The 72,089-nt window shown below is 43.5% G+C and overlaps 1 protein-coding gene, 1 long non-coding RNA gene and 1 other non-coding gene across 5 annotated transcripts in view; 2 read left to right on the forward strand and 1 right to left on the reverse strand.

Moving 5' to 3' along the window:
- The first annotated feature begins 715 nt into the window (after positions 1 to 715).
- On the forward strand, positions 716 to 27,185 carry LOC121560644. Of its 3 annotated transcripts, XM_041873569.2 has the most exons (5): positions 716 to 11,155; positions 14,441 to 16,645; positions 22,280 to 22,363; positions 24,080 to 24,252; positions 27,015 to 27,185. In XM_041873569.2, exons 1-4 carry the CDS (start codon positions 716 to 718, stop codon positions 24,212 to 24,214), a joined length of 12,864 nt encoding a protein of 4,287 aa, XP_041729503.2. In that variant the 3' UTR covers positions 24,215 to 24,252; positions 27,015 to 27,185. The 3 variants fall into 3 exon arrangements, with proteins under 3 accessions (XP_041729503.2, XP_045070471.1, XP_045070470.1); XM_045214536.1 differs by lacking the exons at positions 22,280 to 22,363; positions 24,080 to 24,252; positions 27,015 to 27,185 and adding an exon at positions 21,550 to 22,070 and having other exon boundaries at positions 14,441 to 15,305; positions 15,375 to 16,645; XM_045214535.1 differs by lacking the exons at positions 22,280 to 22,363; positions 24,080 to 24,252; positions 27,015 to 27,185 and adding an exon at positions 21,550 to 22,068.
- Positions 27,186 to 33,361: 6,176 nt separating this feature from the next.
- Positions 33,362 to 33,433, reverse strand: trnae-cuc. Its single transcript has one exon. It is a non-coding gene; the product is annotated as a tRNA-Glu (tRNA).
- A 37,731-nt stretch (positions 33,434 to 71,164) lies between these two features.
- LOC123484333 overlaps positions 71,165 to 72,089 on the forward strand; it is a 13,455-nt gene continuing 12,530 nt past the window's right edge. The window contains exon 1 of the long non-coding RNA XR_006658498.1: positions 71,165 to 71,200. This is a non-coding gene — a long non-coding RNA (uncharacterized LOC123484333). The remainder of the gene's footprint in view (positions 71,201 to 72,089) is intronic.

Below are 72,089 nucleotides of genomic sequence, written 5' to 3' on the forward strand. Positions count from 1 at the left end.
ATCTCCTGATTCCCCAATCCCACAATTTAGACCCACAATAATTGAGTTGTCAATGTCATTCCTTAGCAGATCTCCGTCACCTATTTCAGTAACTTCAGACATTGAAGGATCTGGCTTCTATCTTGAGGAATTATTCAATGAAGAGAGACCAGATTCACCTGAATCCTTTATATCAGAGAGTGAATTTATTGAGTCAGTTGAAAAAGGTGTCATGAAACCCAGACCCTTGTCACCAGAATCAGTAACTTCAGAAGATGATTATTCCTTCCTTGAGCTCTTGTTATCAGAGTCTAGACCATCCTCTCCAGATTCTGTTGCATCATTTGATGAGTACAGGCCCCTCTCTCCAGACTCCCCAGTTCCCGATTTCAGACCACATTGTTGTGATTATTATTTGCTATTCACAGAAGATAGATCTTCGTCACCTGAAACAGTCACCTCAGACATTGAATTCTCCGGATTTAGCCTCAAGGAATTATTAGCTGAAAACAGAGCATATTCTCCTGATTCCTGTATGTCTGAGAGTGAGTCTTTTGAGTCAGTTGAATTGGGTGTAATATCTCAAAGATCTCTGTCACCAGAATCAATAACTTCAGAAGATGATTATTCCTTCCTTGAGCTCTTGTTATCAGAGTCTAGACCATCCTCTCCAGAGTCTGTTGCATCATTTGATGAGTACAGGACCCTCTCTCCTGACTCTCCAGTTCCTCACTTCATGCCTCATTGTTGCAATTATGATTTGGCTTTCACTGGAAGTAGATCCTCATCACCAGAATCAGTCACCTCAGACATTGAATTTTCTGGATTTAGCCTTGAGGAATTGTTTGCTGATTACAGAGCAGATTCTGCTGAATCGATATATTCAGACAATGAATTTCTGGATCAATTGGAAGCAGGACTTGTTCCACTCTTGCATGAATCAGCTTCTCCAGTTTCTGATCCTCTCCTTCACTCTACTCAATCTGAAACATCTGTTAACAAATTAATCTCACCTGCCTTAGTCCAGTCTGAATCTGAACACCGAGACACCAAACCAGAGATATTAGTATCTACCACAACTATGGCAAAAGAAGGCTCTGTTGAGGCTCAAACCACGTTGCCAGTTGCAGCTAAAAAAGCATTTATACAGCTTGACTTGAGTGATGAGAAGTTTGGTTCGTTATTACCAGTCCCTGTACTGATGCCAGTAAAGCAGGAGCCAGCTAATTATCTTGATGAGGTAGAGGAAGACAATTTGAAACACCAAGATATATCTGAAGTCAAACCTTTATCTCCCGAGTCAGTCTTTTCAGACAGTGTTTCACAATTCAGACCTGGACATTGTGATTATTATTTGGTGTACAATGTGAGTAGTTCTGTGTCACCTCAGTCTGTAACTTCAGACATTGAATATCATGGTTTGTACAGACCAGGTTCCCCGTCAGATAGTGAATTGATAGTGACAGTTCAAAGTAGCGTATCTGAGCATAGACCACTCTCACCAGAATCAATAACTTCAGAAGATAATTATTCCTTCCTTGAGCTCTTGTTTTCAGAGTCTAGACCATCCTCTCCAGAGTCTGTTGCATCATTTGATGAGTACATGCCTCTCTCTCCAGAATCTCCAGTTCCTCACTTCATGCCTCAATGTTGTGATTATTTGGCTTTCACTGGAAGTAGATGTTCATCACCTGAATCAGTATCTTCAGGTATTGAATTCTCTGAGTTCTGTCTTGAGGAACTGTTTGCTGAAGAAAGAGCAGATTCACCTGAATCATTAATATCAGAGAGTGAAATTGTTGAGTCAGTTGAAGGAGGTCTAATGAAATTCAGACCCTTGTCACCAGAATCAATAACTTCAGAAGATGATTATACCTTCCTTGAGCTCTTGTTTGCAGAGTCTAGACCATCTTCACCTCATTCTATCACTTCAACTGACGAATATCGATCTCTATCCCCTGATTCCCCAATCCCACAATTTAGACCCACAATAATTGAGTTGTCAATGTCATTCCTTAGCAGATCTCCGTCACCTATTTCAGTAACTTCAGACTTTGAAGGATCTGGCTTCTATCTTGAGGAACCGTTCAATGAAGAGAGACCAGATTCACCTGAATCATTTATATCAGAGAGTGAATTTGTTGAGTCAGTTGAAAAAGGTGTCATGCAACTCAGACCCTTGTCACCAGAATCAGTAACTACAGAAGATGATTATTCCTTCCTTGAGCTCTTGTTATCAGAGTCTAGACCATCCTCTCCAGAGTCTGTTGCATCATTTGATGAGTACAGGCCCCTCTCTCCAGACTCCCCAGTTCCCGATTTCAGACCACATTGTTGTGATTATTATTTGCTATTCACAGAAGATAGATCTTCGTCACCAGAATCAGTATCTTCAGATATTGAGTTCTCAGGACTTTACCTTAAGGAATTGTTTGCTGAGGACAGAGCAGATTCTCCTGAATCGATATATTCAGACAATGAATTTCTGGATCAATTGGAAGCAGGACTTGTTCCACTCTTGCTTGAAACAGCTTCTCCAGTTTCTGATCCTCTCCCTCACTCTACTCAATCTGAAACATCTGTTAACAAATTAATCTCACCTGCCTTAGTCCAGTCTGAATCTGAGCACCGAGACACCAAACCAGAGATATTAGTATCTACCACAACTATGGCAAAAGAAGGCTCTGTTGAGGCTCAAACCACATTGCCAGTTGCAGCTAAAAAAGCATTTATACAGCTTGACTTGAGTGATGAGAAGTTTGGTTCGTTATTACCAGTCCCTGTACTGATGCCAGTAAAGCAGGAGCCAGCTAATTCTCTTGATGAGGTAGAGGAAGACCATTTGAAACACCAAGATATATCTGAAGTCAAACCTTTATCTCCCGAGTCAGTCTTTTCAGACAGTGTTTCACAATTCAGACCTGGACATTGTGATTATTATTTGTTATACAGTGGGAGGATTTCTCCGATACCTGAATCTGTAACAACATTTGATGATCATAGGCCTCTTTCTCCTGACTCACCTGCTTCACAATTCAGACCTGGACATTGTGATTATTATTTGGTGTACAATGTGAATAGTTCTGTGTCACCTCAGTCTGTAACTTCAGACATTGAATATCATGGTTTGTACAGACCAGGTTCCCCGTCAGATAGTGAATTGATAGTGACAGTTCAAAGTAGCGTATCTGAGCATAGACCACTCTCACCAGAATCAATAACTTCAGAAGATGATTATTCCTTCCTTGAGCTCTTGTTTTCAGAGTCTAGACCATCCTCTCCAGAGTCTGTTGCATCATTTGATGAGTACAGGCCTCTCTCTCCAGACTCTCCAGTTCCTCACTTCATGCCTCAATGTTGTGATTATTTGGCTTTCACTGGAAGTAGATGTTCATCACCTGAATCAGTATCTTCAGGTATTGAAATCTCTGAGTTCTGTCTTGAGGAACTGTTTGCTGAAGAAAGAGCAGATTCACCTGAATCATTAATATCAGAGAGTGAAATTGTTGAGTCAGTTGAAAGAGGTCTAATGAAATTCAGACCCTTGTCACCAGAATCAATAACTTCAGAAGATGATTATACCTTCCTTGAGCTCTTGTTTGCAGAGTCTAGACCATCTTCACCTCATTCTATCACTTCAACTGACGAATATCAATCTCTATCCCCTGATTCCCCAATCCCACAATTTAGACCCACAATAATTGAGTTGTCAATGTCATTCCTTAGCAGATCTCCGTCACCTATTTCAGTAACTTCAGACTTTGAAGGATCTGGCTTCTATCTTGAGGAATTGTTCAATGAAGAGAGACCAGATTCACCTGAATCATTTATATCAGAGAGTGAATTTGTTGAGTCAGTTGAAAAAGGTGTCATGAAACTCAGACCCTTGTCACCAGAATCAGTAACTTCAGAAGATGATTATTCCTTCCTTGAGCTCTTGTTATCAGAGTCTAGACCATCCTCTCCAGAGTCTGTTGCATCATTTGATGAGTACAGGCCTCTCTCTCCAGACTCTCCAGTTCCTCACTTCATGCCTCAATGTTGTGATTATTTGGCTTTCACTGGAAGTAGATCCTCATCACCAGAATCAGTCACCTCAGACGTTGAATTTTCTGGATTTAGCCTTGAGGAACTGTTTGCTGAAGAAAGAGCAGATTCACCTGAATCATTAATATCAGAGAGTGAAATTGTTGAGTCAGTTGAAGGAGGTCTAATGAAATTCAGACCCTTGTCACCAGAATCAATAACTTCAGAAGGGGACTTTACCTTCCTTGAGCTCTTGTTGTCAGAGTCTAGACCATCCTCTCCAGAGTCTGTTGCATCATTTGATGAGTACAGGCCCCTCTCTCCAGACTCCCCAGTTCCCGATTTCAGACCACATTGTTGTGATTATTATCTGCTATTCACAGAAGATAGATCTTCGTCACCACAATCAGTCACCTCAGACATTGAATTCTCTGGATTTAGCTTCAAGGAATTATTTGCTGAAAACAGAGCATATTCTCCTTATTCCTGTATGTCTGAGAGTGAGTCTGTTGAGTCAGTTGAATTGGGTGTAATATCTCAAAGATCTCTGTCACCAGAATCAGTAACTTCAGAAGATAATTATTCCTTCCTTGAGCTCTTGTTATCAGAGTCTAGACCATCCTCTCCAGAGTCTGTAACATCATTTGATGAGTACAGGACCCTCTCTCCTGACTCTCCAGTTCCTCACTTCATGCCTCAATGTTGTGATAATTTGGCTTTCACTGGAAGTAGATGTTCATCACCTGAATCAGTATCTTCAGGTATTGAATTCTCTGAGTTCTGTCTTGAGGAACTGTTTGCTGAAGAAAGAGCAGATTCACCTGAATCATTAATATCAGAGAGTGACATTGTTGAGTCAGTTGAAAGAGGTCTAATGAAATTCAGACCCTTGTCACCAGAATCAATAACTTCAGAAGATGATTATTCCATCCTTGAGCTCTTGTTATCAGAGTCTAGACCATCCTCTCCAGAGTCTGTTGTATCATTTGATGAGAACAGGCCTCTCTCTCCTGACTCTCCAGTTCCTCACTTCATGCCTCAATGTTGTGATTATGATTTGGCTCCCACTGGAAGTAGATGTTCATCACCAGAATCAGTATCTTCAGATATTGAGTTCTCAGGACTTTACCTTAAGGAATTAATTGCTGAGGACAGAGCAGATTCTCCTGAATCAATATATTCAGATAGTGATTTTCTGGATCAATTGGAAGCAGGACTTGTTCCACTCTTGCATGAATCAGCTTCTCCAGTTTCTGATCATCTCCCTCACTCTACTCAATCTGAAACATCTGTTAACAAATTAATCTCACCTGCCTTAGTCCAGTCTGAATCTGAGCACCGAGACACCAAACCAGAGATATTAGTATCTACCACAACTATGGCAAAAGAAGGCTCTGTTGAGGTTAAAACCACATTACCAGTTGCAGCTAAGAAAGCATTTATACAGCTTGACTTGAGTGATGAGAAGTTTTGTTCGTTATTACCAGTCACTGTACTGATGCCAGTAAAGCAGGAGCCAGCTAATTCTCTTGATGAGGTAGATGAAGACAATTTGAAACACCAAGATATATCTGAAGTCAAACCTTTATCTCCTGAGTCAGTCTTTTCAGACAGTGTTTCACAATTCAGACCTGGACATTGTAATTATTATTTGTTATACAGTGGGAGCATTTCTCCGATACCTGAATCTGTAACAACATTTGATGATCATAGGCCTCTTTCTCCTGACTCACCTGCTTCACAATTCAGACCTGGACATTGTGATTATTATTTGGTGTACAATGTGAGTAGTTCTATGTCACCTCAGTCTGTAACTTCAGACATTGAATATCATGGTTTGTATAGACCAGGTTCCCAGTCAGATAGTGAATTGATAGTGACAGTTCAAAGTAGCGTATCTGAGCATAGACCACTCTCACCAGAATCAGTAACTTCAGAAGATGATTATTCCTTCCTTGAGCTCTTGTTATCAGAGTCTAGACCATCCTCTCCAGAGTCTGTTGCATCATTTGATGAGTACAGGCCACTCTCTCCAGACTCCCCAGTTCCTCACTTCATGCCTCAATGTTGTGATTATTATTTGGCTTTCACTGGAAGTAGATGTTCATCACCTGAATCAGTATCTTCAGGTATTGAATTCTCTGAGTTCTGTCTTGAGGAACTGTTTGCTGAAGAAAGAGCAGATTCACCTGAATCATTTATATCGGAGAGTGAAATTGTTGAGTCAGTTGAAGGAGGTCTAATGAAATTCAGACCCTTGTCACCAGAATCAATAACTTCAGAAGATGATTATACCTTCCTTGAGCTCTTGTTATCAGAGTCTAGACCATCTTCACCTCATTCTATCACTTCAACTGACGAATATCGATCTCTATCCCCTGATTCCCCAATCCCACAATTTAGAACCACAATAATTGAGTTGTCAATGTCATTCCTTAGCAGATCTCCGTCACCTATTTCAGTAACTTCAGACTTTGAAGGATCTGGCTTCTATCTTGAGGAATTGTTCAATGAAGAGAGACCAGATTCACCTGAATCATTTATATCAGAGAGTGAATTTGTTGAGTCAGTTGAAAAGGGTGTCATGAAACTCAGACCCGTGTCACCAGAATCAATAACTTCAGAAGATGATTATTCCTTCCTTGAGCTCTTGTTATCAGAGTCTAGACCATCCTCTCCAGAGTCTGTTGCATCATTTGATGAGTCCAGGCCCCTCTCTCCTGACTCCCCAGTTCCCGATTTCAGACCACATTGTTGTGATTATTATCTGCTATTCAAAGGAGATAGATCTTCGTCACCACAATCAGTCACCTCAGACATTGAATTCTCTAGATTTAGCCTCAAGGAATTATTTGCTGAAAACAGAGCATATTCTCCTGATTCCTGTATGTCTGAGAGTGAGTCTGTTGAGTCAGTTGAATTGGGTGTAATATCTCAAAGATCTCTGTCACCAGAATCAATAACTTCAGAAGATGATTATTCCTTCCTTGAGCTCTTGTTGTCAGAGTCTAGACCATCCTCTCCAGAGTCTGTTGCATCATTTGATGAGTACAGGCCTCTCTCTCCTGACTCACCTGTTCCTGATTTCAGACCTCAATACTGTGATTATTATTTGCTGTTCACTGCTGATAGTTCTTCGTCTCCTGAATCAGTCAGTTCAGATCTTGAGTACTCTGGATCTTCCCTTGAGGAATTATTTACCGAGGACAGACCAAATTCACCTATTTCCATCTGGTCAGAGGGCGGTGATCATGATGATGATGACGGTAGTTTTCCTAAAACATCAGGGTGGGATGATGATGCAGGTCCTCCAGAAGAGATCCCAACTGTACATTGGGCTATCATACCACAGTTCATGGTGTCTAAAGCTGTACAAACAGGCTTGTCAACTGACACGGATGAATTTTCATCCCTGCCTGAAGTGCGGCCTGTGTCTCCAGAATATAGACTAGTTTACAAGGCAGTTCCCATCAAACGAATGTCCCATATGTATGACCCAGCGTACGAAGGTGAAACCTGCTATAGTAAGACTGGTGTTTTCGAACATTCAGTACATAGACAGAAGGTTAGACAGGCACTTGACTGTCAGAGGGAACTTTGTGGTGATTTCAGGCCAGTTCATTTTAGCGAATCCAACCATGGTATGCCTAGTGTCTCTGAAACATCAGCAGTTGAGGTGACAGAACAAGATATCTCCTCACTAAAACACTCTAACATCACCGACCAGACAGTCACAGAAACTTTCCATGAACCTCATTTGCCAATATCGCAGCCAGTAGAGACAGAAATCAGAACCCCTTCCCCCGTTTTAGCTGAATGGGAGTTTGTCCAGTTGTCGTCCCTTCCAGAGTACAGACCTCTTTCTCCCGAGTCACTCGGTTCAGACAGGGATGGAATCCTTTTATATCTTGACCACTTCTTTACTGACATGAGGCCGTCTTCACCTGAATCTGTTGCGTCAGCGAATGAATACTGGCCTCTCTCTCCTGAATCTCCAGTTCCCCACTACGGACCTAGAATCCTAGATGTTATCACGACTGCAGAGCGTAGATCTTCCCTATATTCAGTTACATCAGACATTGAATTGTTCGGATTATGTCTTGAGGAATCGTTTGCTGAGGACAGAGCAGATTCTCCTGATTCCTTTAATTCAGAAGGTGAATATGAACAGGTCGATGAGACGCTGACCAAATCCGGTCCTCTATCAGCAGAATCGTCAAAAACAGAAGATGAGTACGCTCATTCTTTCATTCAGTACTGGCTTTCCGAGTTACAGCCATCCTCTGCAGACCCCATGACATCACTAGATGAGTTACAGCCATCCTCTGTAGACCCCATGACATCACTAGATGAGTTACAGCCATCCTCTGTAGACCCCATGACATCACTAGATGAGTTACAGCCATCCTCTGCAGACCCCATGACATCACTAGATGAGTTAGATGCTGCAGAAACAAGCTCATCCACAGAAATTGATGATTCCGAAGCTCAGCCTATTTATAAATTCTCTGATGGAAAAACGTTGACTCCAGTTCCTTCCAAGCTAATGGCCCAAACATTTGACCCAGCGCACAAAGGTGAAACGTTCTTGAATAAATCAGGTGTTTTTGAATGTGCAGGAGACAGACAGGTTAGAGAGATTATGGAGCGTCTGAAGGACAAAGAAATTGTCCTGGGCAGGCCTATCACACCAGAATCAATAACGTCAGAAGAGATTCGGTCGTTTTTGAATGATTGGTCCACTGAGTTAGAGTTAAGGCCAAACTCTATTGAATCACTTGATGAGTATAGGCCTCTCTCTCCTGACTCTCCTATTCCCCAGTTCTTACATCAATGTTGTGATTATTACTTGGAACTCCCTGGTGATAGGTCTCAATCACCTCTGTCAGTAACGTCAGACATTGAATACTGTGGATCATATCTCAATGAACTGATTCCTGAACACAGACCAGATTCTCCTGATTCCTTTTTGGCCGATAGTGAATTCAAAGAGTCAATTGAACAATTTTTTATGAAGCTCAGACCCCTGTCACCAAAATCAGTAACTTCAGAAGATGATTATACCTTCCTTGACCTCTTGTTTTCAGAGTCTAGACCATATTCTCCTGAATCTGTAACATCGCTTGATGAGGATAGGCCTCTCTCTCCTGACTCTCCAATTCCCCAGTTCTTACATCAATATTGTGGTTATTATTTGGTTTTCCCTGCTGATAGGTCTTCATCACCTGAATCAGTAACATCAGATATTGAATTCTCTGAGTTCTGTCTTGATGAATTGTTTGCTGAGGACAGAGCAGATTCTCCTGATTCCTTTATATCAGAAGGTCACTATGAACAGCTGGATGAGACGCTGACCAAATCCGGTCCTCTATCAGCAGAATCGTCAAAAACAGAAAATGAGTACGCTCATTCTTTCATTCAGTACTGGCTTTCCGAGTTACAGCCATCCCCTGCAGACCCCATGACATCACTACATGAGTTAGATGCTGCAGAAACAAGCTCATCCACAGAAATGGATGATTCTGAATCGCAGCCTATTTATGAATTCTCTGGTAGAAAAAAATCAACTCTAGAATATAGACTGGTTTATAAGGCAGTTCCTTCCACGCTAATGGCCCATACATTAGATCCAGCGTACAAAGGTGAAACCTATTTCACTATGACAGGTGTTTTTGAATATGCAGGAGACAGACTTGTTAGAAAAGTCCTGGATCAACCGCAGCAATCTGGTGAAGACTTGAGGCCAGTTAGTGTTGGAGAACCAGCCTCACCTTGTCATTCTGCTACTCCAGAAGATGAGGAGACAGTACTAGAGGGATCCATACTAACAGTCCCTCATGTCACTGACCAGACAGTCACAGAAACTTTGCAGGAACCTCATTTTCCAATATCCCAGCCAGTAGAGACAGAAATCAGAACCACTTCCCCCGTCTTAGCTGAATGGGAGTTCATCCAGTTGTCGTACCTTCCTGAGTATAGACCTCTTTCTCCTGAGTCACTCGGTTCAGACAGTGATGGAGTCCTTTTATATCTTGACCACTTCTTTACTGACATGAGGCCGTCTTCACCTGAATCTGTTGCGTCATTTGATGAGTACAGGCCTCTCTCTCCTGACTCTCCAGTTCCCCACTTCATGCCTCAATGTTGCGATTATTATTTGGCTCCCACTGGTGATCGATCTTCGTCACCTCAATCAGTAACTTCAGGTATTGAATTCTCTGAGTTCTGTCTTGAGGAATTGTTTGCTGAAGAAAGAGCAGATTCACCCGAGTCATTGATATCAGAAGATGGAACGAGATTAGTAGATGAGTCAGACAAAGATATGAGCCAAGACCCGGATTCAACATCAGAAGAGAGCCTGTCATTTTTGGAGGACTGGTTTTCAGAATTAGATCTAAGACCATCCTCCCCTGAATCTGTTGCATCACAAGAGGAGTACAGGCCCCTCTCTCCTGACTCACCTGTCCCCCAATATGGACCTGGTTTGTCTGTTTTTACCGTGTCAGCGGGACAGAGGTGTTCGACACCTGAATCTGTGATATCAGACTGGGATGAGTTTGGACTGGAGGACTTGTTCTGTGAGACCAGAGCCTTTTCTCCTGACTCCATCCGTTCCGACACAGATACTGTTTTAACTCAGGGTGACGGTCAACATTATCCTCCAACAGACCAGGTTTCCACTGAACATCAACCTGAAATGACAGTTGAAAGAGCACGCTTAAAACAACCCCCGGAATTAACATGGGCCCCTTTTAGGTTAGTTTTCCCAGTAGTTTACCAAACCCACCGAGCAGTAGAAGCGTTTTTTTGTAGGGCCTCCTCCCCAGACAGCCACAGAGAACCTGTAGATGATGTAGATTTAGATCGATTAGATGATGTAGAGACTCACAGACCTCACCAAGCGTCCTCTCAGTCGAGTCACATGCCATCGGACGAACAAAATCTGGGGTCTCCTGTTGCTGCTGTCGGGCTGGAGGAGGCGGTTCACCAAAGACCTCAAGCAAGTCGTAAGTCAATCCAAAGAAAAGAACACAGTAATGTCCCCACGTTGAAAGGAAGTGAAGTGCAACCCAAGATGGAGGAGACAAGCAAGCACCTGAAAAGAAAGGCGATGAGAAAAGAGGAGGACAGCAGAGTTTCTGCGGCGTCGGTAAGACCACATACGTTCTCCATCAGCAGGGAATGCAGTGACGCTTTCTAAAAAAACAATAAGGCTGGAAGTGCGTAGTGCGTAGTTCGCATGCGTCGTGTACGACCCTTGGGTCTCAAGCTTTCACTAATGTGTTTTGACGCATAGCCGCAGAAGCTTGACACTCCTGCTGAGGCATGTTTGCGTCAGCAATGCAGGAAGTGTCTCAGAAAGGCAACTAATGAACGGTGGTGAGACACGTTTAGTCTCAACACATGTACTTTCTTTCTGTCACATGGTGTGTCCTCAAGATAAAGTAGCTGACTAGATAGAGGTTATGGGACAAATTCCCAAATTTAACTTTATTCCCTCTGTAGTGCACTACTTTTGACCAGAGATGTGCAGGCCCTGGTTAAAAGCCGTGCATTGCCAAGGGAATAAATAGGGTGCCATTTGGGACATACCCTCAGAGATGGACTGGGACTCTGCATGATGGTGCATTTCTTCACACAGAAAAAACGACAGAAGTCATGTCTTACATTGAAAGATTGCCTTGGAGCTTAGCAAGGTTGACAGTTAATTGCCTTGGAGCTTAGTAGGTTTGACAGTTGATTGCCTTGGAGCTTAGTAGGGTTGACAGTTGATTGCCTTGGAGCTTAGTAGGGTTGACAGCTGATTGCCTTGGAGCTTAGTAGGGTTGAAAGCAGATTGCCTTGGAGCTTAGCAGGGTTGACAGTTGATTGCCTTGGAGCTTAGTAAGGTTGACAGTTGATTGCCTTGGAGCTTAGTAGGGTTGACAGTTGATTGCCTTGGGGCTTAGTAGGGTTGACAGTTGATTGCCTTGGAGCTTAGTAGGGTTGACAGCTGATTGCCTTGGAGCTTAGTAGGGTTGACAGCAGATTGCCTTGGAGCTTAGTAGGGTTGACAGTTGATTGCCGTGGAGCTTAGTAAGGTTGACAGTTGATTGCCTTGGAGCTTAGTAGGGTTGACAGTTGATTGCCTTGGGGCTTAGTAGGGTTGACAGCTGATTGCCTTGGAGCTTAGTAGGGTTGACAGCTGATTGCCTTGGAGCTTAGTAGGGTTGACAGTTGATTGCCTTGGAGCTTAGTAAGGTTGACAGTTGATTGCCTTGGAGCTTAGTAGGGTTGACAGTTGATTGCCTTAGAGCTTAGTAGGGTTGACAGTTCATTGCCTTAGAGCTTAGTAGGGTTGACAGCTGATTGCCTTGGAGCTTAGTAGGGTTGACAGTTGATTGCCTTGGAGCTTAGTAAGGTTGACAGTTGATTGCCTTGGAGTTTAGTGGGGTTGACAGTTGATTGCCTTGGAGCTTAGTAAGGTTGACAGTTGATTGCCTTGGTGCTTAGTAGGGTTGACAGTTGATTGCCTTGGAGCTTAGTAGGGTTGACAGCTGATTGCCTTGGAGCTTAGTAGGGTTATCAGTTGATTGCATTGGAGCTTAGTAGGGTTGACAGATGATTGCCTTGGAGCTCAGTAGGGTTATCAGTTGATTGCCTTGGAGCTTAGTAGGGTTGACAGATGATTGCCTTGGAGCTTAGTAGGGTTGACAGTTGTTGCCTTGGAGCTTAGTAGGGTTGACAGTTGATTGCCTTGGAGCTTAATTGGGTTGACAGTTAATTGCCTTGGAGTTTAGTAAGGTTGACAGTTGATTGCCTTGGAGCTTAGTAGGGTTGACAGCAGATTGCCTTGGAGCTTAGCAGGGTTGACAGTTGATTGCCTTGGAGCTGAGTAAGGTTGACAGTTGATTGCCTTGGAGCTTAGTAGGGTTGACAGTTGATTGCCTTGGAGCTTAGTAGGGTTGACAGCTGATTGCATTGGAGCTTAGTAGGGTTGACAGCAGATTACCTTGGAGCTTATTAGGGTTGACAGTTGATTGCCTTGGAGCTTAGTAAGGTTGACAGTTGATTGCCTTGGAGCTTAGTAGGGTTAACAGTTGATTGCCTTGGGGCTTAGTAGGGTTGACAGCTGATTGCCTTGGAGCTTAGTAAGGTTGACAGCTGATTGCCTTGGAGCTTAGTAGGGTTGACAGTTGATTGCCTTGGAGCTTAGTAAGGTTGACAGTTGATTGCCTTGGAGCTTAGTAGGGTTGACAGTTGATTGCCTTAGAGCTTAGTAGGGTTGACAGTTGATTGCCTTAGAGCTTAGTAGGGTTGACATCTGATTGCCTTGGAGCTTAGTAGGGTTGACAGTTGATTGCCTTGGAGCTTAGTAAGGTTGACAGTTGATTGCCTTGGAGTTTAGTGGGGTTGACAGTTGATTGCCTTGGAGCTTAGTAGGGTTGACAGTTGATTGCCTTGGAGCTTAGTAGGGTTGACAGCTGATTGCCTTGGAGCTTAGTAGGGTTATCAGTTGATTGCATTGGAGCTTAGTAAGGTTGACAGTTGATTGCCTTGGAGCTTAGTAGGGTTAACAGTTGATTTGCCTTGGAGCTTAGTAGGGTTGACAGTTGATCGCCTTGGAGCTTAGTAGGGTTGACAGTTGATTGCCTTGGAGCTTAATCGGGTTGACAGCTGATTGCCTTGGAGCTTAGTAAGGTTGACAGTTGATTGCCTTGGAGTTTAGTAGGGTTGACAGCTGATTGCCTTGGAGCTTAGTAGGGTTGACAGTTGATTGCCTTGGAGCTTAGTAGGGTTGACAGTTGATCGCCTTGGAGCTTAGTAGGGTTGACAGTTGATTGCCTTGACTGTGTATTTCCTACTGTGGTATTACTGCATTTCAGAGAATGTTGTCTTAGAGAGAAGGCTTTAGGAGAATTTCTATAAGAAATGTACCCATCGCATTTTGATATAAGGAGTTATATGTGTCCTAATCAAATGAGTACTTCTGAACTGCTTCTATGCTTTGTACTACTATTAGAAGTGCAGTACTTCTGAGTACATGCAGGTAATGTATGTACAGTGTGACAATACTATAGGTTTATTGGTTTGGCTCATCTTTTTTGGTGATTTCATTAATTAATTGGAATGTTCATTTGAAATACATTGTCATGATGTATGGGACCATGTTGCTGCATGCACTGTATTGCTCCTTTGTCCATACTATAGTTTTCCTCAACAATATTAATCATTAATCATTGAGGTTGATAAATTCCAGTAACTTTCCCAAAATTCCCAGGTTTTTCCAGAAATCGTGGTTGGAGGATTCTTGGATGGTTCTTGGAATTCTTCCAACCCGGGATTTCTAGAACATCTGGGAATTTTGGGAAAGTTACCGGAATTTTGCAACCCCTAACTTCATCACAAACTCCATTTTATAATTTGTTTTTCCCATTCCATCATTCCCATCCAGGTTTCAGCAGGATCCTCCATGGAGAATCTATCAGAACCCAAACATGTATCAGAGCTGGACCAACCGTATACTAATAGACCTATCTCAAACAAAACACTCATGTCTGAAACCTATTCTGGGACACCAGATCTCCAGATTCCAAATGCCTTTGAATTCAGTCCGTTATCCCCTGAAATGACAATGCCCACTGAGAAGATGAGGGTATTGCCAGAAAGTCCAGAAAAACCATTGAAACTGAACAAGGAGTCCTCTTCTTCTGAAACTAGTCCAGTGTTACCAGACATTCTCAGCCACACCTCAGAAGACAGCCAAGGTGACGAAGCAGGATCGTCAGCGAGCAATCCACGAGCACCCCCGGAGTCAGGGGCACACGCCCAGCTTGATCAGCTGCTGTCGGAATTGGAAGACATCAAACCGGAACTCCGACCAGAAACTCCGGAACCACTGGACTCACCTCTTTCGAAATCCAGCAAAGGGGGTCCTGTAGATCTCCAACCTTATGTTGAGTTTGAGGAACTCTTGCCTGAATCAGACGGAAATCCCACTGAGGGTGAGGAAGAGATCTCATCCCCTGTTCAGATCACAGGAGAGCCAGCTGAAATAAGTGCAGCGGCCTCGGTGCTGACCCATCTCTCCCTGTCCCATGAAACTGATCCAGAGGTATTTGGAGTGACCGTAGATCTAGTCAAGACCTTCCCAGAGCCTGACCAAGTTACAGCTGATCCGGTTCAGTTGAGCCACTTGGAGTCCCTGCAAACACACAGAGCAGAAGAATCGGACCTCACTGGTTCCATGCCTCTGGTTAGCCCCGCTGCCGCTATCGAATCCGTCGGAACATCGGAATCTCCAGAACCATGCCATAAAGTTCTAGAACTGTCATCAGAATCAATCGTTCCAACTCAAGAGTTCCGATCACCGGAACCATGCCATAAAGTTCTAGAACTGTCATCAGAATCAATCGTTCCAACTCAAGAGTTCCGATCACTGCAACATGATGAAGCTGCATATGACAGCAGATCATCAGTTGTTTTTGACGAACCTTCAACTGTAGAAGAACATCAAATCAGTCACCCACAGCAGGACCAGGAGACAGTTGATGAAGAATATTCAAACCTCAAGCAGGTGTCTGACAAACAGAAAACCTTTGAGGAACGTCAAATTCATGAATCAGTTGATGAAGAATATGCCAACTTCAAAGAAACATCAAGCATTCAAGCTGCAGTCGTAAAGGCATCCATTGAACAAAGCAACGTATTGTGCGAATCTGGAGGATTAACCACTGAGCCAAGCCAATTGGTAGATGAACCATGCATGAGCAATACCCCAGAAGTTGTGTCACATTTAAGGGATCGCACTCCTCCTGAAACCCTTGAATACGATGAGTGGTCGCCCCAGTCGCTCTCTGACGTGACCCCACAGACTCCAGAGACCGTCACCGCCTCTGCGCACTTCAGCTTTGACGAGTTGAGCCCCTACCAGAGTCCTAGGTACCTCAACATGCTCTCTGAAGAGCTCGAGACAAATACAAGTGAGCAACCATCAGAGGATCCAGTCACCCCTGTAGAGGAAGAGTCCAGTCCTCCAGTCACCCCTGTTGAGGTAAAGTCCCCTGTCTCCCAGCCCGGTCCAGTAGAACCCAGGGCAGAGATGGTGTCAGCCCAACCTGGTCCAGTAGAACCCAGGGCAGAGATGGTGTCAGCCCAACCTGGACCAGGAGAACCCAGGGCAGAGATGGTGTCAGCCCAACCCGGTCCAGAGGTTGCAGCATCAGCCCACGATGAAGAAATCTTCATGGAGTTCATCTTCCCTCCTAAGTATACTGAGACATCCTCCTCCTCTAGCCACAAACCCAAGCCTCCAACCTACACAGAAGTCATTCGAGGCAGCACCACCATGCACTTATACGAAGACTCTGACCCGGAGACTTACTTTGACTGCAAACAGGGCGTCTCAGACTTCTCAGAGACGGAACCTGACGAACTGAAGAAGGGGGAAAGGTCAGGGGTCGGCCGAACCCGAGGACAAGCGTCCCATTCAGGAGCCCTAGGGAGAAAGTACCAGAAGCCGACGGCGCTTCCGGGTTGCTCCGATGACATTAAGGAAGAGAGTGAAGAGCTGGCTCACTCTCCCGTCTCAGCCTTTTACCAGGCTCCTCAGGAGCTTCCTCCTCGCAGAGCAGCAGATGATGATGACTCCCTGGACAGGGTGAGATGACTGTTGAGAAAATCCTCCCGCCATTCTTACCCAACTCTGCTCTAACCCTATCTCCTGCTGCGCTGCTCTAACCCTATCTCCTGCTCTAACCCTATCTCCTGCTGCGCTACTCTAACCCTATCTCCTGCTCTAACCCTATCTCCTGCCGCGCTGCTCTAACTCTATCTCCTGCTCTAACCCTATCTCCTGCTCTAACCCTATCTCCTGCTCTAACCCTATCTCCTGCTCTAACCCTATCTCCTGCTGCGCTACTCTAACCCTATCTCCTGCTCTAACCCTATCTCCTGCCGCGCTGCTCTAACCCTATCTCCTGCTCTAACCCTATCTCCTGCTCTAACCCTATCTCCTGCTCTAACCCTATCTCCTGCTGCGCTGCTCTAACCCTATCTCCTGCTCTAACCCTATCTCCTGCCGCGCTGCTCTAACCCTATCTCCTGCTCTAACCCTATCTCCTGCTCTAACCCTATCTCCTGCTCTAACCCTATCTCCTGCTCTAACCCTATCTCCTGCTCTAACCCTATCTCCTGCTCTAACCCTATCTCCTGCTACGCTGCTCTAACCCTATCTCCTGCTCTAACCCTATCTCCTGCTCTAACCCTATCTCCTGCTCTAACCCTATCTCCTGCTCTAACCCTATCTCCTGCTCTAACCCTATCTCCTGCTCTAACCCTATCTCCTGCTACGCTGCTCTATCCCTATCTCCTGCTCTAACCCTATCTCCTGCTCTAACCCTATCTCCTGCTCTAACCCTATCTCCTGCTCTAACCCTATCTCCTGCTCTAACCCTATCTCCTGCTCTAACCCTATCTCCTGCTCTAACCCTATCTCCTGCTCTAACCCTATCTCCTGCTCTAACCCTATCTCCTGCTCTAACCCTATCTCCTGCTCTAACCCTATCTCCTGCTCTAACCCTATCTCCTGCTCTAACCCTATCTCCTGCTACGCTGCTCTATCCCTATCTCTAGCTTAAGACGGAATGAATGCTTTAACTACAGGGACGGGATTTGAAACGCCTTTAATTCATATTTTAAGCAGAATTCCTCTCGCATGATGTCTTAGTAGGAATTTACAGTGCCACTAACCCGTGATGATGTCTTCTGGGTAGCTGTTTTACATCAAGTTACTGTAACGTCGACACAGGGAGTCAGGAAGCAGGTGCAGTTAGTGAGTTTAATAATAATGAACGTAGACTGATACAAAACAAGCTAAACATCTGACAAGGAAACATAACCAATACCGCCTGAAGAGTGACGCTAGGGAGTGCTAGATAAAGGGGGAGTAATCAGGGTAGTGATGGGGCGCAGGTGTTCGTAATGAGGGTTGCCAGGTGTTCGTAATGAGGGTTGCCAGGTGTTCGTAATGAGGGTTGCCAGGTGTTCGTAATGAGGGTTGCCAGGTGTTCGTAATGAGGGTTGCCAGGTGTTCGTAATGAGGGTTGCCAGGTGTTCGTAATGAGGGTTGCCAGGTGTTCGTAATGAGGGTTGCCAGGTGTTCGTAATGAGGGTTGCCAGGTGTGCGTAATGATGGGTTGCCAGGACCGGTGGTTAGTAGACCGGCGACGTCGAGCGGCGGAGACGGGGAGTGGGAGTAGATGTGACAGTTACATTGTGTTGTTCTTGTTGCCCTGAAGAGGCACAGTGATGTCCAAACAGTGGTGGTTTACCCAATAAATGACTGGGAGCTTTATGTAGAGAGTGTTCTGCTGTCTTTATATAGAGAGTGTTCTGCTGTCTTTATGTAGAGAGTGTTCTGCTGTCTTTATATAGAGAGTGTTCTGCTGTCTTTATATAGAGAGTGTTCTACTGTCTTTATATAGAGAGTGTTCTGCTGTCTTTATATAGAGAGTGTTCTACTGTCTTTATGTAGAGAGTGTTCTACTGTCTTTATATAGAGAGTGTTCTGCTGTCTTTATATAGAGAGTGTTCTGCTGTCTTTATGTAGAGAGTGTTCTGCTGTCTTTATATAGAGAGTGTTCTGCTGTCTTTATATAGAGAGTGTTCTGCTGTCTTTATATAGAGAGTGTTCTGCTGTCTTTATGTAGAGAGTGTTCTACTGTCTTTATATAGAGAGTGTTCTACTGTCTTTATGTAGAGAGTGTTCTGCTGTCTTTATATAGAGAGTGTTCTACTGTCTTTATGTAGAGAGTGTTCTACTGTCTTTATGTAGAGTGTTCTGCTGTCTTTATATAGAGAGTGTTCTGCTGTCTTTATATAGAGAGTGTTCTACCGTCTTTATATAGAGAGTGTTTTACTGTCTTTATGTAGAGAGTGTTCTGCTGTCTTTATGTAGAGTGTTCTGCTGTCTTTATATAGAGAGTGTTCTGCTGTCGTTATATAGAGAGTGTTCTACTGTCTTTATGTAGAGAGTGTTCTGCTGTCTTTATGTAGAGAGTGTTCTGCTGTCTTTATGTAAAGAGTGTTCAGCTGTCTTTATGTAGAGAGTGTTCTGCTGTCTTTATGTAGAGAGTGTTCTGCTGTCTTTATATAGAGAGTTTTCTACTGTCTTTATATAGAGAGTGTTCTGCTGTCTTTATATAGAGAGTGTTCTACTGTCTTTATGTAGAGAGTGTTCTACTGTCTTTATGTAGAGAGTGTTCTACTGTCTTTATGTAGAGTGTTCTGCTGTCTTTATATAGAGAGTGTTCTGCTGTCTTTATATAGAGAGTGTTCTACTGTCTTTATATAGAGAGTGTTTTACTGTCTTTATGTAGAGAGTGTTCTGCTGTCTTTATGTAGAGTGTTCTGCTGTCTTTATATAGAGAGTGTTCTGCTGTCTTTATATAGAGAGTGTTCTACTGTCTTTATGTAGAGAGTGTTCTGCTGTCTTTATGTAGAGAGTGTTCTACTGTCTTTATATAGAGAGTGTTCTGCTGTCTTTATATAGAGAGTGTTCTGCTGTCTTTATGTAGAGAGTGTTCTGCTGTCTTTATATAGAGAGTGTTCTGCTGTCTTTATATAGAGAGTGTTCTGCTGTCTTTATATAGAGAGTGTTCTGCTGTCTTTATGTAGAGAGTGTTCTACTGTCTTTATATAGAGAGTGTTCTACTGTCTTTATGTAGAGAGTGTTCTGCTGTCTTTATATAGAGAGTGTTCTACTGTCTTTATGTAGAGAGTGTTCTACTGTCTTTATGTAGAGTGTTCTGCTGTCTTTATATAGAGAGTGTTCTGCTGTCTTTATATAGAGAGTGTTCTACCGTCTTTATATAGAGAGTGTTTTACTGTCTTTATGTAGAGAGTGTTCTGCTGTCTTTATGTAGAGTGTTCTGCTGTCTTTATATAGAGAGTGTTCTGCTGTCGTTATATAGAGAGTGTTCTACTGTCTTTATGTAGAGAGTGTTCTGCTGTCTTTATGTAGAGAGTGTTCTGCTGTCTTTATGTAAAGAGTGTTCAGCTGTCTTTATGTAGAGAGTGTTCTGCTGTCTTTATGTAGAGAGTGTTCTGCTGTCTTTATATAGAGAGTTTTCTACTGTCTTTATATAGAGAGTGTTCTGCTGTCTTTATATAGAGAGTGTTCTACTGTCTTTATGTAGAGAGTGTTCTACTGTCTTTATGTAGAGAGTGTTCTACTGTCTTTATGTAGAGTGTTCTGCTGTCTTTATATAGAGAGTGTTCTGCTGTCTTTATATAGAGAGTGTTCTACTGTCTTTATATAGAGAGTGTTTTACTGTCTTTATGTAGAGAGTGTTCTGCTGTCTTTATGTAGAGTGTTCTGCTGTCTTTATATAGAGAGTGTTCTGCTGTCTTTATATAGAGAGTGTTCTACTGTCTTTATGTAGAGAGTGTTCTGCTGTCTTTATGTAGAGAGTGTTCTGCTGTCTTTATGTAAAGAGGGTTCTGCTGTCTTTATGTAGAGAGTGTTCTGCTGTCTTTATGTAGAGAGTGTTCTGCTGTCTTTATATAGAGAGTGTTCTACTGTCTTTATATAGAGAGTGTTCTACTGTCTTTATGTAGAGAGTGTTCTACTGTCTTTATGTAGAGAGTGTTTTACTGTCTTTATGTAGAGAGTGTTCTGCTGTCTTTATGTAGAGTGTTCTGCTGTCTTTATATAGAGAGTGTTCTGCTGTCTTTATATAGAGAGTGTTCTACTGTCTTTATGTAGAGAGTGTTCTGCTGTCTTTATGTAGAGAGTGTTCTACTGTCTTTATGTAGAGAGTGTTTTACTGTCTTTATGTAGAGAGTGTTCTGCTGTCTTTATGTAGAGTGTTCTGCTGTCTTTATATAGAGAGTGTTCTGCTGTCTTTATATAGAGAGTGTTCTGCTGTCTTTATGTAGAGAGTGTTCTGCTGTCTTTATATAGAGAGTGTTCTACTGTCTTTATATAGAGAGTGTTCTACTGTCTTTATGTAGAGAGTGTTCTACTGTCTTTATTTATTTATAGAGCCTATAGTTCTGGTTGCCTTTCCATCTGCTTCACTTACCCTCTGCTTCACATATTGATGCTTTCCTCGTATTTTATCAGCTTTGTGCTTTCAAAATCAAAATCCAATCAAAATCTAGTTTTCTAACTATGTTGGTTTGCGTGATATGGAGTGGTATGAAGCTCCCGGTTTCAGCACGTTTTGTTGTACCTTCTAGTTAAAAAAATAAAAAAATAAAAAAATAAAAAACATTCAAAGCTTCCTTCAACCACTTCATTGAAATAAAGGAAACTAAGGAAGGCACTACCTTGACATCATCAACACTTCCCTCTTGCTTTGCTCACCAACAAAACAAAATGTCTGCATCCCAAATACACACCCTATTCCCCATATAGTGCACTAATTCTGACCAGGGCCCAAAGAGACAATGGAAAATAGGGACCTCAAAAGTAGTGCACTATATAGGAATAGGGGTGCGATTTTCAGACCCATCCAATGGCATGTCATGACCCACAATGCACCTGTGCTGCCGAACCAGGAGGTAGCTGTGGAGGTGGGTGAGATGAGTTCTGATGAGGAGGAGTTTCTGACTATCAGAGTAATACGGAGGAGGGTTGTCTACCAGGTGCCTAAACCCCACAGAGAGGAAGCCCTCCTGGGGGACTTGTGGTCCGGCTTGGTGCCTCAGCATGTAGTGATGTGTCCCCAATCGAGGTCTCAGTGTGGTTTGAGGAGAACGCTTTCAACTTATTTTGTGATTGTTTAACAAACAGCATGATGAGTTTTCCTCTCTTTTTTTTTGTGATGAATGGGAGACCTCTGTCTGATCCAGTGTTTTTTAGTCCAGTATGCAATGTGTGTATTTTGTACTGACTGACAAGAATTCTTATATCTGACACAATGATGTGTGTATTTTGTGTATTTTTTACTTTTCACACTTGAGTCATTACTTACTTGTCTATAACAATATCTTTGTCTCGTTTTGCTGTGTTGGGTTCCTGTGTTGGGTTCATCTGTTGGGAATGCTGTGTTGGGATGTTGTGTTGGGATGCTGTGTTGGGATACTGTGTTGGGATGCTGTGTTGAGATGCTGTGTTGGGTTGGGTTGCTGTGTTGAAACGGAAAAAAAAATCTCATTTTCATTTTCCCTTGCAAAACAGTTTAAAAACGTTTTCCTGTTGTGTGCCCTCATGAAAATGACAGCACAATCCTGTGGTGAATCCGTGTAACGACAGGTGCTGACTGCGTGTGTCTGTCTCCCTCTACAGGCGGATGAGATGACTGACATCCCCCCTCAGACTCCGACAGAGGAGCAGTACACAGATGAACATGGACACGCGGTGTTCAGAAAGGTAATCACACATGGACATTATGAAAATGTTTGGTTCTGTCATTCATTCATTACATCAGTGTTTCCCAATCCTGGTCCTAGGTAGTGGTGTAAAGTATATAATCAGTGGTGTAAAGTATATAATTAGTGGTGTAAAGTACTCAAGTAAAAATACTTTAAAGTACTACTTAAGACGTTTTTATGGGGGTATCTGTACTTTACCGTGGGGGCGCAAGACCGGACATGAAGATGACGTCAGAAGATGACTCCACCCACTCCAGTCGAGTATAGTGAAAAAAGCCTGGCACGACGTAACGGACCCCTCCTAGGGACGGCATGAAAGAGCACTAGTAAGCCAGTGACTCAGCCCCCTATAATAGGATCAGAGGCAGAGAATCCCACTGGAGAGATGGGAGCCGGCCAGGCAGAGACAGCAAGGGCAGTTCATCACGCCAGTGCCTTGCCATTCACCTAGACTCAGTGGTGTAAAGTACTTAAGTAAAAATACTTTAAAGTACTACTTAAGTAGTTTTTTGGGGTATCTGTACTTTACTTGACTATTTCTATTTTTGACAACTTTTACTTTTACTTCACTACATTCCTAAAGAAAATAATGTACTTTTTACTCCAAAAAAAGTACTGGTTCCATTTAGAATGCTGAGCAGGACAGGGAAACGGTCCAATTCACGCACTGATCAAGAGAACATCCCTGGTCATCCCTACTGCCTCTCATCTGGGCGGAATCACTAAACACATGCTTCGTTTGTAAATGATGTCTGAGTGTTGGAGTGTGCCCCTGGCTATCTGTAGATTAAAAAAAACAAGAAAATTGTGCCGTCTGGTTTGCTGAAAATAAGTTATTATTTATTTATACTTTTACATGTACATTTACTTTTGATACTTAAGTATATTTAAAACCAAATACTTTTAGACTTTTACTCAAGTAGTATTTTACTGGGTGACTTTCACTTTTACTTGAGTCATTTTCTATTAAAGGTATCTTTACTTTTACTCAAGTATGACAGTTGGGTACGTTTTCCACCACTAGTCCTGGGGACCCAAAGAGGTGCTCAGTGAGGTTTTTTGCCCACACCTGATCACACACTCCTCAAGCCTTTGATTCGTAGAACCGGGTATGTTAGTTCTAGAACGCACCCCCTTTAGGTCCCCAGTGTAGGGAAACACTGCATTACACCACGCCCCCTTTTGTGGTTGTCAGAAAGGCAAAACAAAAAAACGGTTCTCTTCCTCAATAGTGTGCAGTGAGCTCATACTACAGGAAAGGCTGAAATTAGTATGACATCCTGGCAGTTAAAAGATAACTACATTTAGAGAAATGTCTATTGTCTCTTACCCCAAAAGCCTACGAAATAGTATGATCATTTGGTTATAGCCAGTGTGTCTGCATGTGTGTGTGTGTGTCTGTGTGTACCTGTGTCTATCTGGATGTGTGTGTGTCTGTGTGTACCTGTATCTATCTGCATGTGTGTGTGTCTGTGTGTACCTGTGTCTATCTGTATGTGTGTGTGTGTCTGTGTACCTGTGTCTATCTGGATGTATGTATGTGTGTCTGTGTGTACCTGTGTCTATCTGGATGTGTGTGTGTCGATGTGTACCTGTGTCTAGCCACTTACAGTAGTGTGGGTATACATTTTAGTATGTGTGGGATTGAGCCACACAAGACCAATTACATTTTGTATTTTATGTTATTGCAATCTTTCCTTCCTGTCCCCTCCAGGTGATGTTTTCTGAGCGTGAGTCTGACTCAGTGTGGGGGAGGAGTCAGCTGAAGGTCGCGAAGTCAGCCGTGTGGAGCGGAACACGGCGGTGGAGGGGCAGTGGACCGAGACGCACCACAGTGACCCCGCCCTGACCTCTGAACTCCCCACGGCCCGGGACGACTTCACACAGGTCAGCCTCTAACCAGCCAATCAGAATAGCCGTAGTAGTGTTTGTTATACACAACAAACCAATCAGAATCACTGTTGCTGTGGCAGGTATACATCACAACCAATCAGAAACACTGTTGCTGTGGCAGTTATACACCACAACCAATCAGAAACTAGGAATAGGTGCGAGTACTCAATTCAAGGTTTGTATTCATTTACTTATCATCTAATTCAAGTACTCGAAATTTACAAAATAATGTAACTATTTACCTTATAAGCACTGACACTGCTTCATTACGAGATGCCATTTTCTCCTCAGTATCACGACACCATTTTCTCCTCAGGATCATGACACCATTTTCTCCTCAGTATCACGACACCATTTTCTCCTCAGTGTCATGACACCATTTTCTCCTCAGTATCATGACAACATTTTCTCCTCAGTATCATGACACCATTTTCTCCTCAGTATCATGACACCATTTTCTCCTCAGTATCATGACACCATTTTCTCCTCAGTATCATGACACCATTTTCTCCTCAGTATCACGACACCATTTTCTCCTCAATATCATGACACCATTTTCTCCTCAGTATCATGCCACCATTTTCTCCTTAATATCAGAAAGACTCCTCTCTTCCCTCCATCTCTCTCCTACTCCTTAGACTCTGAGTTAGAAATGCTGGGTATTAGACGGGTTGGGAACGGACCACCATCACCTTCACCATTAGACAGGTTGGGAACGGACCACCATCACCTTCACCATTAGACAGGTTGGGAACGGACCACCATCACCTTCACCATTAGACAGGTTGGGAACGGACCACCATCACCTTCTCTTCCCTCCATCTCTCTTCAACTCCTCCTAGCTATGTGTGCTGGCTGTTGTGATGGAGCACCAGCATCAGAAGCTATTAGACAGGTTGTTCTCTCCCTCCATCTCTCCCTCCATCTCTCCGTCCATCTCTCCCTCCATCTCTCTCTCCGTCTCTCCCTCCATCTCTCCCTCCATCTCTCCCTCCATCTCTCCGTCCATCTCTCCCTCCATCTCTCTCTCCGTCTCTCCCTCCATCTCTCCCTCCATCTCTCCCTCCATCTCTCCGTCCATCTCTCCCTCCATCTCTCTCTCCGTCTCTCCCTCCATCTCTCCCTCCATCTCTCCCTCCATCTCTCCGTCCATCTCTCCCTCCATCTCTTTCCTCCATCTCTCCCTCCATCTCTCTCTCCGTCTCTCCCTCCATCTCTCCGTCCATCTCTCCCTCCATCTCTCCGTCCATCTCTCCCTCCATCTCTCCCTCCATCTCTCCGTCCATCTCTCCCTCCATCTCTCCGTCCATCTCTCCCTCCATCTCTCCCTCCATCTCTCCGTCCATCTCTCCGTCCATCTCTCCCTCCATCTCTCCCTCCATCTCTCCCTCCATCTCTTCCCTCCATCTCTCCCTCCATCTCTCCCTCCATCTCTCCATCCATCTCTTCCCTCCATCTCTCTCTCCATCTCTTCCCTCCATCTCTCCCTCCATCTCTCCGTCCATCTCTCCCTCCATCTCTCCCTCCATTTCTCCCTCCATCTCTCCGTCCATCTCTCCCTCCGTCTCTTCCCTCCATCTCTCCCTCCAACTCTCCCTCCATCTCTTCCCTCCATCTCTCCCTCCATCTCTCCCTCCATCTCTTCCCTCCATCTCTCCCTCCATCTCTTCCCTCCATCTCTCCCTCCATCTCTTCCCTCCATCTCTCCCTCCATCTCTTCCCTCCATCTCTTCCCTCTGTCTCTTCCCTCCGTCTCTCCCTCCATCTCTCCCTCCAGCTCTCCCTCCATCTCTTCCCTCCATCTCTCCCTCCATCTCTCCCTCCATCTCTCTCAGGCTCTGGGGTACATAGGGGGCTTTAGCAGAGCAGATCTCCCTCTAGTGGAGGAGAGAGAGACTGTCAAGGATCACGGATCTGTCATCAGGAAGTGTGTGTGTGTGTGTGTGTGTGTGTGTGTGTGTGTGTGTGTGTGTGCGTGTGTATGTGTGTGTTTTTGTGTGTGTGCGTGTTCATGTTGCGTGTGTGTGTGTGTGCGCGCGTCTGTGTGTTTTTGTTTCAAGTGTGTGTGTGTGCATGCGTGCGTGGGTGTTTTTGTTGCAAGTGTATGTTTGTGTGTGTCTGTGAGTGTGAGTGAGTGTTGACTAACAAAGGAGAATCTCCAGTCAATGTGGTGTGAAGGGACCATGGAGGTGAAGTTACTGATGATGACCAGTAGTGGGTGCTAAAAGAACCACATCATTACATCAAGCAAATGGTTCAAAACGCATGTTGTGGAGTTGATAACTGTTGATAACTGTTAATCACTGTTGATAACTGTTAATAACTGTTGATAACGGTTGATAACTGTTGATAGCTGTTGAATAGTCACTGTCTCTTTCCTTCTAATGTTCTCTTTTTACTTCCTGCGTTGCCGTCCGTTTCTGCCTATCTTCCCTTTGCTGTTGTTTCTCCATGCTTTTAGTTTGATTATCAGAGGTTCTAATCACCCTCTATCTGTCTCTCCTCTCTCTCTCTCTCTCTCTCTCTCTCTCTCTCTCTCTCTCTCTCTCTCTCTGTCTCTGTCTCTGTCTCTCTCTCTCTCTCTCTCTCTCTCTCTCTCTCTCTCTCTTTCTGTCTCTGTCTCTCTCTCTCTCTCTCTCTGTCTCTCTCTCTCTCTCTCTCTCTCTCTCTCTCTCTCTCCTCTCTCTCTCTCTCTCCTCTCTCTCTGTCCTCCTCTCTCTTGCTCTACCTCTCCTCTCTCTTCCCCCCTCTCTCAGGGCCAAGATGTGTAAGAGGCGTACCCAGAGACGGACAGTAGTGTGGGGGGGAGCCTCCTGGAGCGACTAGACGACCTCTCTGATGGGTCACGACTCCACAACCTCCAGCAGCACCTTCATCACCTCATCCACCTCTACTGTGAGGAGGAGGAGAAGGGAAGGAGGAGGAGAGGGGAGAACGGCATAACAGGCCTCCTTCATCGCCTCGCTAGCTTCCTGTCCGCCCTCTGACCACACCCCCTTTCCCTGAAGATCCACCAATCCTATGCATCAGGCACATGCAATCCCAGAGTGCTCCAGTGCACCTCAGTCCTGCCACCGTCTTCCTGTTTCAACAATCACTACTGTTTGGTCTCAGCTGCTCGGCTGGTTATTGCTCTCTTTCTTTCTTTTTCTTTCTTTCTTTCTGTGTTTTTCTTTTGCCTTTTTGTTGTGACCAAAGAGAGTTTGTGGTTGATGAATTCAGTTTGTCCCATGTTTGTTCTGTATGTATTGGATATTGATGCGGTGGTAGAACGCAGACAGACATTAGTCATGTATGTGTTGTACTGCTAGAGTAGGTGGATGGACTAACAGACGCTATGATATTCACCTCACAACACTACCTATCACTAGGACTACAGTTCTTAGTTATTCTTACTACTACATGAAAACTAGATCACTTCCTCTTCCTCATATTGACCTTTCTTTAAAAAAGGTCAGATATCACGATGTCACCTGTAGCACCCCTGAACCCCAATCCCTGCTTCCTGCTTCCTGCTGCTAGAGTGTTTAGTGTTCGTGTTCTACCTGTCTTCAGAAAGTAGCTATATCTAAATATGTGGAGAAAAAAAAACGATTGTCATCCGTAACCTAGGCAACCTTATTAGTCCCCTCTGTTACCGGCTAGAGTAGTCATGATTGGTCTGTTAGCTGGTGACGATCATAGCTGAGATAGTGGTAATGATATCTAGCCTTGATCCTTTTCTCTCTCTCTCTCTCTCTCTCTCTCTCTCTCTCTCTCTCTCTCTCTCTCTCTCTCTCTCTCTCTCTCTCTCTCTCTCTCTCTCTCTCTTTCTCTTTCTCTCTCTCGCTCTCTCTCTCTCTCTCTCTCTCTTTCTCTCTTTCCCTCTTTCTCTCTCTCGCTTTCTCTCTTTCTCTCTCTCTCGCTCTCTTTCTCTCTCTCTGTCTCTCTCTCTGTCTCTCTTTCTCTCTCTCTCTCTCTCTCTCTCTCTCTCTCTCTCTCTCTCTCTCTCTCTCTCTCTCTCTCTCTCTCTCTCTCTCTCTCTCTCTCTCTCTCTCTCTCTCTCTCTCTCTCTCTCTCTCTCTCTCTCTCTCTCTCTCTCTCTGTCTGTCTGTCTATGTATCTATCTTTCTTCCTGTCTTTTAAACCTCTCTCTTGGTATTTCTCTCTATGGTTTGTGGCATTTCCAACCTCGTCTCATTGTTTGACGTGTGTGCATGTGAATTTGTGTGTGTGTCAGACCTGACTTGCTGCTATGACGGGAGTGGTTGGTAAAAGCAGCAGTTATTGTTTTGAATTCTTTCCTTGTTTTTGGAGTTCTTCTTCTTTTGTGGTTTTGGTTCAGTTCACTAGCTAGATAAGGAACTAGTTTCGTTTGCCGATTTGTTATGGAGACTTGATGATTCCTTTTTATTAGGAAATTCCTTTATTTTAATTTCTTTTTCCCAATGGTGAATACGCTGTGAATAAGTTGATAAGGTGTGATCACGACTGTCTCGTTTAGAAACAGTCCTCTGATATGAAGAGGCCTGTGTCACTAATGGTAACCTATTCCCTATGCAGAGCCCACAGGGCCCTGGTCAAAAGTAGTGCACTACGTAGGGAACAGGGTGCCATTCTCTGGTCTAAAGTAGTGCACTACGTAGGGAACAGGGTGCCATTCTCTGGTCTAAAGTAGTGCACTACGTAGGGAACAGGGTGCCGTTCTCTGGTCTAAAGTAGTGCACTACGTAGGGAACAGGGTGCCATTCTCTGGTCTAAAGTAGTGCACTATATAGGGAACAGGGTGCCGTTCTCTGGTCTAAAGTAGTGTACTATATAGGGAACAGGGTGCCATTCTCTGGTCTAAAGTAGTGCACTACGTAGGGAACAGGGTGCCATTCTCTGGTCTAAAGTAGTGCACTACGTAGGGAACAGGTGCCATTCTCTGGTCTAAAGTAGTGCACTATATAGGGAATAGGGTGCCATTCTCTGGTCTAAAGTAGTGCACTATATAGGGAATAGGGTGCCATTCTCTGGTCTAAAGTAGTGCACTACGTAGGGAATAGGGTGCCATTCTCTGGTCTAAAGTAGTGCACTATATAGGGGAATAGGGTGCCATTTGGGACGCGGGCCGAGGTTGGTACGAGGGCTTCTCTGATTGGTTCTTAGTTTGATTTATCAATGTGATTATTGATTACTTATCGGCCCTTGGGAGTGTGGGACCAGGTGTTAGTGGTTGTGTGTGTGTGTGTGTGTGTGTGTGTGTGTGTGTGTGTGTGTGTGTGTGTGTGTGTGAATTTGACGACATGAGCAGAGAAAATGAACTTTATTTCACGACAACCACGTTGCACTCCTGACTGTCAGGGGGGCGCACCTCCACGCTTTGGGCACAGGACACAGGAAATAGTATGTTTAGCCAATGGGAAAGGCCCACCTAGGCAGAATACAGTATTTGTAGCCAATCAGACAGCCCCATGTAGGCTGGATTCTGTATGTCTAGCCAATGGGAAAGGCCCATGTAGAAAGTGTATGAGGGCAGGTACAGGACAGAGACACACCTGACTAGAGGTGTGGTCAAGCAGGTTGAAAGGTCAAGCAGGTGTAAAGTATGTATACACGGCATCATTCACAGCTCAGAGCATAGCTACTGTATAATGTATTTACTTCACTAATATCACTAGTTACTGTGAGTGACATGTCAAAAAATAACAAAGTGATACAAATGCAAAACTAGTGGAAGTTCACTGTGACGGGTCGGTCGGCTTTTAAATTTAACCAATCAGCATCCTGTTTCCGTGGTGACGGCAGTTATAAACATAAATGATATTATACATATATAAATATCTACGAGGGCATGTATTAGTTTATTAAAAGGTATATTAATAAAATGCTGCAGTGTGTGTATGGCTGATAGAGAATAAAATGTACAAGTAATTTCCTGTTGTGTTTTTATTGTGATGAGAAGTGCTGTTGATGAAAACCTTACAACTCTTCTCTTCTTTCATTGAGTACAGTAGTACAGTAGAACTTATTACAGTACAGAACTTATTCATGGGTTGCATTGTTTCATCACAATATTGTTTTGAACATTCGTTTTGGACTGATGCCTGACTGAGCATTCTACTCAATGCATCGTCAGTGAGAGCTGATGAAGATTTCATCAACACTGCATTACAGTGGCTTGGAAATACAATAATGACATTCAAAAGGAGGCAAATAATTAGTAGGAAAACCTTTTGTCATCATTTCTATGTCACCAGATTGACTTTAGATGCAGTATAACGTTCGCTAGCTAGCTAAGATTGAGGGGAGGCCACTGGATTTTAGCTAGCTAACGTTAGCATTGCTAGCTAAGATTGAGGGGAGGCCGCTGGATTTTAGCTAGCTAACGTTAGCATTGCTAGCTATTTTTGACTAAAATGTAAATGTAAAATATATTTTGGGACGAACTTTGTTAGCTAATGACAACATTGCCATCTGTCTAAAATACATTTGACAACATGATAATTCTGGCAAAGTTGTTTCCTACTAAAATATTTGACTCCTTTAGCAATGGCATCGTATTTCCAGGACGCTATAGTGTAATTTAGACTAAACGGTCGTTAGCCACCGTCCAGAATGACTGGGTTTATCACCCCTTTAGGGCACCGCTGATAGAGGGCGGCTTGAGAACGTTCATAGCAATGGCGTGACGCGACCAAGTGACGGAGGTGCAACCTGTGAATAAATTACAATGTCGAGAAGAAAACACATTCATTCACAAAACCAGTTCAACGAGAACCAATGACAATACAATAGAATTGACGGGAATAGAATATAATTGAATTTAAGTAGAATGTCAAGAAGAAAAACACATTCATTCACAAAACCAATTCAATGAGGACCAATGACAGACAATCAGGTGTGTTTCATGGGTCAGAATGTGATGTGAATCATACTGTAAGTAAGCCAATGTATTATAATCAGACACACCACCAGAGGGCAGAGTTTCTACATTTTACATTTTACATTTTAGTCATTTAGCAGACGCTCTTATCCAGAGCGACTTACAGGAGCAATTAGGGTTAAGTGCCTTGCTCAAGGGCACATCGACAGATTTTTCACCTAGTCGGCTCAGGGATTAGAACCAGCAACCTTTCGGGTTACTGGCACTACGCTCTTAACCACTAAGCTACCTACCTTCTACTGTTTAGTTAGACACCACCAGAGTTTCTACATTTTTTACATTTTAGTCATTTAGCAGACGCTCTTATCCAGAGCGACTTACAGTTAGTGAGTGCATACATTATTTTTATTTTTTTCATACTGGCCCCCTGCGAATCGAACCCACAACCCTGCCGTTGCAAACGCCATGCTCTACCAACTGAGCTACATCCCTGCCGGCCAGTCCCTCCCCTACCCTGGAAGACGCCAGACCATTTGTGCGCCGCCCCATGGGTCTCCTGTTTCTACTGTTTAGTTAGACACCACCAGAGTTTCTATTAGAGGCCTTCACGGATCCACCTGTACCCGAATACACGAGACCAAATCCGTGTCTGAATCCAGAATTCTAAATAATGTCACGGGTTTGGGTCGGATCTGATTGTCAGGGGTATGTGTAATTTTAACTGACTTGTCTGGAAGGGCCCTTACAGATCAGAGAGAGAGAGAGAGAGAGAGAGAGAGAGAGAGAGAGAGAGAGAGAGAGAGAGAGAGAGAGAGAGAGAGAGAGAGAGAGAGAGAGAGAGAGAGAGAGAGAGAGAGAGAGAGAGAGAGAGAGAGAGAGATTGTATCTTTTATCCTGCTGCTCTTGCTTTTCAATCATAAATCATCAAAGCGGCAATAGGTTACAGTCATAGAGCCTTGCTCCATGTGTGGCCATAGTTAGGAGATATCTAATCAAGGAAAGATGGAATTAAAAGTTAAAGGAGAAGGATAGGCTACAATGACCAAGAGCCAACAGGTAGGCAGGCTGCTACTTCATATTATGAATGGAGTGTGTTATTTGTAACTGTAGGATGAGAAAGTGCATGCACTGCAGCATAGTTAGCCTAGCTAGCTAACGTTAGCTGGCTTAACTAGCTTCTTCGTCCCGCTTTGATGCAGTCCAACACAGGTACGACATAATCATATCGGATGATGAATAGCTTAGCTATGGCAGCTATTGGTCTACTATAGCCTGTCTCTCCCCCACTCCTCCCTGCTCCCCAGCCTGGTCTCAGAGCATTTCATATTTTTCTGTATGTAAATTCTGATAGACTCCATTTAGTATGATATGTTTACGTTTGGTATTGTTACATAAGACAGATGGTTACTTAAGGCATAAAACGAGACGTCGGAGTTTCTACTGTTTTAGTCAAAGATTTGTCTAACTAACCCAAGATGGACCACAGCCTGTCCTTTCCAATGGGAGAAAATTAATCATAGCGGGCAGAACATGCAAGGAGGTGGGCAGAGCCAAGCACGAGCTAGCGAGAGCCTATTGGTGCGTTCTAGCATATATTTGCATATTTCTGTTAGGGGAACGCCTACTCTGTGAAGTGGACGTGTGTAATAAGTCACCCTTTCACTCCTTATAAACAACACCATTTTATAAAAAGTTTGGCAAAGGGTAAAGTCTACTAAACTTAGTCCACACTGTTTGTAACAGATTTTAGTGTTGGAAACAGAAAACTGTATTGAGATCAAATATTTAATCGATGAGAAAATTAGCAGAATGTCGGCCAAAATCCATCTCGCTCCATCTTCTCCCACTGCCGGCCACTGGGCTTCCACTCAGCACCATATTTGGTAGCGAGTAGAAACGTCAACCGGATGCTTCACATTTATACATCCGGTGAAATATCTGTCTAATTTTTCGATCTGTGGTTTAGTTAGACACTACCAGGGAAAATGTACAACGATTCCCAAACGGTGGCGTGGTAGCGTTTAACAGTATCTGAACATGCAACAGTGAAACATACAAAATAATAATGTAAAACAAAGAAATAACTAAGAAAAATAAAACAGAAAAACAGCACACATTGAAACAAAGACATGAGGCAGACACAAGGATAGCAGAAACAAAACGTTCGCTTTCAAATACAATTGATCAAATGTGGATTTACATCCACATTTGTAGCATTTAAAATATGAGCGTTGTTGTGAGTGAAAAAATTGTATGTTCCCTGACCGGGAATCGAACCCGGGCCGCGGCGGTGAGAGCGCCGAATCCTAACCACTAGACCACCAGGGAAACCTGCTTCACTAATGACAGGGTGAGGTTTAATTTGGTTACTCAGCGCTGATTTTAAACTAAGTTCAACATGTGGCTCTTTCTTTGGAAGACACGATAACGACAGATAAAAGAGATCAGTATCTTTGCAATAACACATCCAGAAGCTGTGTGCACGGGCTCCCTTTCCCGCACTGTAGGCTGTCTGTGATGTTTGTAGCTATATGGTTTACAGCTAGCTAGCTCCGGCCTTTAGTCTTTCGGAGTTCAAAGTCAAGCTGTCCCCGGCTATGAGAGCAGGAATTGAACGCAGCAGACAGCAGACAGCGGCAGGAGAGGGCCGGGCGGGTGAAAGTTGCCAAAACAGCCAACTCTGAAGGAGGGTCTTCGATGATGAGTAGGGTTGACAGGAGGAGCTGAGGACAAAGAAAGTGTTGCATCAACAAGCAGGTGTGTACAGCATATACATCAACCAAACATTACAGGGGCAACAGGCAGGGTAGTCTGTGTTGAGTTATGTCAACTAATGTCATACAGAAGTCACATATCTATCTATCTATCTATCTATCTATCTATCTATCTATCTATCTGTCTGTCTGTCTGTCTGTCTGTCTGTCTGTCTGTCAGTCAATCCATCCATCCATCCATCTATCTATATCTATCTGACCATCTAATGCCAATAGCTAAATGGAGTCAATCAGTTATACATTTTAGCCAATGGTGTAAAATACTTAAGTAAAAATACTTCAAAGTACTGCTTAAGTAGTTTTTTGCGGTATCTGTACTTTACTTGACTATTTATATTTTTGATTACTTTTACTTTTACTTCACTACATTCCTAGAGAAAATAATGTATTTTTTACTCCATACATTTTTCCTGACACCCAAAAGTACTCGTTACATTTTTAATGCTTAGCAGGACAGGAGAATGGTCCAATTTACACACTTATCAAGAGAACATCCCTGGTCATCCCTACTGCCTCTGATCTGGTGGACTCACTAAACACAAATGCTTCGTTTGTAAATTATGTCTGAGTGTTGGAGTGTGCCCCTGGCTATCCTTAAATAAAAAAACAAGACAATTGTGTGATCTGGTTTGCTTACAGTTTTTCTCCATTGGTTTGGCTCATTTCTTGAAACAGAAATTACATTCTCAAAACTCTAAGATCATTTGGCAAAACAGTCTTACAGTTCAGCACAACACTATAGCTCACTTGCAAAAGCTCATATCTCTCCTAAAACTGTTCACTCATGCTTCAAAACTAAATTCCTTTCCCATATAAGGAGTCAGTGCCACGAAAATGGCAAAGATCCTTCTCAATTGCTTTGGCTCATTTCTTGAAACAGACCGGACGTTCTCAACACTCTTGGTGCTTTAGCCAAAATAACGTGGATGGTTCGGCACAACACCATGGTTCACCTGCAAAAGCTCATACCTCTCCCAAAACAGTTCACGCATGTGTCAAAACTAAATTTCCTTCTCATTTAAACAGTCAGTGCCCCCAAAATGCTTCGTCCCTTTGGCATTGTGTAAGCACTGCAAGTCAAAATGTTTAGATGTTTTGTCACTATGGCAGAGGACCATTGAAATATCCCTCATGTCCACCTTTCAGTCTTAGCCCAGTCCTTCATTGACAATGGTTACTGTACTGTTTTTTGTCTAGCTAACAGAATACAATTGTGTATAAAACTGAAAAAAATAAATAGGATTTTAGGGTAAGAGTAGCCTCCAAGGTTTGACATCACACATTGCACTCATACTGCCAAGGAAATTGTAACCATTATCATTCACACACATAAAGTAACTTCCATACATCAGAGTAAAAGAAAATGTATACAGCATAATATACTGTAATATAAACACACAAACAAAAAACAATGAAAATTATATGCAGCCTACAGTGCTGTAAATAAAGCTGGAGTTTCACAACTAACAGTTCTTCACTGGTCGCTGTCCTCACCCTCCTGGCCATCCACACGCTGCTGTCTGTCTGGCCACAGATTCTCGTCCACATCACAGCTTATATTCTCCCTTGCGATGCAACGAGGGAAGAAACGGCGTGCATGTCGCAACCATCCCCTACACTGATCTGCTGTAATATCCTCACACGCAGCGTCCATTGCATGGAGCAGGGACCTCTGATCTTGAGCCCGATGCTCATACACTCTCCACCTCCAAGCGGAGAAATACTCCTCAATAGGATTGAGGAAAGGAGAGTAAGGTGGTAGGAACACCATGACCATCCTTGGATGAGTAGTGAACCAGGCCCTGATGAGCGGGCCACGGTGGAAATTCACATTGTCCCATACAATGACATATTGTGGTAGGTGAGGCCCTACGAGACCGCTCTCATTTTCAGGGATCAAATCAACATGAAGGCGGTCCAAGAAGATGAGGAGCTTCTGTGTATTGTATGGGCCAAGACTGGGGATGTGAGTGGCCACACCATTCTCCCGATATGGCAGCACACATAGTTATATTGCCCCCTCGCTGGCCTGGGACATCCACCATGGCCCGGTGGCCAATAATATTACGGCCACGTCTTTCGGCCCTTGGCCAGGTTGAAGCCAGCTTCATCCACAAACACGAGGATGTGATGGGTCTCGTTTCCTTCCAATGCCATTATTCTCTACAATAGCGTAAAAAAAGAAAACATCAAATCAGTCATACAGAAGAGTCATACACTACAGTTACAGACAATTACATAGGAATGTTCTATGTTCTCCACAAGTTCAATATACTACTGGCCACTACTCCAGTGGTTCCAAACCTGGGGGTACATGTACCCCTATGCAGAGGTACTACAGGGGGTATTTGACAGAAAGGGGAGGGGGGAAATCATCAATGACTAGACTTACTGAAATGTTACAGTAAAACCCACAGTATTAGATAGATTTACATGGGAGGCACTAATTGCAGCTCTTTGACCCCCTTTTCTTATTGTATGTTATATTCTTCAAAATAAGGATTATAATGATAATTGCATCATACAGTAAGCTGCAGTTTTTAGGCGAAATGTTGAAGTCAGATAAATCAAATACTTCCATACCTGGATTACCTGGATACACAAATCAGGTAAAGTGGGTACTGAAGCCAAAAAGTTTGGGAACCACTGCTTAATTGTAAAAATGTTATAATGATGGACAACCAGTAACTGACTTACATGTACATACTGGTACCGCAGCTCTTTCACTCTATCAGAGTTCCTCTCAAATGGTACCCTGTAAATTTGCTTCATTGTCATCTGATGCTTCTTCAATATCCGGTCTATTGTGGAGATGCTTATAGAGTTGACATTTTGGAATATGGCATTGTCTTGTAGGATTGCAGGCGGATCTGTCTCAATGTGATGGCATTATTTGCCATCACCATGTTACAGATCTCTTGTTCTTGTTGTTCATTGAGAAGTTTTCCTCTGCCACCTGTGCAAGGTTGTCGTCCAATCCTAGATATAGAAGTCAAAGGACAACACTCCATTCGTAATGTATACCTTATGTATTCCTTACAGAATGAGTTACCTATGTAATTGTATTGTTGTTTTACTTACAGTAACTTTACCACAATTCTAATGCATCACTGCACAGTGACTGGAATACTACTGTAAACTGTATCATCAATACTGTAGAAAATAAACTATTCCATAGTTTATTTTCTCCAATGTTTTTCTTGTCATTTTTAGTATCATAACATCCCATTGAGGTAAGATATTACTGTAGGCCTATCACACACACACACTAAATGAATAGGTAAATATGTAAATAAATATATTTCTTGCTCTATGCACAGTGTCCTGTCCTATACAACATATAATTCCATCATTGACTGACTACATACCTGTTTTCCCTGCGAAAGGTTTGGATGATGGAGGAGACTGTTGAGCGAGGCACATTAGGCTGCACTCGCGACCTGCCTCCGCCATTGTGAGGCCATGGTTGATGACATGGTCTATAATTGTGGCCCGAATTTCATCCGGGACAGCATGGTGTCTTCGTGCTCCTCGGCCTCTTCCCCCTATTCCACCACCACGCACCCTTACCTCCTCCTCCTCCTCTTCTTCTTCCTCTTCCTCGAGCAGGCAGTTGCCCTTGTTCATTTACTTGGCCAGGTGCCTCCATGTTCAGAAATTGTACTGGTCCTGCATGGTCAAGCTCTTTACATACATGTTTGGCAGCATTCACAGTCATGGACAGCACCTGTCAGGTAACTAAACATACTGTTTGATTGGTCATCTGAGATGTGTGAAACTCCTCCTTCGTTAGTCAAGTTCTAGTTTCACCTGACTGTCAATTGCTGTAATAAATTTATCAAATGTTCCAAGGGATTCATATATGGTATTCATGGTATTATGTTCTTGACTAATTTTGACAATTGAACAGACTATTGTGCATGTGATGACTTATACAATGAAATGACGCTGACACGTTTTGGAGCGAACAACCATTAGACTGAGAATCAACAATCAGTTTAGATCAACAAGATCTATTCACTTGGAAATTGTGCTAAATGTAGGCTACCTGTACTTAATCATTTGCAAAGATGTACTGAGACATTGAGACATGTACTTAGACATTTGCAATTTGATGAAATGAATGAGAAATTCAATTCTGTTGTGAACAATTGCCAAGTGGTTTGGAGGTTTGTCCATGTAGTTTTGAGAATGTAATTTCTGTTTCAAGAAATGAGCCAAACCAATGGAGAAAAACTGTAATATAAGGAATTTTATTTTTGATTCTTATGTATATTTGAGCAATTACATTTACTTTTGATACTTAAGGATATTTAAAACCAAATACTTTTAGACTTTTACTCAAGTAGTATTTTACTGGGTGACTTTCATTTTTACTTAAGTCATTTTCTATTAATGTATCTTTACTTTTACTCAAGTATGACAATTGGGTACTTTTTCCACCACTGCTTTTAGCTACCTATTTGTCTATCATCATAATTGCTTTACTGTGGCACTCTGTGACAAAGAGTGAAAGTCCTGAAAGGCAACCTATTCCCTATATAGTGGCACCCTATTCCCTATATAGTGGCACCCTATTCCCTATATAGTGGTACCCTATTCCCTATATAGTGGCACCCTATTCCCTATATAGTGGTACCCTATTCCCTATATAGTGGCACCCTATTCCCTATATAGTGGCACCCTATTCCCTATATAGTGGCACCCTATTCCCTATATAGTGGTACACTATTCCCTATATAGTGGTACGCTATTCCCTATATAGTGGCACCCTATTCCCTATATAGTGGCACCCTATTCCCTATATAGTGGCACCCTATTCCCTATATAGTGGCACCCTATTCCCTATATAGTGGCACCCTATTCCCTATATAGTGGCACCTATTCCCTATATAGTGGTACCCTATTCCCTATATAGTGGCACCCTATTCCTATATAGTGGCACCCTATTCCCTATATAGTGGCACCCTATTCCCTATATAGTGGCACCCTATTCCCTATATAGTGGTACCCTATTCCCTATATAGTGGCACCCTATTCCTATATAGTGGTACCCTATTCCTATATAGTGGTCACCTATTCCCTATATAGTGGCACCCTATTCCCTTGTAGCTATATGGTTTAAGCTAGCTAGCTGTATTCCCTATATAGTGGCACCCTATTCCCTTGTAGCTATATGGTTTACAGCTAGCTAGCTCCCGGCCTTTAGTCTTTCGGAGTTCAAAGTCAAGCTGTCCCCGGCTAATGAGAGCAGGAATTGAACGCAGCAGACAACAGACAGCGGCAGGAGAGGGCGGGGCGGGTGAAAGTTGCCAAAACAGCCAACTCTGAAGGAGGGTCTTCGATGATGAGTAGGGTTGACAGGAGGAGCCGAGGACAAAGAAAGTGTTGCATCAACAAGCAGGTGTGTACAGCATATACATCAACCAAACATTACAGGGGCAACAGGCAGGGTAGTCTGTGTTGTGTTATGTCAACTAATGTCATACAGAAGTCACATCTATCTATCTATCTATCTATCTATCTATCTATCTATCTATCTATCTATCTATCTATCTATCTATCTATCTATCTATCTATCTATCTATCTATCTATCTATCTATCTATCTATCTATCTATCTGTCTGTCTGTCTGTCTGTCTGTCTGTCTGTCTGTCTGTCTGTCTGTCTGTCTGTCTGTCTGTCTGTCTGTCTGTCTGTCTGTCTGTCTGTCTGTCTGTCTGTCAATCCATCCATCCATCCATCCATCCATCCATCCATCCATCCATCCATCCATCTATCTATATCTATCTGACCATCTAATGCGTCAATGCCAATAGCTAAATGGAGTCAATCAGTTATACATTTTAGCCAATGGTGTAAAATACTTAAGTAAAAATACTTCAAAGTACTGCTTAAGTAGTTTTTTGCGGTATCTGTACTTTACTTGACTATTTATATTTTTGATTACTTTTACTTTTACTTAACTACATTCCTAGAGAAAATAATGTATTTTTTACTCCATACATTTTTCCTGACACCCAAAAGTACTCGTTACATTTTTAATGCTTAGCAGGACAGGAGAATGGTCCAATTTACACACTTATCAAGAGAACATCCCTGGTCATCCCTACTGCCTCTGATCTGGTGGACTCACTAAACCCAAATGCTTCGTTTGTAAATTATGTCTGAGTGTTGGAGTGTGCCCCTGGCTATCCTTAAATAAAAAAAACAAGACAATTGTGTGATCTGGTTTGCTTAATATAAGGAATTTTATTTTTGATTCTTATGTATATTTGACCAATTACATTTACTTTTGATACTTAAGGATATTTAAAACCAAATACTTTTAGACTTTTACTCAAGTAGTATTTTACTGGGTGACTTTCATTTTTACTTAAGTCATTTTCTATTAAGGTATCTTTACTTTTACTCAAGTATGACAATTGGGTACTTTTTCCACCACTGCTTTTAGCTACCTATTTGTCTATCATCATAATTGCTTTACTGTGGCACTCTGTGACAAAGAGTGAAAGTCCTGAATGGCACCCTATTCCCTATATAGTGGTACCCTATTCCCTATATAGTGGCACCCTATTCCCTATATAGTGGCACCCTATTCCCTATATAGTGGCACCCTATTCCTTATATAGTGGCACCCTATTCCCTATATAGTGGCACCCTATTCCCTATATAGTGGTACCCTATTCCCTATATAGTGGCACCCTATTCCCTATATAGTGGTACCCTATTCCCTATATAGTGGTACCCTATTCCCTATATAGTGGTACCCTATTCCCTATATAGTGGCACCCTATTCCCTATATAGTGGCACCCTATTCCCTATATAGTGGCACCCTATTCCCTATATAGTGGCACCCTATTCCCATATAGTGGTACCCTATTCCCTATATAGTGGCAACCTATTCTCTATATAGTGGCACCCTATTCCCTATATAGTGGCACCCTATTCCCTATATAGTGGCACCCTATTCCCTATATAGTGGCACCCTATTCCCTATAGTGGCACCCTATTCCCTATATAGTGGTACCCTATTCCCTATATAGTGGCACCCTATTCCCTATATAGTGGCACCCTATTCCCTATATAGTGGCACCCTATTCCCTATATAGTGGTACCCTATTCCCTATATAGTGGCACCCTATTCCCTATATAGTTGTACCCTATTCCCTATATAGTGGCACCCTATTCCCTTGTAGCTATATGGTTTACAGCTAGCTAGCTCCGGCCTTTAGTCTTTCGGAGTTCAAAGTCAAGCTGTCCCCGGCTATGAGAGCAGGAATTGAACGCAGCAGACAGCAGACAGAGGCAGGAGAGGGCCGGGCGGGTGAAAGTTGCCAAAACAGCCAACTTTGAAGGAGGGTCTACGATGATGAGTAGGGTTGACAGGAGGAGCTGAGGACAAAGAAAGTGTTGCATCAACAAGCAGGTGTGTACAGCATATACATCAACCAAACATTACAGGGGCAACAGGCAGGGTAGTCTGTGTTGTGTTATGTCAACTACTGTCATACAGAAGTCACATCTATCTATCTATCTATCTATCTATCTATCTATCTATCTATCTATCTATCTATCTATCTATCTATCTATCTATCTATCTATCTATCTATCTATCTATCTATCTATCTATCTATCTATCTATCTATCTATCTATCTATCTATCTATCTATCTATCTATCTATCTATCTATCTATCTATCTATCTATCTATCTATCTATCTATCTATCTATCCATCCATCCATCCATCCATCCATCCATCCATCCATCCATCCATCCATCCATCCATCCATCCATCCATCCATCCATCCATCCATCCATCCATCTATCCATCCATCTATCTATCTATCTATCTATCTATCTATCTATCTATCTATCTATCTATCTATCTATCTATCTATCTATCTATCTATCTATCTATCTATCTATCTATCTATCTATCTATCTATCTATCTATCTATCTATCTATCTATCTATCTATCTATCTATCTATCTATCTATCTATCTATCTATCTATCTATCTATCTATCTATCTATCCATCCATCCATCCATCCATCCATCCATCCATCCATCCATCTATCTATCTGACCGTCTAATGCGTCAATGCCAATAGCTAAATGGAGTCAATCAGTTCTACATTTTAGCCAATGGTGTAAAATACTTAAGTAAAAATACTTCAAAGTACTGCTTAAGTAGTTTTTTGCGGTATCTGTACTTTACTTGACTATTTATATTTTTGATTACTTTTACTTTTACTTCACTACATTCCTAGAGAAAATAATGTATTTTTTACTCCATACATTTTTCCTGACACCCAAAAGTACTCGTTACATTTTTAATGCTTAGCAGGACAGGAGAATGGTCCAATTTACACACTTATCAAGAGAACATCCCTGGTCATCCCTACTGCCTCTGATCTGGTGGACTCACTAAACACAAATGCTTCGTTTGTAAATTATGTCTGAGTGTTGGAGTGTGCCCCTGGCTATCCTTAAATAAATAAAAACAAGAACATTGTGTGATCTGGTTTGCTTAATATAAGGAATTCGAAATGATTTATACTTTGACTTTTATTTTTGATTCTTAAGTATATTTGAGCAATTACATTTACTTTTGATACTTAAGCATATTTAAAACCAAATACTTTTAGACTTTTACTCAAGTATTATTTTACTGGGTGACTTTCACTTAAGTCATTTTCTATTAAGGTATCTTTACTTTTACTCAAGTATGACAACAGCTTTTAGCTACCTATTTGTTATCATCATAATTGCTTTACTGTGGCACTCTGTTACAAAGAGTGTGTCCTGAATGGCACCCTATTCCCTATATAGTGGCACCCTATTCCCTATATAGTGGCACCCTATTCCCTATATAGTGGCACCCTATTCCCTATATAGTGGCACCCTATTCCCTATATAGTGGTACCCTATTCCCTATATAGTGGCACCCTATTCCCTATATAGTGGTACCCTATTCCCTATATAGTGGCACCCTATTCCCTATATAGTGGCACCCTATTCCCTATATAGTGGCACCCTATTCCTTATATAGTGGTACCCTATTCCTATATAGTGGCACCCTATTCCCTATATAGTGGTACCCTATTCCTATATAGTGGTACCCTATTCCTATATAGTGGTACCCTATTCCCTATATAGTGGCACCCTATTCCCTATATAGTGGCACCCTATTCCCTATATAATGGCACCCTATTCCTATATAGTGGCACCCTATTCCCATATAGTGGCACCCTATTCCCTATATAGTGGCACCCTATTCCCTATATAGTGGCACCCTATTCCTATATAGTGGCACCCTATTCCCTATATAGTGGTACCCTATTCCCTATATAGTGGCACCTATTCCCTATATAGTGGTACCCTATTCCCTATATAGTGGCACCCTATTCCTATATAGTGGCACCCTATTCCCTCTATAGTGGCACCCTATTCCCTATATAGTGGCACCTTATTCCCTATATAGTGGCACCCTATTCCCTATATAGTGGCACCCTATTCCCTATATAGTGGCACCTATTCCCATATAGTGGCACCCTATTCCCTATATAGTGGCACCCTATTCCCTATATAGTGGCACCCTATTCCCTATATAGTGGCACCCTATTCCTATATAGTGGCACCCTATTCCCTATATAGTGGCACCCTATTCCCTATATAGTGGCACCCTATTCCCTATATAGTGGCACCCTATTCCCTATATAGTGGCAACCTATTCCCTATATAGTGGCACCCTATTCCCTATATAGTGGCACCCTATTCCTATATAGTGGCACCCTATTCCTATATAGTGGCACCCTATTCCCTATATAGTGGCACCCTATTCCCTATATAGTGGCACCCTATTCCCTATATAGTGGCACCCTATTCCCATATAGTGGCACCCTATTCCCCTATAGTGGCACCCTATTCCCTATATAGTGGCACCCTATTCCCCTATATAGTGGCACCCTATTCCTATATAGTGGCACCCTATTCCCTATATAGTGGTACCCTATTCCCTATATAGTGGTACCCTATTCCTATATAGTGGCACCCTATTCCCCTATATAGTGGCACCTATTCCTATATAGTGGCACCCTATTCCCTATATAGTGGCACCCTATTCCCTATATAGTGGTACCTATTCCCTATATAGTGGCACCCTATTCCCTATATAGTGGTACCCTATTCCCTATATAGTGGCACCCTATTCCCTATATAGTGGCACCCTATTCCCTATATAGTGGCACCCTATTCCCTATATAGTGTTACCCTATTCCATATATAGTGGCACCCTATTCCCTATATAGTGGTACCCTATTCCCTACTTTGTGGCACCCTATTCCCTATATAGTGGCACCCTATTCCCTATATAGTGGTACCCTATTCCCTATATAGTGGCACCCTATTCCCTATATAGTGGCACCCTATTCCCTATATATTGGCACCCTATTCCCTATATAGTGGCACCCTATTCCCTATATAGTGGCACCCTATTCCCTATATAGTGGTACCCTATTCCCTATATAGTGGTACCCTATTCCCTATATATTGGCACCCTATTCCCTATATAGTGGCACCCTATTCCCTATATAGTGGCACCCTATTCCCTATATAGTGGCACCCTATTCCCTATATAGTGGCACCCTATTCCCTATATAGTGGCACCCTATTCCCTATATAGTGGCACCCTATTCCCTATATAGTGGCACACTATTCCCTATATAGTGGTACCCTATTCCCTATATAGTGGCACCCTATTCCCTATATAGTGGCACCCTATTCCCTATATAGTGGCACCCTATTCCCTATATAGTGGCACCCTATTCCCTATATAGTGGTACCCTATTCCCTATATAGTGGTACCCTATTCCCTATATAGTGGCACCCTATTCCCTATATAGTGGTACCCTATTCCCTATATAGTGGCACCCTATTCCCTATATAGTGGCACCCTATTCCCTATATAGTGGCACCCTATTCCCTATATAGTGGCACCCTATTCCCTGTATAGTGGCACCCTATTCCCTATATAGTGCACTCAGGGCTGCCAACTTTTGAAGAAAGCTTGGAGTGAGATTCCACCTAGAAGCTGGTCTGGGGCTCCTCCCCCAGGAAGATGTTACAGTTTTAAAGCTCATTTCCTGCTATTCTACGCATTTTGACACGGCTTAGGCCTGTCACCATAGAAACCACAGGTCAGGTGGATTCAGGACGCTTTCAACATTAAATGGACGCAAAAAATTCAACGACTTTGTTACTTTGAGATTTTTTTGGGGGGAGGATGAAATTTAAAGTATGCTAATATTGTTTTAACATATTTGTTTTAGGTGGTTTGACACTTTATTCAGACATGAATGAAATTAGATAGGGAGACAGGCAAATGGGAGAAACAGTGGGAAGGTCAGTGGGAATGCTCTGCACAGGAAATACTAATATTAATGTTTGATGGCAGTGGGTAACCAAATCATAGACTGCAGTCTCCTTGTCCATAGACTGCTTTCAAGGTAAGGACACAAACGTTTAGATTTGTGTAATTTTGGTGCGCTCTCTCTTTAAAATAGGCCTGGAAGTAGCCCAAAAACCCGCTACCAAATAAATGTTCACCCACGACATCATTTTCAAATTAGCCGGTTTGAAGGAAAACGGTGGACATGGCAACCCTGCCGACTGGCTAGCAGAAAGCAGAGTAGGTGAAGCGAAGCGGAGCTGGAGCAGGCCCATTTTTCTGGAGCGCAGAGCGAGATTCCCAAGGGCTGGAGCAGGCCCAGTTTTCTGGAGCGCAGAGCGAGATTCCCAAGGGCTGGAGCGGGCCCAGTTTTCTGGAGCGCAGAGCGAGATTCCCAAGGGCCGGAGCGGGCCCAGTTTTCTGGAGCGCAGAGCGAGGTTCCCAAGGGCTGGAGTGGGCCCCGTTTTCTGGAGCACAGAGCGAGGTTCCCAAGGGCTGGAGCAGGCCCAGTTTTCTGGAGCGCAGAGCGAGATTCCCAAGGGCTGGAGCGGGCCCAGTTTTCTGGAGCGCAGAGCGAGATTCCCAAGGGCCGGAGCGGGCCCAGTTTTCTGGAGCGCAGAGCGAGGTTCCCAAGGGCTGGAGCGGGCCCAGTTTTCTGGAGCGCAGAGCGAGATTCCCAAGGGCTGGAGCGGGCCCAGTTTTCTGGAGCGCAGAGCGAGGTTCCCAAGGGCTGGAGCGGGCCCAGTTTTCTGGAGCGCAGAGCGAGGTTCCCAAGGGCTGGAGCAGGCCCAGTTTTCTGGAGCGCAGAGCGAGATTCCTAAGGGCTGGAGCGGGCCCAGTTTTCTGGAGCGCAGAGCGAGATTCCCAAGGGCTGGAGCGGGCCCAGTTTTCTGGAGCGCAGAGCGAGATTCCCAAGGGCCGGAGCGGGCCCAGTTTTCTGGAGCGCAGAGCGAGGTTCCCAAGGGCTGGAGCGGGCCCAGTTTTCTGGAGCGCAGAGCGAGGTTCCCAAGGGCTGGAGCGGGCCCAGTTTTCTGGAGCGCAGAGCGAGGTTCCCAAGGGCTGGAGCGGGCCCAGTTTTCTGGAGCGCAGAGCGAGGTTCCCAAGGGCTGGAGCGTCGGCCTTCTCGCCCGCTCCACTTTCGCTCCAATAGCACTCCAGTACCGCTCACTTTACCAGTTCAGGGAGCGCCCGGCCCAGCATGCATTTCTAGTCTACTTGTGTGCTGCTATAGCCCCTTGCTTTAGATACTGTCATGGAGTTCTGCGGCCAACAAGGCAGAGTTCATCTCAGCCTATGCTACCCTCCAGTCCCTCGACTTCTTGGCGCTAACGGAAACATGGATTACCACAGAAAACACTGCTACTCCTACTGCTCTTTCCTCGTCTAACCATGTGTTCTCGCATACCCCGAGAGCATCTGGTCAGCGCGGTGGTGGCACAGGAATCCTCATCTCTCCCAAGTGGACATTCTCTCTTTCTCCCCCTGACCCATCTGTCTATCTCCTCATTTGAATTCCATGCTGTCACAGTCACTAGCCCATTCAAGCTTAACATCCTTGTCATTTATCGCCCTCCAGGTTCCCTTGGAGAGTTCATCAATGAGCTTGACGCCTTGATAAGTTCCTTTCCTGAGGATGGCTCACCCCTTACAGTTCTGGGTGACTTTAACCTCCCTACGTCTGCCTTTGCCTCATTTCTCTCTGCCTCCTTCTTTCCACTCCTTTCCTCTTTTGACCTCACCCTCTCACCGTCCCCCCCTACTCACAAGGCAGGCAATACGCTTGACCTCATCTTTACTAGATGCTGTTCTTCTACTAATCTCACTGCAACTCCCCTCCAAGTCTCCGACCACTACTTTGTATCCTTTTCTCTCTCGCTCTCCTCCAACACTACTCACTCTGCCCCTACTCAGATGGTAATGCGCCGTCGCAACCTTCGCTCTCTCTCTCCCGCTACTCTCTCCTCTTCCATCCTATCATCTCTTCCCTCTGCTAAATCCTTCTCCCTCCGATCTCCTGATTCTGCCTCCTCAACCCTCCTCTCCTCCCTTTCTGCATCTTTTGACTCTCTATGTCCCCTATCCTCCCGGCCGGCTCGGTCCTCCCCTCCTGCTCCGTGGCTTGACGACTCATTCCGAGCTCACAGAAGAGGGCTCCGGGCAGCCAAGCGGAAATGGAGGAAAACTAGACTCCCTGCGGACCTGTCATCTTTTCACTCACTCCTCTCTACATTCTCTTCCTCTGTTTCCGCTGCCAAAGCCACTTTCTACCACTCTAAATTTCAAGCCTCTGCCTCTAACCCTAGGAAGCTCTTTGCCACCTTCTCCTCCCTGCTGAATCCTCCTCCTCCTCCTCCTCCCTCCTCCCTCTCTGTGGATGACTTCGTCAACCATTTTGAAAAGAAGGTTGACGACATCCGATCCTCATTTATTAAGTCAAATGACACCGCTGGTCCTGCTCACACTTACCTCACCTCGCTCATCAACTCATCCTTGACCGCTGGCCATGTCCCTTCCGTCTTCAAGAGAGCGAGAGTTGCACCCCTCTTCAAAAAAACCTACACTTGATCCCGCCGATGTCAACAACTACAGACCAGTATCCCTTCTTTCTTTTCTCTCCAAAACTCTTGAGCGTGCCATCTCTAGCCAACTCTCCTGCTATCTCTCTCAGAATGACCTTCTTGATCCAAACCAGTCAGGTTTCAAGACTGGTCATTCAATTGAGACTGCTCTTCTCTTTGTCACGGAGGCTCTCCACACTGCTAAAGCTAACTCTCTCCTCTGCTCTTATCCTTCTAGACCTGTCTGCTGACTTTGATACTGTGAACCATCACCACCTTCCGGAGACACTTGAAACCCTACCTCTTTAAGGAATACCTGGAATAGTATAACAGTAATCATTCTACCCCCCCCACTGGCTATGATAAGTTGAATGCACCAATTTGTAAGTCGCTCTGGATAAGAGCGTCTGCTAGATGATGTAAATGTAAATGAGTTCACAAAATATTTTCATAAAGAAACTGATAAAACGCACCCAAGAAAGTTTTAAAATTGTAATAGTAGAACACACAAGGTGACATTTCTAAACTGGGTAGTGCATCATCAGTGTTCCTCTTGTCATGTCAGTCATTCCAAACTTTGCTTAGTGATCTATTTATAACTTGTCAGAAATGTCCAGATCAACTAGCCCATGTCAGCTAGCGTGTTTTAGCTCGGTTTCTTAGCCCATAGATATTGATGTAATGTTTGAGTTACTCAAATATCACATGAATACACATTAGACATGGCAAAATGTATAGAATTACAAGAAAATTAGCTTTAAAACTGCAAAATTGTCTCTCCGCCAACAAGAGGGTTGTGAACAGTTTGTGATATGAACAGTGCTTGTTGCCATAGAAATAGACATGGTGCGCCGGCAGGACTTTCCCCAACGTTGGAAGGGGGGCTTGAGTGAAAAAGTTTGTGAACCCCAGGTATAGGGAATAGGGTGCCATTTGGGATACACCCTGTGATCTGGACCAGAGGGAGTGATGAGGTTTATCCTGCAGCAAGAACCCACACTACCTTCTCTGATGCTGGATCCTGGACTTCCTGACGGGCCGCCCCCAGGTGATAAGGGTAGGCAACAACACATCTGCCACGCTGATCCTCAACACTGGGGCCCTTCAGGGGTGCATGCTTAGACCCCTCCTGTACTCCCTGTTCACCCACGACTGCGTGGCCAAGCACGACTCCAACACCATCATTAAGTTTGCTGACGACACAACAGTGGTATGCCTGATAACCGACAACGATGAGACTATAGGGAGGAGGTCAGAGATCTGGCAGTGTGGTGCCAGGACAACAACCTCTCCCTCAATGTGAGCAAGACTAAGGAGCTGATCGTGGACTACAGGAAAAGTTGGGCCGAACAGGCCCCCATTAACATCGACGGGGCTGTAGTGGAGCGGGTCGAGAGTTTCAAGATCATGTAATAACCAAAAAAGTGTTATAATGTAAAAAATAGTAAAAATATAGAAAAACCCTTGAATGAGTATGTGTGTCCAAACTTGGAGGCTCCTCAGAGGAGGAAGGGGAGGACCATCATCTTCAGTTAATTTCATAAAAATAGAAATGGTAAAACATTAAAAAAGTTATCCTTTTTAGATAAAACTATACTAAATATATTCACGTCACCAAATAATTGATTAAAACAAACTGTTTTGCAATGAAGGTCTACAGTAGCCTCAACAGCACTCTGTAGGGTAGCACCATGGTGTAGCCGGAGGACAGCTAGCTTCCGTCCTCCTCTGGATACATTGACTTCAATACAAAACCTAGGAGGCTCATGGTTCTCACCCCTTTCCATACACTTAAGACAGTAATTATGACAACTTCCGGAGGACGTTCTCCAACTTATCAGAGCTCTTGCAGCATGAACTGACATGTTGTCCACCCAATCAAAGGATCAGAGAATGAATCTAGTACTGGAAGCATAAGCTACAGCTAGCTAGCACTGCAGTGCATAAAATGTGGTGAGTAGTTGACTCAAAGAGAGAGAACGACAATAGTTGAACAGTTTTGAACAAATTAATTTATTCCAAAATGAAGGAGAAGCGAGAGAGAGATTTCATCATTTTTTTTCAATTTCACTTTTACTGCTAGCAAATGCAGCAAGCTAGTTAAACCTACTCAAACACCCTGCTCAAACAGAGGGATGCTATGTTAGCTAGCTGGCTATGACTATCCAGCACAACACTGGAACTCTTCCTAGTCAAGGTAAGCTTGTGGTTTTACTAATTTATTGGTGTAACTGCTTACTGACTGTACACTGTAACGTTACTGCATGATTGTAGCAGGTTTACTAAATCGTTAGTTGTATTAGCTATGTTGACTATGACGTTACTTTAGCTAATATGGTGACAACGATGTAGTCTGTCGCGGTTTGGCTTGGAAAGGTTTTTTCGCCTGGTCACATGGAGCATTGAAGAAGTCACGTGTTGTGCATTGAAGTCCACAAACGAAGGGGAAAGGTGAGAGGAGGAGAGCGAGAAGGAATACAACATGGCTGCTATGAAAGTTAACTGTGTTTAATGCGTGATTTTTTCAACACTTTTTTGGGTTACTACATGATTCCATATGTGTTATTTTATAGTTTTGATGTATTCACTATTATTCTACAAAATAGGAAAAATAAAGAAAAACCCTTGAAGGAGTAGGTGTGTCCAAACTTTTGACTGGAAGTGTATACAACGAGCAAAGGGATCATGCTGTTTGTATGTGGCTGCTATGAAAGTGAACTGTTTGCGTGTGATCAGGGGTGTATTCAGTCTGCCGATTCTGTTGAAAAACGTTTCTTAAATGGAAGCAAACGAAACGGGGATAAAATAATACCTGAATTTGTCCATTAGAAACTCTCGTTGGCAACTGTTGGACTAATGATTACACCCTAGATCAGCTAGATGCAGGCAGGAGTGGGCAAGGCGGTATTGAATGTGTCACTGTCTTACCATGCGTCACTGTCTGTCTCCTCTAATTTCTCTCGACCTGTGTGCACCTACCTTGTAAACTGTCATTCATAGGCTAGGTTGTAGCAACCTCATGATGGGTATAGGGAACATTAGAGTATCATGTAGTATCCTAAACCTATCGCTGTTACATTGAACTGGGTGAATGGAATATGAATGACAGTCATCCAATATGCTGTCATAGAAATAAGGCCATGCTCATGAAAAGTAAAAATCGTCCTCCTTCATCTTAAACAGCACCGACCGCCAATGATATATATATAATACAAATCTGGTAGCTCTTAAGACCCTTTGCCTTGCTGAGCAGGTCGTTTTCAGAAGTCTGCTGCCTGCCATGCCATGCTATCAGAGAATTAGACCTGTGAATAATGAAAAGTGAAGTTATTGCTAGTTCAAACCACAAAATGTAGAACACAAAAAAAGGCAAATGGTAAGCGGTTAAATTAAAGACTGCGCTTTTAACACATCCCAATTTCCCCAACCCAATGGCAATGTCTGTATTTTGACCAAATAACTCAAAATGGATGTATTTTGATGTTTTGAAGTTCTAAACCCTTTTCATTCAGGATAATCTATTCTTTCTAATGATGTAAATGTGGGTAGCATAGTATACTGTGATCAATTGCTGGTAGTTAAAAACGTCAACATTATATTTTGTACTCCTAGAACTCTGAGGTCGTCCCATTGTTTTCCTACAGGGGGAATAGATGTATGACTGTCTATTTCGCCAAATATCTCACAATGTGTATATTTACATTTTTTCAAGTCGGACACCATTTTAATCAGGAGAACGTCCTATTTGAAGTTGATGTAGGTTTGGGCAGCGAGCTCTGCTGTCATAAAACGCTAGCCTTTCAAATGTCAGAAATTACCCATTACTGTTGGAACTCAGAGGATGCCCCATTGTTTCCCTATGGGGAAATTCTACACGGACACGTCTGTCTGTTTCGCCAAATATCTGACAATATGACACCATTTTAATCAGGAGAATCTCCTCCTTATAATGACGTAAGTCTGGGCAGCGAGCTCGGTTGTCATCAAACGCTAGCCCCAAAACACTTTTTGCCATTGAAACCCCGAGCTCTCATTCTGAAAATGAACAACAGAGGGAAAATATTAGTTCATTGATAGTAGTTTATTATTATTTTTTTATTTTTTTATTTTTTATTTTTTTTATTTTTTTTTATTTTGTCTTTCGGGGGGATGGATCAGCTTAATATTGCAGATAGATTGTATCTTCTATCAATGTAATTGTCTGCATCACTTCCAATCCCCCATGTTTTTTTTATTTTTTATATATATATTCCCCTTTATTACTTTTCAACCCCACCATCCTTTCCCTACTTGGAGTAAATTAGTGAACAACAACGCCCAGGCCTCTACTTCCGGTCTATACTTACTATCTACACCTTATGGACAGAGTTAATTTTACAATAATTCTATATCTATCTATATATATATATATATATATATATACATATACACATATACACACACACACACATATATATATATATATATATATACACATATTTATTTTTTTGCTCCTAAACTTCTTCTACTCTCAACCTCTCCGATCATTTTCATGATGTCCATCCGGTTTGCTTCTAAATGCCATATCTTTCTAACTGTGCTCTTTCCCAAAAGCTCCCAACATACAACCTATATACTTATTATGGACACAGTATGCTTACATTATTAGCTATCTTTGTTATTATTTGTTGTTATTTGTTATTAGTCCCATCCTTCAACTCTATTCAATACCTCCCATCTATCTCTTAACACCATCCATATAGGATTTCTATTTGCCATATATATTTCAACCATACTGTGATGTTTTACAAAAGTTCTGAACCTTTCTATTCTCATTGCTTCTACAGATTGTGAATTAAAAATAAACATTTTTGCTAAAAGTATTATTATATTATTGATTGATTGACTATGACTTTTCAGATCACCCAGTAATGCTATCTGCAAGGTTAGTTCCAGGTAAATATTGCAAACCTTTAGCCATTCCTGGACCTGTGTCCAAAAACAAGCTACAAATGGACAGAACCAAAACAAATGATCTAATGATTCTATCTCTTCACAGCAAAATCTGCAGAGCTGGGAAGATTGTATCCCCCATATAAATAACATTCTATTGGTAGCAAGAATTTTATATAATAATTTAAATTGAAAGATTCTAATTTTTGAATCCGGTGTCGTTTTGCGTGTCAGTTCATAAACACTATGCCATGGGATCTGTGACACTCTGGCTCCATGGACTTTATTATTGAGCCAGGGTTGTTCATTTTCCTTGTTTGGGTGTATTTCTATGTTGGGTATTCTGGTTGTTTCATTTCTATGTGTGGTGATTGTTCGTGATTATTCAGGTGACTCCCAATCGGAGGTAACGAGTGACAGCTGTCGGCTCGTTATCTCTGATTGGGAGCCATATTTATACTGTGTGTTTTCTCGTGGGTATTGTGGGTTTTTGTTCCAAGTTCTGTCAGTGTTACAGAGGACTTCACTATCGTCATTTGTTGTTTTTCGTGGTTGCTTTATTAAATAAAGTCATCATGTTCACTCCACGCGCTGCGTATTGGTCCGCTTCTTCAGACGATCGTGACAGAAAAACCCACCATAGAAGGACCAAGCAGCGTGTCCAGGAGCAAGACAGCTGGACATGGGAGGAAGCGCCTGGTAAGGAGCTCGAGAGGCTGGCGATGGCCCAGGTGGGCAAATCGTGGTCCTGGGAGGACATGCTCGGGGGCAAGGGACCTTGGGGGAAGATCAAGGCCCTGGCGAGAGAGGAGCAACGGCGTCAGCAGGGCCATCATCGTTGGAAGGACGAGAGGCAACCCCAAAAAGTTTTTTGGGGGGGGCACATGGCTTGGACGACGGGGCTAACGGAGGCAGAGAAGGGGCGAATTCAAGAGGCAACCAGGTTACGGGGGTCACTGGCCAAAGTAGGGAAAGGAGATGTAGAGGCACGGCGTGAGAGACTGAGGTGTGTATCCAGTCCGGTCCGGCCCGTTCCAGTTCCCGGGGTAGAGCCAGTGGTGTGTGCCTCCAGTACGGTCCGGCCTGTTACGACCCCTCGCACCAAGGATACGGTGCGCTTCGCCAGCCCGGCCCGGCCTGTTCCGGCCACTCGCACCAGGGATACGGTGCGCTTCGCCAGCCCAGCCCGGCCTGTTCCGGCCACTCGCACCAGGGATACGGTGCGCGTCGCCAGCCCTTTCCCACCAGTGCCTACACCACGCCCCAAGCCTCCTGTGTGTCTCCCGAGTCCTGTGCGTCCTGTTGCTGCTCTCCGCACTAGGCTTAATGTGAGTCCCCAGGGTCCAGCATGCCCTGTTCCGGCTCTCCGCACTAGCCCTTATGTGCGTCCCCAGGGCCAAGCATGCCCTGTTGCTGCTTCCCGCACTAGCCCTGAGATGCGTGTCCTCAGCCCGGTACCTCCAGTTCCGGCACCACGCATCAGGCCTACGGTGCGTCCCCAGGGCCAAGCATGCCCTGTTGCTGCTTCCCGCACTAGCCCTGAGATGCGTGTCCTCAGCCCGGTACCTCCAGTTCCGGCACCACGCATCAGGCCTACGGTGCGTCCCCCAGGGCCAAGCATGCCCTGTTGCTTCTCCCCGCACTAGCCCTGAGATGCGTGTCCTCAGCCCGGTAACTCCAGTTCCGGCACCACGCACCAGGCCTACGGTGCGCCTCAGACGGCCAGAGTCTGCCGTCTGCCCAACGGGGCCTGAACTGTCCGTCTGCCCAACGCCGTCTGAACTGCCCGTCTGCCCAACGGCGCCTGAACTGCCCGTCTGCCCAACGGCGCCTGAACTGCCCGTCTGCCCAACGGCGCCTGAACTGCCCGTCTGCCCAACGCCGTCTGAACTGCCCGTCTGCCCAACGCCGTCTGAACTGTCCGTCTGCCCAACGCCGTCTGAACTGCCCGTCTGTACTGAGCCTGCGAAGCCGCCCGTCTGCCATGAGCCTTCAGAGCCGTCCGCCAGACCGGAGCCGCTAGAGCCTTCCGCCAGACAGGATCAGCCAGAGCCTTCCGCCAGACAGGATCAGCCAGAGCCTTCTGCCAGACAGGATCAGCCAGAGCCTTCTGCCAGACAGGATCAGCCAGAGCCTTCTGCCAGACAGGATCAGCCAGAGCCTTCTGCCAGACAGGATCAGCCAGAGCCTTCTGCCAGACAGGATCAGCCAGAGCCTTCCGCCAGCCAGGATCCGCCAGAGCCGTCCAGCCAGGATCCGCCTGAGCCAGCCAGCCAGGATCCGCCAGCTAGTCAGGTACTGTCCCTTAGCCCGGTGCTGCCCCTTAGTCCGGTGCTGCCCCTTAGTCCGGTGCTGCCCCTTAGCCCGGTGCTGCCCCTTAGCCCGGTGCTGCCCCTTAGTCCGGTGCTGCCCCTTAGTCCGGTGCTGCCTCTAAGTCCGGTGCTGCCCCTTAGTCCGGTGCCGCCCCTTAATCCAGGTGGGGTTAGTTGGGGGGGTGGTCATGTGGAGGGGGCTACGGAAGCGGATAGTGACTAAGGTGGGGTGGGGACCACGACCTGGACCAGAACCGCCACCATGGACAGACGCCCACCCAGACCCTCCCCTAGACTGTATGCTGGTGCGCCCGGAGTGCGCACCTTTAGGGGGGGGGTACTGTGACACTCTGGCTCCATGGACTTTATTATTGAGCCAGGGTTGTTCATTTTCCTTGTTTGGGTGTATTTCTATGTTGGGTATTCTGGTTGTTTCATTTCTATGTGTGGTGATTGTTCGTGATTATTCAGGTGACTCCCAATCGGAGGTAACGAGTGACAGCTGTCGGCTCGTTATCTCTGATTGGGAGCCATATTTATACTGTGTGTTTTCTCGTGGGTATTGTGGGTTTTTGTTCCAAGTTCTGTCAGTGTTACAGAGGACTTCACTATCGTCATTTGTTGTTTTTCGTGGTTGCTTTATTAAATAAAGTCATCATGTTCACTCCACGCGCTGCGTATTGGTCCGCTTCTTCAGACGATCGTGACAGGATCGGTACGTCAAAGATCTCTTCCCAACTATTTTGCAATCTATATGGGACTGCTGTCAATCCTTTGGTCCTTAAGTGAAACTGATATACTTTTTTATTTATCACAGTTTTCCTTAACCAATTATGTTATTTAATGCAAGGCCGACAGACAAGTTCCTTACTTTCTCCCCCTTCAACTTTCCTCTTCCACTTTTGCGGTAAGGCTGCAATTATTTGGTTGTAATTTTGGGTAGAGCAGACATTTCCATATGTTTTTGTTAGCTGCATGTGCGACATAACTCCACCAGTCCTACCGATGATATCATTTACGAAGATTATACCTTTTTTAAACATTTTGTCAAAAAAAAGGTTTTTTGTCAATTAGTATATTTGAGTTTAACCACAATATTTGTTGCATTATTTGTTCTGTCGTTTCTGGAGGATTAAATTGAAATGGCAACCAACTTTCTATGGCTTGTTTTAGAAATAGTGATATTTGGGAGATGATTTCCTTTTCAAATAACTGAAAGTGAGAGGTTGTAATCTGAATAAAGGGAAAAAGGCCATTCTTGAACATTGGGTGAGACAATCTTACTAATATGCTAGAGAACCAGTTCGGATTTAAGTATAACTTTTGTATGACTGAAGCTTTTAGTGATAGGTCTAATGCTTTAATATTTCATAATTTCTGTCCTCCGAATTCATATTCATTATATGAATTGGCCCGTTTAATTTTGTCTGGCTTGCCATTCCAAATTAAATGGAATATTTTTTTCTCATAGAATTTTAAAAACTGTTCGCTAGGCGTAGGCAAGACCATTGTGTCCCGAGTGGCGCAGTGGTCTAAGACACTAAGTGCTAGCTGTGCCACTAGAGATCCTGGTTGGAATCCAGGCTCTGTCGTAGCCGGCCGCGACCGGGAGACCCATGGGGCGGCGCACAATTGGCCCAGCGTCGTCCAGGGTAGGGGAGGGAATGGCCGGCAGGGATGTAGCTCAGTTGGTAGAGCATGGCGTTTGCAACGCCAGGGTTGTGGGTTCGATTCCCATGGGGGGCCAGTATGAAAGAAAAAAAATGTATGCTCTAACTGTAAGTCGCTCTGGATAAGAGCTCTGCTGTTTCTCCAGATAGTCAATCTCAAGGCTAACCACTGGGTCACGTTAAGTAACCTCCGCTTCCAGGGGTTTCTCCAGATAGTCAATCTCAAGGCTAACCACTGGGTCACGTTAAGTAACCTCCGCTTCCAGGGGTTTCTCCAGATAGTCAATCTCAAGGCTAACCACTGGGTCACGTTAAGTAACCTCCGCTTCCAGGGTTTCTCCAGATAGTCAATCTCAAGGCTAACCACTGGGTGACGTTAAGTAACCTCCGCTTCCAGGGGTTTCTCCAGATAGTCAATCTCAAGGCTAACCACTGGGTCACGTTGAGTAACCTCCGCTTCCAGGGTTTCTCCAGATAGTCAATCTCAAGGCTAACCACTGGGTCACGGTAAGTAACCTCCGCTTCCAGGGGTTTCTCCAGATAGTCAATCTCAAGGCTAACCACTGGGTCCCGTTAAGTAACCTCCGCTTCCAGGGTTTCTCCAGATAGTCAATCTCAAGGCTAACCACTGGGTCCCGTTAAGTAACCTCCGCTTCCAGGGTTTCTCCAGATAGTCAATCTCAAGGCTAACCACTGGGTCCCGTTAAGTAACCTCCGCTTCCAGGTAGGTCCTGTAAAGGAGTATGACTCCAGTGGCCATGACACCACCCTGGAGTTTCTCTCCCAACTCCTCTCTCTCTCTTATCTTTTCCAGGGACCATCCCTTACCTCCCTCATCAACCCCACTGACATCAAATAAATTACAGACAGGTATACTTTATTTTCTGTCTGACATTAACATCATTGCATGTCTAATCAAATATTTAAATTAAATCATTCAATAACTGTATTTTGACATACCTGATCAACCTGTAACCTGTGTGTTTGCTTGTTTCCGTCTCTGTCTCCTCCTCTGTTCCCTTTAGCTCTGCTCCTGTTCTCCAGGACCTAGGGGTTCTGCCCAACACCCAGACCTGCTCCCTTTCACTCTGCTCCTGTTCTCCAGGAGCTAGGGGTTCTGCCCAACACCCAGACCTGCTCCCTTTCACTCTGCTCCTGTTCTCCAGGACCTAGGGGTTCTGCCCAACACCCAGACCTGCTCCCTTTCACTCTGCTCCTGTTCTCCAGGAGCTAGGGGTTCTGCCCAACACCCAGACCTGCTCCCTTTCACTCTGCTCCTGTTCTCCAGGACCTAGGGGTTCTGCCCAACACCCAGACCTGCTCCCTTTAACTCTGCTCCTGTTCTCCAGGACCTAGGGGTTCTGCCCAACATCCAGACCTGTTCCCTTTAACTCTGCTCCTGTTCTCCAGGACCTAGGGGTTCTGCCCAACACCCAGACGTGGATCCACCTGATGTCCTCCATTACCAACCACCCTCCCAACTTTTCATTACATCCGCTACTGTTATTGTCATGTTGTCATTATCTGCTAAGAAAGAGCAAGAAAACGATCATACTGGGCACATGGGAGATGCACAGATGAACTAAAAACACTCAGAACAAAGAGAGCAGCAGTGCCTGGACTTCTCCCTCTTCAAGTTCCCCTTCTGAGAGAACAAGTGGCAGGCAGAACCTCCCACCCCCACAGCACCCACCTCCTCTCTATTCCACACCAGAATTCAGTATATCAGTCTATGATTGCCATGTGAGTGTACAAAAAAAATAAACGTTTATATATTTAAATCTAAAATATTGCCAGATTTGGTTTTCACAGCTGTTTCATAAGGTGTTCATTGTAACGTATCCCTTGATGGTATTTGTTAGTTTAACATTATTCATTGTTGATTCGATTTGATAAGAGCGTCTGCTAAATATGTAACATTTGATTTATAATAAGAAATACAATAGATATATATTCAATCACAAGGGTGCACTAATGAGCTATGAATTTTAAAAAATTAATAATAGAGGACTACTTAAATAATATTATTTCAGTGTAGATAAGGGAAGGCCAGTTTAAAATGAAAACATGCCAGCCAGACAAGCCAGTGGATGAATCGAATGTATTTGCATATGAATGGAGTGGAAATTAGCCTAATTGGTAACAAATATGACGTGGGGAAAAGTCAGGCTCCTAGTCAGGCTATTGTTTTTCAATTCCAGATTAAATATAGGTCTTCATGTGTATCAAATCTGTAGGCGATTGTGGGCCAAATCAATGACAAACGGCTGAAATGTTCAGGCTTCATCATGATCTGTGATCAAAACAGGCTGGGGGTGTTTTCGGTTCCGTTTAGACTAAGGATATGCGTAAGAACGCAACTGCACTGAAATGAATAGCCGGATTCAATGGGATTGTCCTGAATAAGAACGTTGTTATCTGTTGAACTGTTTGGTCTATGCATATACCCATACCGATTCTATCGTTTTGGTCTTTTGCGGTAGGCATAGCCTACCACTAATATTATATATTGCAGAGTTTTTAATAAACCAACCACATTTTCCTGTGATGTTGAGGCTGAGCAAGACCTTCGATAGGCTAGTAGACTATGCGGAAATAATCGTGGAGTGAATTATTGTTATAAATCAAATCAAATTTTATTGGTCACATGTGCCGAATACAACAGGTGCAGACATTACAGTGAAATGCTTACTTACAGCCCTTAACCAACAGTGCATTTATTTTAAACAAAAAAAGTAAGAATAAAACAACAACAAAAAAAGTGTTGAGAAAAAAAGAGCAGAAGTAAAATAAAGTGACAGTAGGGAGGCTATATATACAGTAAAATAAAGTGATATACAGTAAAATAAAGTGCATTGATTATAGCATTGATCGCTTTATATAATCTGGACCGTTTTTTTCTAAGGCTCAGCAAACAAGGGGTAGCATATGCTTTTTGAACCTCTCTATAACAAGGGTTAGGCATATATCCTCACCCCCTCAATTCGAGCCCTGCTTTTAAACATAGGACATCTCCACAGAAATGTATAGCCTAAGGATTGCATGGTGACATTGATTGTGTTTGTTAAACCGGTCAACTGGGAACTCAGGGGGGAAAATGAGGTCAAATAATGACATCTGTGATTTTCAGGTCATTGAAAGATGACAGAGTTTCTGAATGGGAATTCCGAGTTGGATGACCGGTCAACAACAACAAAAATCCCAGTCTGAGCTCGTTTTTTCCCGAGTTCCCAGTTGTCTTGAACGCACTGAAGGCGGAGGTCAGAGATTGCCGAGTTGTTTTGAATACGCCAACAGAGACCTAGGTTACCTCTTATTTCTGAATAGGGCTACCTCCAACAAATAAGCCCTTGTGTCTGTATTGATGTGAGAAATAGGCATATCTACACAGTAATGGTGGCTGGCTGCGATATCAACTAGCCTAATCATTTTTCTATTGAGGTGAAATGCCTATTTTAGCTAAATCGAAAAAATGAAATTGATTAGATTACTCTTGTCGTATCGAGTGAGTGGTGGCAATTATTGCTGATAAACAAAGGAGTCTGCTCATACTGAATCCTTGATCATAAGTTTATTCAGATCACAAGCTTCAGCATAAGTGACAGGTGACATGACACCCGGAGAGCGACGCCTCAGAATGGCTGCTCTGCCCTTTCTGTAGTCTAGCCCCTATTTATAAACAATGCAAAAAGATGCTGGCCAATCACCAGTCTCCCCTGTCTACAACACACTTCCTGTCTGTTGTATGTGGCGTTACACTAAAACATTCCCTCTTGATACTAAAATCAACATTATTTCAGTTCCACTTAAAAACATTTAACACCATCATAATGTCAATACACTACATTCTGGCAATGAAAAATATTTGTTTTTACAAAATCATGAATATGTAGAGGTTTGTAAAAATTCCCTGTCTTAGGTCAGTTAGGATCACCACTTTATTTTAAGAATGTTTGTAAGGCGTTCATGGTGAGCTCTTTAATAATAAACCAAACAGACGCTTAAACTAACACGTGACGCTTAATGCCCCGTTTACACTAGCACGTGGTGCCGCGCAGTGAAACCCCGCTTCCCATTCATTTTCAATGGAAGGAAATTGGTGAGAAGCGGAAAGAGCGGTGGACCTTTTGGCGGCGCGAAGGAGGCGGTGAAAAAGTTAAACTGTTTGCCAACTTTATGCAAATCACCAGCGGCGGACCGCTGAGCGATGACCAATCATATCGAGTGGTTCCCATGACGACTTTGACGCTATGCGACCCAAGGCTGAGAGACTTTCTTCAGCAAAGATGGCTGACAAAAAATACTAGGATGGAAGCAAACATAAGTAATTATAACATCATAACGAATCATGCAAAAACATTTACAGTTGCGAGGAATATGTTAGTTAATGTAGAGACAAAACGATTATGCATATTTTTTGGTCATAAAGTTAATTTACGAAAATCGCTATTTAGCAAGTTATCTGACTAGCTAACATTAGCCAGCTAGCTGGCTAGCTTTATGGGTGTTGTGACGCGAGAATGAAATTGTAATTCTGAAAACCATGCTGTCGTCTTGTGAAACTGTGGATGTAAAAAATCTACCTAGCTAAAGCATTTACTGCAAATTGAATGTAGAATTTTGTAAACTTGCCTTGCTGATATTTGCAATGCAATGCAGCTGAAGTAACGTAGCGAACTATTTTCTTGCTTATTGTGTAGTGGAGGATAAATATACCTGTATGTCTATGGATGTGTAGCTATGTAGCTGATCTGTGTATGTGGACCCTAAAACGTTTGGTGTAAATATTAGTTCAGAACCTAGCTATGAACCTCAGCTATCATAGCCGGTTGGATCAACTTCAAAAACAGTCTGAATGACATTAATGAAGCCTATGGATTGAGTAGAATGTAATATAACTTTGTGCCAAGGATGCAAGTCTTATATACATGTAGTTATTACCATGCATGAGATCCCCACATACTATTCTGTACATTGAATATATTCACTGATCATGTACTCTACCTTGGCAAATAAAGGTGCAGTTCAGGTATGAATGCCTGTGAAACATACTTTTTCAGTCATATCCAATACCTGGAGTATCAAACTCCAGTCTTTTTATTAACACTTTGTCTGCATGTATGTATTACAATTATACACTTCAACAGTGTTTACCAATCCTGGGACATCAATGGTTACATTGTAACTATGCAATAGACTACAAACATGATTTAACTCGTTTTACATTTACATTTTAGTCATTTAGCAGACGCTCTTATCCAGAGCGACTTACAGTTAGTGAGTGCATACATTTTCATACTGGCCCCCCGTGGGAAACGAACCCACAACCCTGGCGTTGCAAGCGCCACGCTCTACCAACTGAGCTACAGGGGACTAAACCCTACTTAAAACAGACAGTTTGTTTCATATGCCTACACTGCCCCGTTGTGGTTTCTAACAAGGCAGCAGTATCATTCACACAAACAGGGAAGGGGTGTGTGGGTTTGTGTTGTGTAAAAAAACAGGAAATTAGTAAAGACGGGAAAGCCCCTCTTAGTACTCGTCTGCCTGGGTCGCCATCTTGTAGCCGTTCTCGTTGGAAACATAGCCCTCCCCCGACTGCACCGACTCCTGGTCCATCAACCCATCCTGGCTGTTCTCCTCTGGCTTGGTCGGCGCTTCTCCCTCCTCCCCGTTACCCACGTCGTCCTGCTTGGCCGAGGGGAGCAGGAGAGAGCCATGCCGGTCCTCCCTGCGCTGCCCGCCACCCCGCTCCCTGTCTCTCTCATGCTCCCAGTCTTTCTCCCTGTCCCCCCTGTGCCTCTCCCGGTCCCTATCGCGGTCCTTGTCCCTGTGGCTGCGCCTCCGGTCGCGGTCCCTGTCCCGCTCCCTCCCGCCACGCTCCTCTCCCACCTCTCCCCCTTCCTCACCCACGCTAGGCTCTTCAGGCATCCTCTCTCCTCCCTCCCCCATCATACCTTCTCCTAGCCCAATAGTTAAAGGCTGATTTGTAATTCATATATACAGAAACAGAATTTAAAAAAACTGTACACTACACTTCCTATGCATCATATAAATACTCTAAAACTGGTTCATCTCACTAAACCGGTTCATCTCACTATCTAATTTCCTTCATCTGCACTGATCTGAGGACACTGGATAGGTGTAGTATTTCATCAAATGAGACTTAATTTCAACCAGTAGAGAATGTGAAACGCTTTATTGAAAGAAGTTCATTATCCAAGTGTTATAAACACATAATACATGCATTATAAATATAATTGTAAAATATATTCTAAATAGAAGTTAAATCTGTACTTCAATGCACATCTGGTGTGCATTATAAAAACAGAGGAAGAAAGAGGAGGTGGGGAGAGAGGTGTGAGAAAGAGGTGGTGGGGAGAGAGGTGTGAGAAAGAGGAGGTGGGGAGAGAGGTGTGAGAAAGAGGAGGTGGGGAGAGAGGTGTGAGAAAGAGGAGGTGGGGAGAGAGGTGTGAGAAAGAGGAGGTGGGGAGAGAGGTGTGAGAAAGAGGGGGTGGGGAGAGAGGTGTGAGAAAGAGTGTCAAAGACAGAAAGGGAAAGAGGTAAGAATAGAGGAGCGATAGATGGAGAGAGATGGCATGTTATTCTAACACTGTCAGTCATCATAATGTCTCCCGAGTGGTGCAGTGGTCTAAGGCACTGTCGCAGCGGCCGCGACCGGGAGACCCATGGGCGGCGCACAATTGGTCCACGGTAGGGGAGGGTTTGGCCGGCAGGGATGTGGGTTTCCCACGGGGGGCCAGTATAAAAAAATAAAAAAACATGTATGCACTCACTAACTGTAAGTCGCTCTGGATAAGAGCGTCTGCTAAAATGACTAAAATGTAAATAATCATCAGGAGGTGAAATGCAAAACTGACCTTGTATCATTATCTCTGGGACTACTACAACTCTCTGTATTTCAATGTAAAGCATCTCTTTAATAATACTTCCTGTTGACCCGACCAAGTGACCTCTCACCTCTGATCATGCTGTGCCCTCTGTGTAGCCAGTTCAGATGCGGGAGGGGTTCACCGACACAGCTGATATAACCTAGAGGATTTAGGGAGAAGGGGGGAGAGGGATGAAGTGAAGAAAAGAGACTTATTGAGAAAATAAGGTAGTTAAAGAGACAGTGTTCAACAGGAATCTCTGTGTGTGGCCTCACCTGGTGTCCACACTAAGTGGCTGCAGAGTACTTTATACTGGAAAACATGCACAGACACAGGAGGACAAACAATACAGTGTAGTTATATAAATAATGGAGTGTCTTAATATTCTCCATGGTTGGTCCTCTGGCCTGTCCTTTTGGAGGTGGAAGGAGCCACAGTTCTACACCTGAGCTTGCTTACTGCACAATCCATCAATCAGATTGAGTGTGTAGGTGGGTTATATGGTGTCTAATTGTTTTCAATATGGGGGACTCTTAAAAGAGCCTGTTTTGTTTTTGTACAGACATCCTCACCTGAGAAGTAGAACTCAAAAGGAGAGAAACTGGGAATTGAATAACTGCAGTACACGAAGCTAAGTCAATGGAAGAATACTCTTATTGCAATGTGGATGGCTCTTAAAACATTTACGACATTTAGCAGACGCTCTTATCCAGAGCGACTTACAAATTGGTCCATTCACCTTATAGCCAGTGGGATAACCACTTTACAATATGTATTATTTTTTTTATTTTTTTATTTTCTCTTTCTTTCTTTGGGGAGGGGTAAGGGGGGGTAGAAGGATTGCTTTATCCTATCCCAGGTATTCCTTAAAGAGGTGGGGTTTCAAGTGTCTCCGGAAGGTGGTGAGTGACTCTGCTGTCCTGGCGTCGTGAGGGAGCTTGTTCCACCATTGGGGTGCCAGAGCAGCGAACAGTTTTGACTGGGCGGAGCGGGAACTGTGCTTCCGCAGAGGTAGGGGGGCCAGCAGGCCAGAGGTGGATGAACAAGCCTTTGGTTGTGCATAGTGTAGTCTATGGTGTTGCCAGGAAACAGCACCCTTCGAAGAAGTAGGAGGTGAAGATCTCCCGCACACGGATTGCCTCTCATGCTGCGTTGTTGGCCCCCATCCTGGTAACATCCTGCAGAGCAGCAGACCTCTCCTCTGGCACACGGTGGCGAGCTGCAGATCCCCTCCTGGTCCTCGCGTCCATCCTCATGATAGTTATGCAGGACACAGGAAGCCTTCACACACAGGCCTGAATTCCCCCAGGAGGCAGTCCCAGTTGGCCCTGGTCACCCAACCTTGCAGTGCCCTACACGGTAACTGTAGGCAATCGTTTTGAAGGAATCTTCAGTTACAAGGTATCTGCAGGAATATGGAAGATAATGCCATTATTAGACTTTTTACATCACCAGGTCATTGTGGATTACTAAAGTATCATATCCCTTATAACAAATCATGATAACATTGGATAGATAGATGCATGTGCAGCACGTGACAATAGCAGGATCATATCAAGGATAGAATCACAAATGAACACATAAATACCACTTGAAGCTTGACCATTTGAACCAGCTGTGTAATGCTAAGGCAAAAAAACGTGCAACCCCTTCGAGTCCCCAAGGACCACGACAGAGAACCACTGCTCTTCATCGGGACCTCTTCATCTGCAGACAGGCTTTCACTGCTCTCTGTACCTGAGGACAGAAAACCTCACAAGAAACAGACTTCACTATACTAAAATTAGACCGCACTGAATATTATGTTACTGTTATCTCCGTCCTCACTTCTAGGGACTGGAACTACACAACAGAACCTGCCCTCTCCAGAACAGCCTACTCTCTCACTTTGACAGATGGGGCTGCTATCCTTTCACCCTCCTCCATGGCTATTAGCTAGCTACCTACAAATGCATTTGGGAGTTTTTTTTTTTTTTTACAGTGATAAATACATCAAGTTAGCTAGCTAATATGAAGTTAGGTAGCTGGTCAAATGTAATTCACTTAGCTAGCTATCTATACAGTATGTAATATCGGCTAGATAGCTAGCTACGTTAGCAGCTCATTTGAGTTAGCATGCATTGTAGCTAGTTAGCTAATAATACATCTTTTTTTTTTTTTTACATTTTCAAAATGTATTTACTTACTTGAATAGGTTCACCCAGCCATGTGGACGATTGGAAACAGGACAGCAAAGTTCGTTGTTACCAGAGCGGTTTAGAGCATATTACTACTATTTACCTGTGAATAACCAGACCTTCATTCAAACTTGCTATGCTGAATTCTTGACGCCCAGTCGAACATGCTGCCAGCCAGCGGGCCAACGCACGGAGCATTACAAGCTAACCTGGCCGAACGCTCGTTGCAAAATAAATGTACACACACACGTTATTCAATCATTTCACCCACAGTGTTAGCGAGCGTCTACGTGGCCAGGCGCTAAAATAAAACTCGGTTCTATTTGTGACTCTCGACCCGCTGCAAGTCCTCTCCTCTCCCATCTCCTCATTGGTTTTTAGGAGCATCTACCGACGTGGATGATTGAAAGATGAACTGAGGTCCACACTCCAGTCCAGTTGGTGGCGGTAATGCACCTTAAAGTTGGTTGCCGAAGAAGAAGAAGAAGCCTGAATTTGGTTTACCGTTTTATCTGTGGATGAATAGGCTCTATGCACGCATCACTTCCGCATTGGCGTAAGGATGCTTTGGCATTTCCGGTTACCGGAAAAAAAACATTAGACAGTGACAGTAGACCGTTATGATGGCAGAGATGAAGTTTACAAGGTGTTTGCTGCAGTTGCCTAAAGTATCTGTTAATGATATAAGGAGGGTCGTCCGGACATCCAGTACGACACCACGTAGCAAACTGGATAAAGGCTTCAAATTTTACGTTTCTTCTTTTCTTTGCAACTTTGAAGGTAATATGCTAACGCTAGCTAGCCTGGGCTAGAAGCCTTGCTTTGGTGTTTTAAGTCATGACTTTAAGTCCTGCTTTAGGTTAATCATGCTTTAAATAAAGTTTAATCATGTGTATATACCTCTCACTTCATGTGTTTGTACTTTTATGAAAGTATCAGGTAAAAACAGGGCTCCAAATGAGATCTCTGTGAGAGCCCACTGCTACCGCTCAATGAAGAACCTAAAGCCACCACACCAGCTGTTGAACTTGTTCAAGGTTCCGTTCAACACATGTTTTACTCCTTTAATGTTACCACAGATTTGATTGCCATTGCTAAGAGAACACTTCAGAACTTTAGTGGTTTTCAAGATAGCTGAACAGTGGTAGCCTAATACAGACCAGGGTAGCTGAGTGGGAATTGCCACGCTTTGTTGTTGGGTCTGTTGTAAACAAATTGGGGTTTGGTTTGAAATGTAAACAATAATGAGATCACTACTTTTTCCTGACTTGATGACTGCAATGACAGTAACATATTCCACTCAGCTATTCTTCAAACTGCTGATGTTCTACTCAAAACTGTCCTGTCATCTTTACTTCTTTCTTTATAAACATATGGCCCAACTTCCTTGCTTTTGTACTTTATGTTTCTACTTTTCAAGAGGAATTAGGAGCAAAACCTTCACTCTACTGTTGTTATTAGTACTAGGCTACAATGTTGCACCACTCACCTACTGCTCTGCCAATACTGTTTGAAGGTAGTTAAATGGCACAAGACATAGTACTGTAATACTCAGTTAGACAGACATACAGTAGGTCAACTACATGGTACTGTAATACTGTTAGACAGACATACAGTAGGTCAACTACATGGTACTGTAATACTCAGTTAGACAGACATACAGTAGGTCAACTACATGGTACTGTAATACTGTTAGACAGACATACAGTAGGTCAACTACATGGTACTGTAATACTCAGTTAGACAGACATACAGTAGGTCAACTACATGCTACTGTAATACTCAGTTAGACAGACATACAGTAGGTCAACTACATGGTACTGTAATACTGTTAGACAGACATACAGTAGGTCAACTACATGGTACTGTAATACTGTTAGACAGACATACAGTAGGTCAACTACATGGTACTGTAATACTGTTAGACAGACATACAGTAGGTCAACTACATGGTACTGTAATACTGTTAGACAGACATACAGTAGAGTCAACTACATGGTACTGTAATACTCAGTTAGACAGACATACAGTAGGTCAACTACATGGTACTGTAATACTGTTAGACAGACATACAGTAGGTCTACTACATGGTACTGTAATACTGTTAGACAGACATACAGTAGGTCAACTACATGGTACTGTAATACTGTTAGACAGACATACAGTAGGTCAACTACATGGTACTGTAATACTCAGTTAGACAGACATACAGTAGGTCAACTACATGGTACTGTAATACTGTTAGACAGACATACAGTAGGTCAACTACATGGTACTGTAATACTGTTAGACAGACATACAGTAGGTCAACTACATGGTACTGTAATACTCAGTTAGACAGACATACAGTAGGTCAACTACATGGTACTGTAATACTCAGTTAGACAGACATACAGTAGGTCAACTACATGGTACTGGAATACTGTTAGACAGACATACAGTAGGTCAACTACATGGTTATGTAATACTCAGTTAGACAGACATACAGTAGGTCAACTACATGGTACTGGAATACTGTTAGACAGACATACAGTAGGTCAACTACATGGTACTGTAATACTCAGTTAGACAGACATACAGTAGGTCAACTAGTGTAAATCATGTATAAACTACTGTGTTACTATATCAACAGAACTGGTTGCTACAGCTGCAACAGTTCAATCATGTATAAACTACTGTCTTATCAACAGACCCATTAAAGAGATTCTCTGATACTTTTGTATACTTTTGAGACAGTAGCGCTGAAAGTAGCACTCAGGAGCCACAAGTGGTCCCCGATAATTGCATACTATGTCACATATGTGCAGATATGTGCACCACATCATTGGTCTCTCGCTCTGCTGGGTAGGCCTCTTGCTAGCTGTCACTCAAATGTGAGGGGCTGAAGATCATTGGCTAGAACTCAAATTGCAAAGGGGCTGGCTCATGTGGGGGGAAATATAGGGAAAAGGGCGTGGCACAGCTTGAAGAAAAGTCGCTTTCAAACTAGGGATTTCATTGCTAATTGAGGTAAGACCGTATTTCTGCTCATAGATTATACATGTAAGAACTACACATTGAAACATCCAGCCCAAAGTGGGAGGTTAAAAAAATAACTTCTTAGTCTCCAAACTACCGGAGCATGTCTTTAAACCCCCCTAGAGTCTATTGATACAACTAGGCATCAATCTAAGTAACAGAATAAAAACATCCCCGTCAAAATCCATCAGTTTATGATAGAGATATGCATGGGCTGCGTCTCAATCCACCACATGCACCAATGGCAGCCTTCAGCATCTGAGGAGACGTCTGTAGCGTCCAAACAAGATGGTGGTCTCTGTCTAAGTAACAGAATAACAATAAAAAGGGGTATAATATGTGTAAATATATGATATATATATATTTCCTGAGCTTTCTAATATCCACTAGATATAGGACAGACACTTCCAAACCTTATTCCTTATGATTAATTTTTTGACTGTCTTTTTTGCCATTTATTAATGTGTTATTCAAAGTGTTTCTATGGGCTATAGTAGTAAAGGACTAATTCAATTTTTATCAAATACATGTTTTACATATTTGGTTTTATACCTAAAGGGGTCCTAAAATTCCAAATCAAATAGCTAAATGATCTTTGGTAAGAACATCTTAAAACAATTCCATATGTAAGCTTAGAACCTTCAATGTGTCAATGTGTTTGTACTTGTCTCTATACAAATAAAAGAAAACCAAACATGTATGATGCTTTCTTTTCTGATATTAAACAGACAAACCTCCCGAAAGTTTACTGTTTTGACTGTGTAAATGACGCATCTCCCTCTGGCACGCCCATCTCGGGATAGCCGGGCCCCGCCCATTTACCAGGACGCACCATATTAGGTCAATGACGTCAACGGAATCTCCTTTTGGAACGTTCAATTTCTTGGGAACGGCAACTTCGAAGTTCTAACTTGTTATCTTTACCGATAAATGCATAGATGTATGTTTATGAACTGATATTATGTTGATATCCTCACCCTTTCCTCGTCAGATGGTGAGCAAGCCTAGAAAACCCCTGCAAACTATCAGTTGGCATTCAAACTTCCAGCAACTAGAAAGAACACGAGAGACACTAGCCTTCATACAGGGTCACTCTCAACAAGAGCTAATAAATAACCAGCCACAATAACCACAAGACTTTGACATCTCAGCCGAAGCCTACTTCCGTTTCAGTTTATTTGGATTTTTGCAGAATTTCTTTGATCTCCTGAAACGATGATGTAGACTGGTCCTCTGTAGCTCAGCTGGTAGAGCACGGCGCTTGTAACGCCAGGGGGTGGATATCTTTATAGAAACCACCTAAACCGGTAGTGGGTTCGATCCCCGGGACCATCCATACATTTAAAAAAAAATATGCACGCATGACTGTAAGTCGTTTTGGATAAAAGCGTCTGCTAAATGGCATATTATTATTATTATTATAATAGTGGATGAAGTCTACTTCTAGAAAAGACTGGATGTTAAAGCTGTTGATGCTTCTAAGTTATAGCATCAGACTCAGACTGCAATAGATCACTGACTGCTCAATGCTGTAGTTCATTCCTTCAGCAAGCAGCGAGGAAACTCCAGAGAGAAGTTTACACGTCAACTTCATAGTTTACACGTCATTAAGATTATCATTCCTATAGCTTTTAATAGACCGACAAACCGAGCGGCTTCATTCATCATGCATGAATGAAATTATAGTCATTGCCCGGGACTAAACTAACTGGGGCATGTTCGCTGAGCAGTACCCAACGGTTTTTAACGTTCCGATAGATATAGGCCTCTGCTATGAACAAACATGTCTCTCTGACATTTTGAATAAGAAATCAGGTCGGCGCTATATGTGGTAACTATATCTGAAACATTCGACAACGTTTGACGACTGAACTTTGCTTTGGGGTATATTCATCAGGAAACAAACGGAAACAACCCGGACGAAACAGGGAGGGACTAACCTGAACTTGTCCAGTTAGAAACGCTCGTTTTTGTTGTAAAACGTTTAGCTACGATGTAAACGATTGAATACGCCCCTGAAAATATGAGACAGCGCTCCTGCTGGTGATTATTACATTAAAACCACGTTCAGTAGCCAAACGTTGTCGAAATGTTGCCGATAGAAATGCCGTGAATAGAGCGGAAGTGATTCCTTATTCTAAATGTCTGAGGCATGTTTGTCCTACATAGTGTATTTCTATCTGAACGTTCCAAAACGTTGCTTCTTGCTGAACGCGCCCCGATAAGGTTTTTATACACGGAAGTATAAGTGAAAATGAAAGTAAAATAAGTGTAGCTACACACCAGGTCACTGCAGCGGGGACTCGAGGTAAGGGTTTTCTAACAATCGATCATAATAACGTGGTAATGGTTTTCTAACAATCTATCATAATAACGTGTTAAATGAAGGTTAGGCCCTACTTGCTACATTTTAGCTGGTCTAGACTAGACTTGAGAGTCTGACCAACTGTCAAAGCGAGTCAACATTAGGATGAGAGGTTCCTGCTGTCTAGTAGATTTAGTTGTCTAGAGGAAATGCCAACACATTTACAGTCTAGTTTGATTTGTTTCCTAATATCATTTCAGGTTGTTTTATTATCATCCACTGATCCACATAACTTAAGGATGAATCCTGCGAGTCTCCACTCAGGCGGGGGATTGGAGAGAGACGAACAACGATAAAAGGTAGGCAACAATATGCAATATAACTGTTCAATGGCCATTTCCATGAACAACTCTTTAAGAATATAATTTAGAAAGACCTCATCTGTGCGCAATATAGCCCTGTATAGGAAGCCGCGCATGGTCGACCCAGGTGGCTACAATGAAGAGCCCGGAAAATAACTGAATAAGTTCTTTAGGGGGGGTTGCCTACTTGTTTCCAGAAACCCTGTCACTGAAGGCATATGTATCTAGAATCCGTTGACGTCGGTCCGGATTGTGTGTGGATATCTTTATAGAAACCGCCTGAACCGAACTTTTCTCCAAACCGGCACCTATAACTTGGCTGTGGTAGGACACGTGGAAGCGCGTCTTGTGCGCAGTCTACTACAGGCAAGGTGACGGTTTGGAGAAAAGTTCGGTTCAGACGGTTTCTATAAAGGTCTACAGATATACACACATGATATAATACGGACCAATGGACAAGCAGTTACGGATGATCGATATTCAGTAACAGGATTTTCGGAAACAAGTATCCTATCTGCCTACAAAATGTT

This window comes from Coregonus clupeaformis, unplaced genomic scaffold (genome assembly GCF_020615455.1).
Source record: "Coregonus clupeaformis isolate EN_2021a unplaced genomic scaffold, ASM2061545v1 scaf0275, whole genome shotgun sequence".
Taxonomy (NCBI): Eukaryota; Metazoa; Chordata; class Actinopteri; order Salmoniformes; family Salmonidae; genus Coregonus; species Coregonus clupeaformis.

Excerpts from the sequence above, each read along its gene's own strand:
- LOC121560644 (XM_045214535.1), top strand. The coding sequence starts at position 716 with ATGCCTCATTGTTGCAATTATGATTTGGCTTTCACTGGAAGTAGATCC. Across the intron at positions 11,156-14,440 it reads GCAGAGTTTCTGCGGCGTCG|GTTTCAGCAGGATCCTCCAT; the intron begins GTAAGACCACAT and ends ATTCCCATCCAG. Across the intron at positions 16,646-21,549 it reads ATGATGACTCCCTGGACAGG|GAGGTAGCTGTGGAGGTGGG; the intron begins GTGAGATGACTG and ends CTGCCGAACCAG.